General features: G+C 38.1%; 2 long non-coding RNA genes and 1 pseudogene across 3 annotated transcripts; 2 read left to right on the top strand and 1 right to left on the bottom strand.

The window, feature by feature from the left end:
* The first annotated feature begins 4604 nt into the window (after positions 1-4604).
* LOC122358535 lies at positions 4605-5490 on the top strand. 2 transcript variants are annotated; one of them, XR_006252620.1, is made up of 3 exons: positions 4605-4695; positions 5079-5165; positions 5355-5490. It is a non-coding gene; the product is annotated as an uncharacterized LOC122358535 (long non-coding RNA). The 2 variants fall into 2 exon arrangements; XR_006252619.1 differs by lacking the exon at positions 4605-4695 and adding an exon at positions 4881-4937.
* A 6481-nt stretch (positions 5491-11971) lies between these two features.
* LOC122358458 lies at positions 11972-64890 on the top strand (annotated as a pseudogene).
* On the bottom strand, positions 40597-43708 carry LOC122358459. Its single transcript, XR_006252604.1, has 4 exons — positions 43552-43708; positions 43320-43377; positions 41738-42103; positions 40597-41643 (listed from the first exon to the last, which is right to left on the bottom strand). It is a non-coding gene; the product is annotated as an uncharacterized LOC122358459 (long non-coding RNA).
* Positions 64891-72089: the final 7199 nt, after the last annotated feature.

Here is a 72089-nt window from a genome sequence, read left to right as displayed (position 1 = left end):
GTGTGTGTTTTTAATATACAATAAACAACTAAGAAACCAATCCTGTATTTAAGTTTTCATTTTTTCATCTTTTCATTATTCTAACCCCTAACTGTTGCAGTTTGAAGTTTTACTGTCTCAGCTACACTGTAAAAAAAAACTTGCTGGCAGAAAATTACCAGGTCATTTTGTGGTAAAAATCTGTACCATTTACCTACTTCATTAATGGTTATATAGCAAATTATGAAACTTTGGCACACTGTTTCTTCTGCAGCATTAACTAAAAATGTTTTACCTCTTAAAATCTGTATTGCTCTATATTGGTTTTATATATAATCACTAGTTATGATAATTTTATTCATTCTAAAAACAAACAATATATAACAAACATGGTCCAATAAAGAAACATGTACACAAACCAAACATTTCTTTTACTACAGGTAAATGTATTCAATAGCTTTTGTATAACATATGAAAATACAAGCACAAAACTGTAATACTGCAAAATAATTTTCAAAAACACCAACTAATAACATGCATACGTACAAGCAACATTAAAACAAGGTCATGTTTTAAACAGCATTGTGTGCAATATTAGTGATGCACTGTCAAAACAATTAGCTCCATAAGTGAAATAAAGAAACCAAGCCAAATGAATTAAAAGAAAAACAGTCGGGAATAAAAACAAAGCTGCAGCTAAATAAATAAACATACATACCTACAAGCATCAAACCTTGAATACAAAATCATGGCTTCAGTGGTAATTCATTGAACAATGTGCAGAAAATGCTTGCTAAAGTTTGGTTTTGGTTTGTTTTTAAACAGCATTTGTGTTTATAATATTAGTGCTGCACTGTCAAAAAGTTGAGCTCCGAGTAAAACAGTAAAGAGACCAAGTCAAATCAAAAGAAAAAAACTAAATCAGGAAGAACAAACAGGGTTGCAGCTTTTTTCAGGAATTTTGGATTTTGATGTTTTGTTCCCTTCATCTCAGCCTTAGACCAGGATTTAGGATTTTCTCTAGTTTAACTTCACAAGTAAAGAAATGAATGACACAGAAAGATGAACACGCAGACAAGGTTTAGACTTTAGCATAGCATCACCTAGATTTTTGGTGGTGTAAATTTATTCTGAAGCAATATTTTCAGTGCTCTATCAGCTTTTACATACTTAAATCTGCATATTTAACTTCATAAAGGCCTAATTTTACAACGCATACATGGTTTGATATTAAAGAAAACGTTGGATGATGACATTTGAAATGATTTAAATAAAAATGAATCCGCTAGTAGGTGGCAGTAAGTCACCGTTAATAAGTGAGTCATAACGACTGAACCGAATCATTTAAACTGATTCATTTAGGAAGCAAAACAGTGCTGTGGCTGGGTTTGTAATGTTTTTGTTGGCGAAATAGAGCGAAAACAGGCAATATGTTGTTGAAAAAGTAAAAATACTAAAAAACCTTAACGGTACCAATAGATAAATTAGACTAATAAAACACTAAAATGTAAGGATACAGTGACATATTCACATTAGATCCACAAAAATCAATTAAATCAGAATCAAATTACTGTGTCAAGGACATGCAAAACGGTTACGTTAAGTTAAACTCAAGGGGTCTAACACAGGTTGTGTTACATAAAATAAAGAAAGGAAGAAAAACTAAATCAAAACTTCATATTTTACCTCAGGGTTGTTAATCCTTCTCGGATGAAGTAATCCGTGTGTTGATGACATTTGCTTCTCCCGCACACACAATAAATGAGTCTAATAAAACACTGAAATATAAGGGCACAGTCACATATATTCATATTATCTCCACAATCAAATCGAAATTGAAATCAAATCATTGTGTCGTTGTGTGAGGACATGCAAAACAGTAACGTTAAATTAAACTAAACGGGTCTCAACAAACTAATAAGATGTAGCACCTAAATACAACAGTGGCGTTACTAAAGATTGTAATGAATAAAAACGATGTTTTTACTGTATTTTTACGTTTTTTTTTTTTTTTTGTTTTTTTTTTTTTTTTTTTTTTTTGTAGTGTATTTGCCCCAAAAACGTGTGAAAACAAATCACTTTCTCACTTTCTGCAGGCTCTGTCTACAAATTTGAAATGTAAATATTTGTATTTATTGATTTAATATGTGTACAACTAAGTAATTAGTAAAGTTTAAAATGTGTGAATGTCAACACACAATAAAACCTGTATAACCACAATAAAAGCTTCAATATATAGTATCCAGTCTGACGCAGTTTATTTGCATCGCAGTATAATAAAATGCGTTTCATTTTAGTTTAATTCTGTGTTTAAACGTTATCGTATGCACATTTACTAATGTAGCTCTTGAACTTCATCAGAGTTATGGTAAAATCTTTATTAACTGTAAAGCAGTGCCCTAGACGTATATGGTATCATTTGAAAGCTTAGAACCTCGGCTTTCTTTAAAGTCCTTTTGCTTTTATGTTACATAAAATAACCTAATAAAGTCTGAATTTGCCCCACAAACAAGACCCACCCACACACACACATAATAATATTAATGTTCATATTTATATCGCTTAAACTTACCAAGAATAAATGAGTCATATGTCAAATGAAAGCTCTCATTCATTGAAATGTGATGTATTTTATTGATCCGAAACATCATTAAAAAGTATAACGACGCTTGAACCCAACACGCCTGCCACTTGCTCCATACACAGTGGATATCGTTAGATTGTAAACAAATACAACAATAATTATGAATTATTACACCGACGTGTTAAACATAGGTGGAATAATTTGAGGTATTCCGTGTAAAATTATATATTATTGACGATAAAACAACGAATTTATTTTCCCGTTTACTGCCTTTTACTGGACCTCATACAGAGGGGGACCAAACAGATCTTTTTTGAATAATAGAAATTTTGATTTGATCATTAAATGTTGAAAAAAATTTCATATATATGAATTTCCCACGCGTTTGTTAAAATGCGGTCGATTCTCTGTAAAACGAGACCATTTTTATCAATGTACTCCAAAATATGTGATTAGGCACTGTTTTAAAGCCAAATATGCAAAAATCCCCAAACGCCGCAGAGCTGAAGGGGTTCATCAGAATATTCCACATCATCATGACGCGACGAGTGCAGCGGTTATTTGAACGTTCTTTTAGAATTCTTTGTTGGGAGTTTTGGAGATTTGTGCGGTTGGTGTTTTTGTGCGTTGCTTTTTCACAGTGAATATTTCTACGGTTTTTACGGTTTTGACTCTTTTTCGGACTTTGACTATCGGCTTTGGATTCGCGTCGTATTTTGACATTCGGTTTTTGACTTTTTTCTGGTTTTGACACTGATTTTGACTCGATACTGACTCCCGGTTTTGACCCTTTTCCGCTTTTGACCTACGGCTTCGGACTCTCTCTGATTGGTAGCTCTGCTACTGAAAAAGCCCGATCCATTCATGGAAATGGGAGCGATCGGTGCTTTATCACTGTGTGTGAGTATGCCATAATGTTCAAATAGCGAATTGTAAATGTGTATTAGTGTACAGATGTTGAAATGTACGCTGCTGGAACTAAAACCATTCTAATGCATGATGTGCTGTGCAGTGTTATTATTCTGAGTGAGTTAAAAAATTACGGACTGGTTTTCCTACTGAACCTTGGGCCCGTGCAGGTGGAAACACCTAGAGCCGTGTTTGGTGTGCCCTCATTAGTCTGAGGAAGAGTGGACAGATGAGGCAGGGTCTTCCTCTGGCGCTCACACACATGGTGGAGTTTGTGGAGAAGCACGGTGAGTGTTCGACGGTGTTTCTCAGTGTTCGTCGCTAGTGCACGTAGAAGTTGGGTGTATTTGCAAACGCGCGTCTTTGTGTTTAGGTCTCAGCAAGATCGGCCTGTTCATAGTCGGCGGATCAGTACAACGCTGCAGGGACCTAAAGAAAGGTTTCGATGATGGAGGCTTTCCAGAGCGTGACAGTAGGGATGTAGATACTTGGGCCTCCTTACTGAAACATTTCCTCAAGGAAATACCTGGTGGACTTATCCCGAGCCACACAAGACACAACTGCTGCAGGTGTTCAGGGTAAGAGAAGTTGAGGTGGTGATGAGTGAACGTGTTAAGCACTCGCCGCTCAGCAAAACAGATTTATCGGATCCGACTCGGTCTTACTGAATCCTTGTATGTTGCAGATTCAAAAAAGAAGAGCTGAATCAGGCTTTGAGGACTGTGCTGAAGACTCTTCCAGAGGAACATTTCAATGTCCTCTGTTATCTAATGTACTTCCTGTCCCGTGTTGCCGCTGAGAGTCATTTCAATCGAATGACATCTACAAAGCTGGCAAGCGCTTTTGGATCCAACATCTTTCAGTGAGTGTTTGTATGTGTGCATTCAGCGAATATAGTGTGTTCTTTAGATATCTTTAATATCTAACAAAATAAAAGCACTGAGGTGTTATAAGGGATGGTATGTTACATATTTTTAAGTTATTATAAGATGCAGAGACCAGTCTTATGGAGTTGTCAGTCATAAAATGAGTATGGGGTGAATGGGGAGTGTGGGTATTTAGTACGGTGATATGTATTTGTTATTTGTATGTGCAGCGTTCCTTTCAGCCCCACCATGTTTAAGGAACAGGGGCAGTGTAATGCTTTGATTAAGCACCTGCTGGACAATCTGATCCACCTGCTGCCAGACATGTATCTTCATGCATCCGCCAGCAACACAGCAGTGAGTTTATTACTCTACTACTCACTCATGTTATAAGTTTATGTTTGTAACTTTGTGTGATTGGGTTGGTGGATGTTTTAAACTATTAGTCATTGCTAAGTGTGAAAATAACAGACCATTTTTAGGTTTGTATATATCTTTGAGAGATTGAAACATGTTTGGAAATATGTTTGTGTGTTGGAGGAGAAAATGGACTGGACTATTAAAGAGTGTGCCCCACAACTGCCACTCACTGAAATACGGTATATACGCTCACACACACACACACACACACACACACACACAGAGGATGGTGGTCATTATAGTTTTTTTGTTTGTAATTAAGTAATTGTTGAATGCTTGTCAGTCAACATACACTCTTGTTTTATGTGTGTATTTTTTAGATTAAAGGTTACCAAAACTGGACGACTTGGGCGAATGAGAAAACGATTCAGAGGTTTTTGGAGGAATTTGTGCTCATGCACTCACAGGTACAGTACGATCACTGTTCGATGATGGAAAAAAGAGAGAAAGACAATGATCTTTCAATGTGTTCGTAGAAAGTTAAGATATTACTGTAAATGAAGCTAGATGAGAGTAAGTTAACCTTAAAGTTATATGGTTCATGAATGTGTTAAGTGAACAAAGTTTGTTTTCTTTTTCATTTCTTTGCCACATAGCAGTGACATAGAGCATGAAAAAGCCTCTGGAGACCAGATATAGAAGAGAAAAGAAACATGAGGGATGGCTTGTAAGGGCCACCGAAAGACACGGGGGTCGGTAAGGGCCACCAAAAGACAATGGGGTTGGTGTGGGTCACCGAAAGACACTGGGGACAGGGAGGGCCACCGGAAGACAATGGGGTTGGTGAGGGTCACTGGAAGACACTGGGGTTGGTGAGGGCCACCAGAAGACAATGGGGCCGGTGAGAATCATGGGAAGACACTGGGGTCATGAGGGCCAACTAAATACACTGGGGTCGGTGAGGGCCACTGGAAGATAATGGGGTTGGTGAGGGTCACTGGAAGACACTGGGGTCATGAGGGCCAACAAAATACACTGGGGTCGCTGAGGGTCACCGAAAGACACTGGGGCCAGTGAGGGCCAGCGGAAGACACTGGGGTCGGTGAGGGCCACCAAAAGACAATGGGGTTGGTGAGGGCCACCAAAAGACAATGGGGTTGGTGAGGGTTACTGGAAGACACTGGGGTCGGTGAGGGCCACTGGAAGGTACTGGGGTTGGTGTGGGCCAGCGGAAGACACTGGGGCCAGTGAGGAGCATCGGAAGACAATGGGGCCGTGAGAATCATGGGAAGACACTGGGGTCGTGAGGGCCGCTGGAAGATACTGGGGTTGGTGTGGGTCACCGAAAGACACTGGGGTCAGTGAGGACCATCAGAAGACACTGGGGTTGGTGAGGGTGACACAAATAAATTTGCTGACACAAATAAAGCTTCAATCATTTAATGACTCTTTTTTTATTAAGTATGAACACAGTCTTTAGTTTTTGGTTGCATGCATACAACATCAAAATTCTGAATGCAAAAATTATTTACATGTACTCCAAAATAAACAGATATTTTATATTCACAACTCACATTAAAAAAATAGCAAAATCATTAATACTACTTCAATTTATTAGTGCTTAAATTCTGTGTGTGTTTTTAATATGCAATAAACAATTAAGAAACCAATCCTGTATTTAAGTTTTAATTTTTTTAAATTTTTTCATTATTCTAACCCTAACAAGTTGCAGTTTCTGAATTGGTTCATTCAGCTTAACGTTTTAAGTTTTTACTGTCTCAGCTAGTGTATTTGCCCCAAAAATGTGTTAAAACAAAATCACTTTTTCAACACTACTTAGCCCGAGATCTCAATGTGCATGCCATCCCACTGCCCTAAATAGTATTGAAAATTACTAATATAACATAGAATTTATCATGCATAGTATGCCCATTGGGATGGAGGCTCTGTCTACAAATTTGAAAATATTTGTATTTATTGATTTAATATGTGTACAACTTAAGCGTTTTGGGTTAGGGTTAAAATTTGGTCATACCGTCCAAGTAGTTTTAATAAAACCTGTATATAAAGAGCTTAAAACACCTCATCACTCTGTTGCTCCAGTTTATATTTGGAAAATCACATGCCTGATGCTTTAGCGTGGACCTCCTGAGCATGTCTGGACAGTACCACTACCATACTGTAGCTGGCTTATTATGAGACACATCATTACAGGATAAAGTGGATTAGAGATTTAGTCATGGGTATTTGGGTTTTTCTATCCCTATATGGGAGGATTTTTGCCGTGGACAGAATGACACATATAAATACCTCACAAATGGACATTTTGCTTTTCACGTGTCAAAAGAATGTCATGCCATTAGGCCTCCTCCATCACAGCACAATTACATTAGGCGGTTCACACACCTTTTTGACAGTCAGCACGGTTCTTATGTTTCATGGTGTGTTTGGTTGCTTGGTAACAGTGGATTTTCGCCAAGGCTCAACTTATGGCGCTCTCTTTGATTGCAGCGGATGAGCAGCAGTTCCCGCTCAAGTTCAGCCGCTGACATCTTCAGTACGATGCACTAATCGGCAGCATGAAGTCTGTAGCATCGGTTTTGTTACAAAGTTTTGTTCGGTTTACACCTACTGCGGTGCATTATGGCACAATTGTTTTCATATGCATTTTTCATAACATTGGGGGTTTGGATGGATTGTAACTAGATTGCGGTACACAGATGGCAGCTCAAAGTGTTAGGAAATACAGTAAAACCGACCAGCAGAATCAGTCTGGCGATTGCACGATAATGGATAACAGCCAAAGGGACGATTGGTCAGCAACCCTGATTTTGCATAAAATGCTGAATTGCTATAATATTGGATGTGTATATATCTACTTTTAGAAGTGCAATACCACATAAAGGACAAAAATTGCAAAAGAGATTAAAAGAGACATTAAATAATAGTACTTAGAAAAATTGCATTATTTGCTTATAAGCTTTCTATACAAAATGCAGCATGTATGTATGCATGTATAATATTTAAAGTTTTCTGTTAATCTAATTTTTGTTGTTGTTTTTTATTAAGAACATAATTCAGCAACATCGATCCAGTGGAAACTTAATCAAAAATATGGTTATAAAAAAATTATTTAACATTTATACAATTATTATTTATAAGATTTAGATATTACTATGTTTAATAATAATAATAATAATAATAATAATAATAATAATAATGCATACTATAATCATGGATAATATAAATAAAAGTATAAGTTTAGAATTATTGAAAGGAATTGTACATACAATATATATAAAAAAATATTACCTTATAAGGTTATCATTAACACTCTTCCACTGCAATAACAAAATCTTAAAACACAAACTGTTTACATCTGCAGTGATTTTCAGCCCAACATGTGGAATAAGTCATACCCTTTTACTAAAATGCACTAGTTTATTTAAGATGCAGCACAGTAGTGCACTTTCAGCAGCTTAAATATTCAAGTGAAGTAAATGTAAAACCTTTTTACGGCTACATGTCTGAAATCGTGCATATTTGTTTGACAAAATAGCCATATCAATTGCAATTTCATGCCTGAACTGGGAGCATGAAAACATGCTCTCTGCCATATTGGTGAAAGTACACCATGAACAGTTCATGCTCATATACTTACACCCACCCTTTTAAATGGACAAACGAAGTTGTGGAAAAAATGTCTGTTCTGCTCAGCATCAGCAGCAGAGGCCGTGACACGCTGCAGTTGCCAAGAGTTCGCTCTTTTCTTGGTATTACTTGGCAACCTCACATCCCTATAGAAACAGAACGTATCAAGGGCTCACGCCTCAACAATAAATATAGGGAAAAAATATGAAACCTTTTTTTCAAAATGACATTCTCATCACATTTTTCTCCAAAATGGATAAACTTTATTTTATAAGTTGGGGATAAGTTTTATATATATATATATATATATATATATATATATATATATATATATATATATATATATATATAAATCTATTTATATTTAGTCTATATAAAAAGTAAACAAAATACAATAAAATCTGCTTTTATTTTAGTTAGTATACCAGTGTATATTGGCTACAGTTTATTTTATTTTATTTTATTATTTTATTTTAATGCCATTCATTCAGCACAGTCTATGAATTTATAACAAGTAGCGCCAGCCTCTGTGTCTTTATTTAACACATTTAACAAAAAACATTTTTTTTTAATAAAAATCTTTGATTCCGTAAATCCTGTAAAAATTCTAATATGATCAGAAAATTTGGGCCTGTCCAAATACTAATTTATGTGTGTATCTTTATTATGATACAAGTCACTGAGTCTTCCACTTTTAAACGGCAGATAATTGATACAGCTTTACTGCAACATGGTGGATTTTATCAAGCGTGTCCTTGCTTAGGACAACAGATGTTTAGAAAAGCATCTGTTGGAGAGGCATCACTGTAAGCGTTCGGGAAGGGCTGTTTAATTCCTAATTCAAGCTGCCCTTGTAGGAGTCACGTGAGGCAAGGATTACACACATTAAAGCCATTGCATTTTGGCACTTCTTCCATGGCAGATGAAGCCCGAAAGCAGATAGCTGGACCATGACAGCACTGTCACTGACTGGACAAACATTCAAACATGTCTGTCACCATATTTTTGACCTAATCTGATAAACTTTGCATTATAATTCATTCCTGTTCTATATAATTAATTGATTGAATTTAGATATATTAGTGTCACGGGGAAAGCTAGGCCTGCAGCTATCAATAATTAGTTTTCTCCAGGAAAAAATGCAATGATCTTTGATTAAAAGGTGATGAGTCAGCGGTTATGAAGGTGATTGTAAATTAATAGGGTATGTACCGCCTATGCAACCGCATATGTACATTTATATGCACTCATAAAATCAAGATTTGACAAGGAAGATTTCATATCATTTAAGAAGATCTTTGTTTCCCCAAAGAACCTTCTTGAAAGATCCATTTTTTTCCCTTAGTGTGCACTATAACATTCTAAAGAGCCTTTTTTGACTATATATTTTTAAGAGTTTATTCATAAATGAATGCCTTTAAAAGGTTCTTTATGGCTTCCAATGGGTCTATAAAGAACATTTGAAGAATCTATGGAACCTTTCCATCGCAAAAGGATTCTTTAAATGTCTTTCAGATCCATAAAACATTCTTATACACTGTTCGCTGAAATTCTTCTATGGAATTGCTGTGTAAACTTCATTTTGGAACCTTTATTTTTAGAAGTGTGGAGTAAAATCTATCCCTCAGGATGTGTAGAGACGTAACCATAGTCCTGATTCATATTATTCAGTCTTACCCATCTCCGATTCAATATCAATGTTTTCAGATGCTCTGTGTTTGGAATAGAAACTTACGGCAGTCTACAGTCTACGGTCTACATAATTATTGAGAATCAGAGATGATTGACTTAGACACGACAAAGAACGGTTTAATATATATTGATGTGTTATAAAGGAGATTTAAAAAAAAAAAAAAGTTACTTGTTTTTGCCATCTATAATATTGTGGACCATCTATAATACGTGCTAATAGACCTTAGCAATTAGAAGTGATTAATCTGATGTGTAGTTAAGGCTCACATGCAGATACGTGTGGTGCCTCCAAGCAGAATGATTGTCAAACACAAGCACAGAGAGTGCAGTTTATAGTCTGTATTTTCTGGTTCAAAGCATTCATTATCCTAGATAATTGCTTTCTCGTGGGACAATTTTGTTTCCTTGTGGACTGAACAGACCACAAAGGACAACTGTCTCACAAAATAAAGGTTTACAGTCTGTCTGTATAAAGTTTTATTCCGGCTTAAAAATTAAAAGTGGGTTGTTAACGCTCTCCCTGCAGTCAGTGTCCCCCGACAATAGAAAACTTGACATTGGCAAGGACAAGACTGAGATCAAAACTAAAATCTGGGTCCTTATGATTAATGATGTCATGAATTAATGACTAGCATGAATTAGAATTCTAGCCGTTTGAGAATGTAGACCATGAGTTGTAAAATCTTCTTTTTTTTTTTTACCTTGACTTCAGAGACTGTGGTTGGCTTATGAGTCTTATGAGTTATGACTTTCTTTAAAATCAATGAAAGTCACAGGTTTTATTTGTTTGTTTGTTTATTTATTTAGTGAAACCTATATGTTTGATAAACTATTAATTTAACATAAAATTAATCTAGCAAAAATAATACTAAAATAAACACTGACATTAACATTTTTTGATTTGTTTAAAATGTTAAGATAACAAAATGATGACTACGACAAATACATTTAACACAAAATATTGATGCATCTAAAATAATAAATACATCATTTTAATAATAGCGATGATATATTATATTATTATTATTATTATTATTATTATTATTATTATTATTATTATTATTATTATTAATAATAATGATAATAATCTCATACATATGCTAATAAAACTGTAAAACAGATGCAATCCTGTTTTTCTTGACAACTATTATTTTGACTTTTCTAGGTACATGGTGGGAAAAGAAATTAATAATATTATAACATTTTGTCTAATAAATAACAGTTTTCATTTCAAAAATGTATCATATAATAACAACGGCTGCATAAACATTATATCAAATTAACAATAAATAAAAATGTGCGACAGTCAGAAGTTACCAACAAACAATCTGGTGACAGTGAATGAAATAACATTAAAATAAAATAAAAAATGGACGCGTTAAATACTGCATATTGTAACACATCTGAAACTCTGATGATACTGGTTGCCACACCCATTGCTTTAGTGTGCGTAAGTGTGTGTGTCTGTGTGTGTGTGTGATGTTGATGCACTCTTTCCATCAGAATCAAAATGTCATGCCTGAGAGGAAATGTGCAGAAGTGAAGTTTGCAGCCGCAGTACGAGCTGAATTTAAAACCGCACGGGTCAAAGCTCACAAAAACCCACGCGCACTACAGCCTCGTCTGTATCTGCGCGCATCCAGAACAACATATGTGCCATTCAAAAAGAGACACAATAGAGAAGATCCAAAGAGGTGCGGACTTTGGTTTCTGTTAATGCGCATGATACTGCAGCAGTTGTACTACACCAGCACACTCCAACTCACCTTGAATAAGAGCATCTGCCATGCCATTTTACTACCAGGGGGCGGATGATTAACCAATACACGCCCCAAAGCGCCTGGCCCTGGCCAATCGGAGCGCGGCGGGGGCGGACCCAATGGCTACATTCCCACACTTGGTTTCACTTTGCACTTCGGAACATCTCCGTCTTCCATAAAGGCGCTGGTGCAGGTGCTCTGTCTCTTCGGGGGAGGATGCCACAGGAAGGACGGGCAGGGGAAAAAAAATGAAGGAAAACGCTGAGGGAGGAGAGCACAGGATATGATAAGCGGGGTATCAGACTGGGAACGGAGGAAACTGAATATGAAAGATTTATTGAAAGGGGCACTTTGAGCTATTATTCCTGGTTGGCAATAGTACTATGATTTGGTATGTGGCCACTTTGATAGCAAGTGTTTTCAGCACCCGAGGAACGGCAGCTCAAGGTGAGTTGAAGTGCAGTATTTTATTCTGCATCATTCTGGGAAAGACACACAGGCGTTACATTAGTGCCTTTTAACAGACGCGTTGCATCACGCGTTAGACGTGCGTTATATCTCAATCTATACATTTTTTTTAAAGAACAAGAGCGTTTGCTGGGATCGAACCCGAGACTTCGGCGTTTTCAGCGCCGTGCTCTACCAGTTGAACTACATCTACACGACAAACGACGGATTTCTTTAATACATTTGATCAAACGCATAAATTAAACCGGGATAGAACCTGCTGTTCAACCTTTGTGGCGGTGTTTGCATCATCGCGTATTAGACCACGAGCGCGACAATCGAAGGCGTGTGTTGGTCGCTATTCCAATCGATTGATGCTCTTTTGATGACAAACGCTTTTTGTGCGCCGTGAAGACCGTCTATGCACGCGTGCGTTGATCATCCGCGATGTACGCCGTGATTCGAGACGTTGATGCAGAATATCACTGATGAAAGACTGTCCAAAATTGCAGTTAGTGTTGAAAAGGGGCGTGCGGCACTGAAAGGAGACATGCTGCGATTGTCTGGGCTACTACAGTCTGTCGTGCCTGTTTACACAGTCATATATATATGCTCGATTTTGTGCATTTATGATGATAAAAGCTCAAATGCATAGCGGCGAGACGCATATGGGTGTGTGTTTGCTAAGCAAGGACGCGCATGGTCCTTTCGTTAGCTTGTTTCATCCCTTTCACGAATATTACATCCTTTCTCGTGCATATTTCTTATATTCGGAGCCCTTATTTGTTGACGAATGGACTGACTTAACCTTGCTTTTCCATCTGTGGCCAGCAGGAGGGGCCATTTCCTCCTTTAACTGTAGTTATCGTCTAATTAAACAAACAGTCATTTAAAATTGCGAAGTTAAACTTGTCATTGATATTTGCAAAATCGGTATGGCAAAATTTTACGTTTATTTCTTTCGTGCATCACACAACAACATACACACTAATCGTTTAACTCTGTCCTACGGTCACGTTTATGAGGTGTAGCCGTGCTGTAAAGCATTGAAATAAAGTTATAAAAGCCTTTTGGGTCATTATTCGAAGGTGCAGTGAATAAAATCAGTCATCTGTTGTTGCAGGCTGCAAAACAAGAAATAACAGGGAACCCCAGGCCTGGATGCTTGTTTGAGAGCTTTCTGCCTGTAATTGTATGTACTCTATGAAATAATAACCACAGTCTGTTTCCTGTCTCCCAAATCCGCCATCAGCCATTTTGAAGCTGTCGTTTGGGGAGCGTCAAGCACACTGTAATGAGACAATGTTAGTGCACAAGTGGCATAAATTAGGCCTTGATAAGAGCGCCACTCATCGATTTGATTTTCTCTGATTGACAAAATTATACCGCTGCCCAACATGTGCCCAAACCGCAGAGTTCGTCGCGTCTGTCGGACAGCTTTGTTCGCTTCAAGACAAAAAGTCAGTAAGAGAGTGAATCACAAAAATTCAGAGACAGTGGTTTATTTGGGAGAACGAGATGCGCGTTTGAGGCTCGTGAGATGATGTGTCAAGAGATTACGTGCTGCAACAGCCGAGGCAGTCAACGAAAAAAAAAAAAAAAGATCTAATCAGAGGTTCCTGCGTGGAAATATAAAAAGGCAAGAGCCATCAGTTTTGGTTGTCTGGACGATGAAATTATGTACACACTGGAGTAGATTCAAAAAGTATCTGAATTGACGATCTAGGTGTTTAATTGTCCCAGTGATCCTAAAAGATTTCTTCAAACCTTTAGAGGAACACTGAACCGAAAAAAAAAAAGAGAAGTAAATTCTGTATTAAAATGAGAAAATATCAGCTAAACGTCAATTTATGCACATAGAAATGGATTCAGTCCAGCTCATACTGTTCAGCTGGATTATCATCTCTGAACAGCGAAGTAATGCTGGTGACCAAAGTTTCTCGCAGCCTGATACCAAGCATCATCCTCTGCACTGAAACCACACACAGAGTGTTACAATAAGCAGGGCCAGCGACAGTCTCAGTCTTAATAAAGCTGTGAAGAGCAGCTCTTGGCACAGTTTGCAGATTGTCGGTAATGGACACCTCTGGCAAAGCTCCCTTCCCCCTTACCTTGCCAAGCAGTATTTATCTGACCTGCAGCCTTCTGACCGTTGGGTGCAACCACTCGCCCCAGTTCAGGGAGAGGGAAAACTGACATCTTTCTGAGATCGTGGTTGTGGCTTCACACGTCTGCTGCAGTGTATATATATATATACATACATACATACACATATATATATATAAATAATGTATAGAATGTGTGTGTGTGTGTGTATATATTATTTTATTGATTATATATATATATATATATATATATATATATATATATATATATATATATATATATATATATAATTTTTATTGATAACTATATTTATATATAGTTCCACTGAAGTGGAGATTTTTGTCTCTGTTTGAGAGAAATTATCCTTAAAAATAGTTAAGATATAAAGCACAATAAAGAAACACTTAAAGGAATTCTGTCATTAATTCCTCACCTTCATCTCAATCTTCAAAAAGCCAATTAAGATATCTTTAGTGAAATCTGAGAGCTTTCTGGCCATGCATAAACAGCAACACAACTTTTAAGGCCCAGAAAAGTAATAAGGACATTGTTAAAATAGTCCACGTGACCCTTAGTTTAACCATAATTTTATTTAATGTTTTTTTACAGGAGTACTTTTTGCGCACCAAGAAAACTAAAATAAAGACTTTATTCAGCAATTTCTTCTCTTCTGTGTCAGCCTTTGGCACACAGTCATGAGAGTCATAGAATAAAAAAAATAATTGAACTGTCAGATGCATAAAAAAAACCCCAATGTTGTCAAACCTTGTCTACTCATAATTAATAAATCTATTCAAAGAGACATCTTGATTCTGACATGATTCTGTCATGAGGCTCTGGTAGTCAATATATTATGGTTGAATTATATTATGTCCTATGGTGTTATGACAAAAAACATAAACATTAACAACTCTAACCTCTCTCACGCCATTTGTAAATCTAAGAATCAAGATACTTTTTTTTCTCATGTTATTTGTATTTATTTATTTTTTCTACATTTTTGCAATGTCACACCATAGGACACGGTCCAATTTTTATTCGTCAACTACCCAGGGGTCCTCTGTGACATCATTTCATCTCTTAATGCTGTTCACATCAAAGACCATAACTAATAACTATTGCTGTGTCTGAATAGCAGTATGCCAAAAGAGTAGTATGTCTGAAGTGATACCTGGAAGACCCCCTCCTGCCGTCACATCAGGTGGTGGTGGTTGAGGAAAGATCCCCCACATGACTGTAAAAGTACTTTGAGTGTACGGCAATACAAAATACAGCGCTTTATAAATGACTCATAATAATAATAATAATAATAATAATATCTATTAGACATTTGAAGACAGAAGATGTTTTCCAGATCAAGAGATCTTTAACAGACATCTTGCAGACACACGTGTGTTAGTAAACCAGTTGAACTGTAAAATAAATGAAAATGAATATTTTAAAAGGTATATTATTAGTATTTTTGCTACAGTAGGAAATTACAATACTTTTTTCCTAATTTCTACACTTACACCGCTAACTTTCAGCAATTCATACTGCACTACATTGCACTGCTTTTTCGTCAGAAATGTACAGGAGAGCTTTTTTTAAAAGTCATTTTAGTGAAAACGTGCTTACAAAAAAAGGATTGAGCCATATTGTATTGATACCAATCATACAGTTGAATACAGCTTTCTGATTCGCTAAAATGGACATAACAAAAAACAAGGGCAATTGTCGGCTTCTGCAGTAAAACGTGAACTCGCCATGCCTTGAAAGTGGACAATACCGGCTTGTTTGACTAAACTGTATATAGGGTTCAGACTGTGCTATCTGAAGAATAATGCACTGCAATCAGCATTGTTATAGTTTAGATAGATTCTAAAAAAATATCTTTTTGCATATCTTTCATGTTATCATGTGACAACGATAAAATAGAGACAGTGTTGCTATCTCAATATCACAACAGCGACGATATTGTTACTAGCCATCCCAAACTCAAGTCGTTTATTAATTGCCGATACCTCCGTATTTTTTAACTGTCAAAAAAGCCTTGAGACATCTATAGGCGTCCACTGTCAGCCTGTGCGGGTCAGTCAGTAAAAGCACAGTGCTGCGGTCAGCCCTTGCGAGGCTGGGGTGAGATTTAGTGGCGTTTTAGGCCGAGCTGAGACAGTAGCTCCTGCTAGAGTTGGGCATGCTGCCACGGCGCTGCCTACATCCTCTCCCAGTCTCACCTTACAGTCTGTCTCCTTCCAGTCCTCCATCAGCTGGGGCTCCGTCGGTGCGGCTCGTGCCGTTTCCCTCACTGCCATGAAATATTCAACAGTCCACTCAGACGTACCGGACTTCACAATGCACTACATTAGAAGAGCCCTTTGCAGTCGACTGCGCACTCGCTATGGAGACTCTCCTCATTAAAACGAGCTCTTTTATACTGATGCATTAGCTCGCTATTTGTTGTCGTAGGGCGTCCTATGTAGCGATATGCACTGGGCTAATTTTCCGCCGCATATCTCTTCGCATTGTTCCTGTGAAATATTACACTGATGGCTTTGTGTTTGGGAGATAGCAAGCACAAGAATCTCTGTTCCTCCCTGAGGGACGCTTTACTATCTTCAACTCTCCCGTTCCCTTAGGCGTAGCTACTTTATAGCGGAGAACTCCGCAGTGGAGGCTCTGAATCGGCCGGCTTCATTATTCATCATATTTTAGATGACGTCTTATTAAGAAGATACCTTGCATTGTTCTGTGTGGTGGGTGTGTCGTCATGCTTTCTGATCTTATCGTACCTCAGTGTAATGTGAAAAAAGATGCTGATGCTTTTGCTTTTGTTTTCCTCAAGATGGGATTTCCTGCTGAGAACGTGCATTTCTTCCTCTGCTGTCATCAGTTTTAAGCGTAACTGTAATCAAATGCCATTTCAACAATCCAGGCATCTTCAGGTCTGGTGCGGTAAACTTTACGATCTGAGACTGCCTCTGTTTGCGTTCCTCTTGTATCTGAGCTCTTTGTTGGCTGTGATTTATTGAGATCTTACCCTGTGCTGTACAGCCTGGTGTTCTGGGGCTGCTGCTGGGAATTTAGGGCCAGTTAATGGAACTGTTACTTGGCCTATGGGCCATTATTGAGTTACATTGGTTTTTCATCCATTACAAACATCAACACTTTTTATATGTGATGTACGGATTTTAACATGGACAATCACAATTTCTTCATCTGTGTTTGCAAGATAAGTTAAATTACAGGCATCATCATTTACATTGTGCATCATATTTGCTTTCCAGTAAAAGTGTGTTTATGAATTTATAAATATCAGAAATTGTAGTAAGAGCTGTTTCTTGCAGCTTTTTGATTTAATTAAATTAATGTATTAGGTAGATTGTTTTCCAAGGACATGTTATAATGTTCATCTGGGAACGCAACATACTTCATTTTATCATTTTTGTTAGAAATGTTAAATCATTTATAAACCTTACTCTAACACAGGAGAATACCAACAATTTATTTCTCAGAACTGTTTATTGCAGTTTAAAATTAAAAGTTGAAACCCTCGCTCCGAGTTTACTCTTTTAAATGTCCACATTTTCAAGAAAATATAGTAGCTGTAGAATTTGTGATGTAAAGAAATAGCTAGATATTAAAGATTAAGAGGATATATGAATATGTTCTTTAGTCAGTAGTAAAAAAAAGGTCATGCAGTAGTGCAAAAGTAATTTGTTATAAAATGTAATGTAAATTAACTCTATTGTTTTTATTATGTATTTTTCTTCAGTGAAACCCATGATTACTTGCTTTTAATACGTTATTGGAACTAATTATTTTTACCTCATTATATGAATTTTATGTAAGTTTAAGACTTTTGTTCATAAAACTATTTCCAATCACTCAGTTATCAGAAAAACCAACTGAGTTCTTGATCTCCAAAGTAACTGTTAGTGACAGTCTTAAAAATACAGTAAGATAGTGTTAAATACTGTAAAATGGCTAAAAATAAAATCCTATTCTTCTCTCTCTCTCTCTCTAATGAAAATAATGTCAGGGCAAATGAATGGGCCAACAGCAGAGCAAATTCCTTTATCAAATTTCGCCCACTCAAGATCCTAAAAGCATTGTTAACAAACTTCAAAGTATTTCTAAACCAGTGACTAGTTGGAAATCTGTAGCATACGGTGCCATCAAATCCATGTTGAGTTTAGGAACAGACCGGAAAGTTCAGAGACACCAGCCTCCAGATGGACCACAGCGATGAGTTTGTGATGCGTTCCGTCAGATGGACACCTACGACCCTGTTACAGTGATGGCGGCTTGTGTTTCCATTGAGCAAAGCGGCCATCTGCTGTCCCAGAGGTCTCTTATTTCATCTGCTAACTTTTTCTTTTGTGCTAGAGTCATAGAGAGGGCGCTATTACTTTTTATCATGCAATACAGAGGACATTTGCTTCAATTCAACCATAACGTACCTCAGTGTTCCTTAGCGTTCACCTGACGCGCGCATGGTTAGGGAAGCGTGCATCGGATTGAACGCGGATTGAGAAATTTGCTCCAATTCAGACACAGGAGCATCGGTGAAGTCTATATCTTCACTCGCACTGACGTTTTTTACCCTGGTCACTCGTCCTCACGGCATGTGTTGCTTTCTTTGGGCAGCTCTGACACATCGCTCTCTGAGAAGTGACCTTCATCATGTACAGGCTAGCATTCAATTACAGATTTGTCAGTGGCCTGCGCAGCCGAGTGGGTTAGTGTCCTTGAGAACCCACCTCTGCTCTGTTCTCCATTTGATTGCCTATTCATGATGTGTCCCAATGGCCCTGTTGGCAGGGAGACTAACGCTGCCTCTCGGCGCACAGATTACGCTTGATCCCAGGAACGTGCGGTTTCGCTGCTGATGCGCCGAGTAATTGCCGTCATATAGTATTAGTTTATACCATTAGTGAGCATGAAAAGACCGTTCTGTATAGTCAATGGTATAATCTGTATAACTGCATCTAATTACGATGAATATAAACAAATTTACTCGTCGGCTTCCGGCATGCTGGCATTAGTTTATTCATCCCCGATAGTGGATAATTCCATCTGCTAGTGGAAAGGGTTTTTACGTTCGGGATTGTCTGAGATTTAGTAAACATTCAGCTTGCTTGTTTGTGTCTCAGAAAGGGAGGGAGTTACACAGCTGAGAGCTCCTCTTTGAGCCGACTCATTCATGGTTTGCAGCGGTTTAGTCAGTTCTGTAATGTTTGGTATCTGTGTTTTTTGTAGAACCAGCATTGAGTGAATACGTTCAGATGATTTAATTAGATATCGAATAGCTTTACTTAAAGGGCTAGTTCACACATTAATGAACATTTCTTCCGTCGTTTATGTCACGGTGCGGTTCAGAAAGGAGAGATCGACGAGAATATAACTTTCAACAGTTTTTAGTCTTCTACTAAAGAGCAAATAAACATGCAGGCAGGCTGTACCACACGCATTAATAGACTGGACAATTTAACATTGAACCAACAGGAACTTATAACAAAGGGTAAATGACATAATTAACTGGACACACCTGAACACAATGATACAATCAACAGAGAAACGGAAAGTAGGGCACACAAAGCACATGGGACAAGAAAACAACAACAAAGAGTCCAAATGCGTGACAATTTACTTAAACCTGTATAATTTTCCTTCTTCTGTGAAACACAAAAGGAGATACTTTGTAGATTTTTTTTAAACAAGCAATTTAACCCACACCCCAAACCTCAATAAAATAAAATAAAAACAAATAAATCAGATAAGTCACAATATTTAGTTTATTGTTGTATCGTATATGGCCCCACATATTTGTATATATAAAGTATATATACATATATTGATTCTCCTTGACCTGCTAATGTGTTAATGCAGATAAAATATATACTGTATATACATATGAATGTATATTTATGGAGTAGATGCCGCAAAACTATAATTTTGAGATGTACTACTTCAGCAACCATTCTAGGGAATATTTTATTGGAAAAAATATATAACCTCAAAGATGAACTAAATTCCACCCAAACCTAATTTAGATTCTTTGGTATCAAGATCATTTTTATCCTCTAAATATTTGATGTAATTAGACTGTCTTCTGTATAAATGTTGCATTTTCCTACAATTAATAATTAATTCCCTCATTTGAAAAGGGATGCCGCCGGAGTCCTTGATTTCCTGGTAAGACTATTATAAATAAACTTAGTTTCATGCTTTTTCCGTATATATCCAAATTAAATCGCTGTATGCATAATGATTTGGGTGATATCTCAACACATTCTCCTCCGTGCTCAGCAAAAAATAGGGCATGGAAGCTCGAAGTATATGGAAGCACCTCAGCATATGATTATACACACACTGACAGTATTAATCTACGGAGAAAGCTTTAACGTTCCTTTGATAAACTGACCAGGCCATGTTTCTCGTCCCCTAAATATGAACTGTAACGGTGTTGGGCGGTATGTTGACCTTGGAAAATCTTCTCATAAGAGTCTTGCAGGTCAACATTTCTCTCTCTGACCAAAAAATAGTACAGTTTAAACTTGTTCTTGATGCAATGACTGTGTAAAAAAAAGGTAAGCTTCAGTGGTGGTAGTAAAAAATGTACAAAACATTGTTCTGTAGTAATTTATGTCAAAAAAATCGTATTTTCTTCTTTGAAGGTTCTCTGAACCATAACAGTTGAGCTAAGAGCTCAACCGCTGATATATAACACAAATATCTGCCCCATTCGGATCACCAAGGGCCCATATAATGCAGTGTAAATGTGTGGTGTGTGATGGGTGTGTGTTTATATCGCTGAAAGGGTCATGTGTCTTTGTTGTGCCTTTGGGAGTGAAAGCAGACACAAGTGGATTAAAGGGTGAGCTGGTACTTGGGTCCAGCACCTTGCCTGCAATACAGTCATTTGCAGTTTTCCCATTCTTTGAGCTACATGACTACAGTCAAAGGCTTTGCAGTTTTATTTACATTATTATTCTTTGAGCTATGGTTCTTCTATGACATGCAGTTTTTTGTACATAAATGCTAATTCTTTATAATGGATCAATGATTTGATTTACATTATTAAAATATTAAACAGGGGAAACAAACAGGGCGGTGAATTATAATACTTGAACGTATGGCATTTCAGGCAAATTCTTTCGAGCAGTCTTGAAAAATATTACAATTTTAAATGCTTTTTTTAACTGTGACGACATAATCGCTATCTGGATTAACTAATGCTGGAATTTAAGCATACAGTTATTTAGTTGCATGAAATCTTTCAAAAGATTTTACATTTGATTGAGTTCAACAAAGCTACTACAAACAAACTGAGATTGGTATTTTGAATGTCAGTCATATGGCGAAATGGGCCTGTCAAGCTGTCACAAGCTGATTTGTTCATGTTGCCAATGAATTATTTAAATGGCTGGACTCAATGAGCATGCCTTTAGGGTTCCTCTGAAACCCTCCATGGCTTGAGTTTCAGGCATAGTGTGTATTCTTGTTAAAATCTTCAGAGGGTTATCAGTCTTGACCACACAATATTAAAATTTAATAAAACCATAGTTTTTTTTTCAAAGGTATGACAGATCCTTTTTTTAATTCTAGTTTACACTATTGTTTTTCATCACAGGAAACATAAACTTTATAGAAACCAAATTTAAACATAATTGTGAGACGTAATGCATGTTTTTGGATGCAAATATGAATATAGAGGTTCGCAGCATTTTTATGCAAATCTGCATTCAGGAGGTCAGAGTTTAGATGTATTTTATGTTGACACATATATATATATATATATATATATATATATATATATATATATATATATATATATATATATATATATTTATATATATATATATATATATATATATATATATATATATATATATATATATATATATATATATATATATATATATATATGAATGTGGTGCCGTGTTATGTAGTGCAGAAATTGAATGTGCTCAAAATCTAGTGTGACTACATCATAGCATATTATATTAAAAGTATAGATACTATAGACGAACTATGTGGGCAAATGCAAAGTACAATCATGGAGTGTAGAGCCTGGACATTTATGAATTATGGTGATTTATGGTTTTTGAATGAGCTTAAATATTACTGGTAACTTCTCTTACATGTGAAATACAAAAAAAATGGTTATTGATTTCTGTCCTTACATTTTTTATTTTATCGGCCCTCACTCCTGTCAAACCATATGCTGGTGTCTCAATATAAAATATACGTCTGGAGCCCTGCAGTGAGGTAATAAGGAGGAAGTAGGTTGAATAATATTTAAAATTATGAGGACTAACAATAAGGCAGAAAAGTTCAGAATTAAAGGAACAGAGAGAGCATACGATTGCTAGTGGATCTCAGTGGAGGGGAAAAAACTGTTAGCGAAAGTATGTAGTGGCTATAAAAAGAAGCTGTCTAAATATAGCTATATTGCTAGTTAACAGACTAAGTGAAGTGTTAATTATGTGAGATTCCAATGTGCTGTGTACAATTCTTGATCTTGCAACATTTTTTCACAGTATATACGCTCCCAACCATGCAAAAGTGTTACAATATGACAATTAGCCCATTCTAACGAGGCTAAACGTGGGGCTCCCTGACCCACATTTACGGCTTGCTGAAATGCTCTTTGTGAACCTGGTCATGTGCAGATTGTAGTAAGTTTATAAGTATGCATGCACCCTGTTGGTCTCTCATTAAAGTTAAGCTTCTCTCTTTGTGGTACTTTGCGATCTTCTGCACTCACAATAGTAGAGCGGATTTCAGGGCCCAGGCCCCTGACTGGAGGGTGCAAGCTTTACTTTAGGAAAGGAGTAATTTCATTAAATCTGCACTGTTTCAGTCCAAAACCTGTGTGAGCTAAATCAAATAAAGTGGATTAACTCTTCCACAGGATAAAGCTGATTAAACTGGTAAACAAAATCACAGTTGCATACTAGTTGGGTAGAACTTTGAGAGACGGTTGTTACTTTTCTAAACATACAGAAAGTTAATGATATCCATAACGTTCAGTTGCATTTACGGCTTTGGAATGGAATTTTCTGTCAATTCGATTCGAAACGCATATGCAATTGTTTCCCGCACTGATGTCGTTTAAGTGAATTTACAGAATCAATGCTTGTACAAAATCATTTTACCTGAGCTTCATATGATAACGGTCATATGATGTTGCTAAGAAGAACATTATTTTGTGCATTTGGTGTAATGCAATGTGTTTATGCTGTTTAAGGCAAAAACTACATTCTTTTCCACAACAAGCACTAACGTTACTCTTCACTTCTCGCATTTAAATGGTAAGTAGTCTCTGTACACAGCCAGCTTAGGCTGCTCTTCAGGTTTTAGGGATCAGTTCTCTGTAACTGCGCTGAACACACTCTAATATTTGTGTTGAACTGTTCTGGAACAGTGTTTTAAATACAACTTAACCACTGATTTCTAGTTGTGTCCTCTTTTGTAAGCACAAACAAATGTCACTTTTACAACGAAACACAGCGTCTCCAGAACATGGCGCCTGCAGCAACACTACAGCGAGAATAATAGCTCCGCCTTCTTTCTTTGTGTGAACAGCATTTGAAAATAAACCCACTCTGTGACGTAGAAAAGTATGGGCGTGTTTAAACAAGCTGTTTTAGGGGGGTGTGGACAAGTCAGAACTTTAAAAAGAGTACCTCTTTGGTTTTGAAACCTTGATCTTTGCGACAGAACAGAACATTTGAAATCGCATCATATGAATTTAGTGTGATGAGAGAGAAAAGCTTCAAAATGCTTCACATTTATTTGATCAAAAATATAGTAAAAATAATTTTTGTGAAATGTCATTACAATTTAAAATATTTTTTTTTGTTTGAATATATTTTAAAATGCAGTTTATTGCTGTGACTTCAGTGTCACATCCTTAACTTTATTAATTTTTCAAAGAGTGCAGCCTGGACGATGGGGTGGGACGACACATTAAGGGGGGCGACACTTATCACTACGCCTATTGCCAATTATATTGGTTTATAATAAAGCAGTTTACACAGTTTGGCTGTACGTAATACTGAAATATTAAGCACTAACCGCAGCGATTTTAGTTAGAATCAATTGGCAAAGGTTTTTTTTATTTGCTTAAGACAAATTAGTTAGATTAAGTAACAATGAAATGCTTGGCGATGGCATCTCTGAGCACTTCAAACAGGACAGCAGTGCTTCTCACGGATGAACAATATACTTCTAAGTCGTATCTATGCTAAAGCGTGTTAAATTAATTCAGATTGTTGTCGCACTCTTCACAATAAACGAAACACACACATGCTTTAACTCTGAGCTGCTTTAGATCTGGGCGATAGGCTATGTTGATTTATTTGTATATTTAGGTCTACATTATGATCGATGGATAAGCACCATCTATGATGATAATACACTGCAGGTCAGTAACACATCAGACAAAGCCGCATATCTTTTTTTTAATATTTATTTTTATATTTTTCAAATTCTTTATGGTTATATTTTAATGAACAACCGTGGTGACAATAAAACAATAATACGCATCCCTGCATCATCGTGAACTGGGGTTTTATGTGAGGATGATGAGAATAAGAACCTTGCTGAAACTATATATTATATATAAACCTTTATAAACCTATAAAACACCTGTTACTATATCTGACCTACAGCAAATATTATTATTAATAAATGTTCCTATCTTTTCTCTGCTGCACTTTATTTATTTATTTATTTATTTAATAAGAACACACACAAACTATAAGGATGTAGATACATAAATAATTGGATTTGTAATATCTGCTGTGACAATGGGCAATTACTATAAATCTATAAACCCTTTAAAAACTGTAATAGAATCATTATATTGGCTCAAATATTTGATTAAAATGTAAATAAGTTCTCCATGAAAACATTTGATTAGCACTTTATATTTATATAATTATATGATAAAAGTAATGTTTGCGACGCACTGAGCAACGCAACTCTCTTTAAACAATCTTTTAATTGTAAACAAAATATAAAAAACCCCAAAACTTCATCTTACTAAATTGCTACGGCTATTAAACAGATAATAATTAAGACAGACCTATGTTTCTAGAGTTATCACATAACATTTGTGTAATATGACCAGGTGCTTGAGGAGTTTTGTTGCTTATTTTTCTCACTTTTGATCAAATGTGTCCTTTCTGAATAAAAGTATACATTTTTTACTCTTACATTCGTACTGACAAATCAGTTCTTTACTAGTTAACCACAAATTTATTTATTTTGTCATGTTAAACTGTAAATTAACTGCTAAGTAAGCTATGCTCGAGAGCTAAACACATTTTGATGTGTATCTTTGTGCTTTAGCGGTACTTCAGCGTTATAAAAATAGTAGTGTTTTTGTTTAGTATGTAGTGAGGAAGGAATGGCGGAGAGCACTGTTTTTGTAACCTACTTTTTCTTACATTTTACTGTTACTGAATCACTTAGTTTTCCATACAGTGTCTCGGTGGTGGAGAATGCACCGTCAGCAGGTCCTTTGATCCCGGAGGTGATTTTCCCCTTCATTGAGGCGCTGAAGCCATGCTAACTCTGATAGAGGAGAGAGTGCTCAATGGCTATGGTGGAGCTGGCTGAAGAAAATCCATTCCCCCAATATATTTTCTGCTGAGGCAGGTACAATGACCTTTAGCGTTCCGATAGGTCACCCACAGGCATGTGACGTGCTTGTGCATTGATTGCTAAAACTCTGGCTCCTCTATTGTAAAAGCCATCCAAGTGTGAATTAGCTGAGATCAATGAGGTGCGTGGATAAGCCTCTTGTCATCTCATTATGTGCTTGGCCGTTCCTTTTAAGTAATAATTACCTGAGAACTTTCACAAGTCCAGCGTTTGGGAAACTATCCAAGTCTTAACAACAAATGTTTGTTAAATGGGACAATGAGCTGTTTGACACCTCAGACTGAGTAGAGGTTTTAGGGACAAATGTGACAAATGTGTGTTTAAATCTGGTCATTTTTGGTGTGTGGCAAAGCATAAGTTTTGTTAGAGCTGTAGAGCTTCTGAGGATATGCAGATTCAAGCTTGGCCTGCTTGAGTTCCTGATCCCACTCCACAGTTTTTTAATTTAATTTAATTTAATTTAATTTTATTTTTATTTTATTTTATTTTATTATTATATACTGAATATGTATCTAATTTAATTTAATTTTTATTTTTTTAATTTAATTAAATGAAATTTTTGAAAGCTGAAAATGTGTGTATGTTTCATGTGCAGGTGCCCACGGAGTGAGAGAGGAGCCCCAGTTTGTGACGGCCCGTGCAGGAGAGAGTGTTGTTTTGGGATGTGACGTGAGCCACCCCCTAAACGGCCAGCAGACTCCCTATGTGGTGGAGTGGTTCAAATTCGGTGTGCCTATCCTTCTTCTTCATCAACTTCCGTTTCTATCCTCCTCATGTGGACCCTGAGTACGCCGGTAAGCACCATCATCTATGTAATGTCCAGAGTTTAAATGCAATTAATAATTATGTACAGAAGACGATTAATCTTATGTTAACTAAGTGTATTGAGTGCATACTGTGCTTCTGATGAGCTTCTATGAGCAAGTGTTGTTATTGTTAGCTAAATGTAATTTTTTTCACCTTTATTTTTCAGCTTTTAACATAAAGATGAAATTAAGTTCTGGGCAATGATTAATCACGATTAATCACATGAAAAATCAAAGATTTGTGTGAATATTATATGTGTGTGCTGTGTATATTTATCATGTATATATAAATACACCCAAATACATGTATATCTTTAAGAAAAATGTGTTTGTATATTAAATATTTTATAGATCATATAAATTATATGAATTTAAATACATAATACATGTACATATTTTTTAAATATATACTGTACATCTTTCATATACATAATAAATATACACAGTACACACGCACATTTATTTTGCATGTGATTAATCACAATCAATCATTGCCCAGCGCTAATATAAATATAAATATTATTAATGTAAAGGATTAGTTCATTCCAGAATAAAAATTCCTTATAATTTAATAACTTCCTAATCCTAGTGTGAACAAAACCCTGAACCCTGAAATGAAAATCAGAAAAGTTTAAGTACTAAACTTACCAAAAGTCTCAATTACCTTATTTATTTTTTTATGCTTTGGCAGAAGCATACTGTACAAATTATTCAATAAAACCTTAACTAACATTATTAAGCTTTATAATACTATATCAGTATATAAATAATACAAAATTAACAGACTGAGACCACTTTCCTATTTCCATAGTTACTTTCATTGAAAACTGTATTTTTAGCATTTCAACCTGAATGAAAAGTTAAAGGGTTAGTTCACCCCAGAAGTCTGTCATTAATTACTCACCTTCAATGTCGTTTCAAACCCGCAGGACCTTTGTTCATCTTCGTAACACAAATTAAGATTTTTTTTTTGATGAAAAAGAGCTATCTGACCCTCCATAGACAGCAACACAACTGAAATGTTCCCAGGTCCAGAAACGTAACGTTAGTAAATGCATTGGTAAAACAGTCCATGTGACATCAGTAGCGCAACTTCAGTTTTTCAATGCAAAAATAACAATTTACTCAACTCAAACTAGATTTTAAATGATAGATTTTCCAAATTTTGGGTACCTTGTGAAGCCAATAATTCTTAAAAGTACGTCACAGTGCACCAGCATCAAAACTGCGAAAGACCATCATAAACCGGCCTAACCAGAATGGAAATACACAGTGGGCTGTGCAGCAGGAGTAGTATGTGAATTTGTACTGAGCCCAGGGCTTTAGGTTGGGTTTGATTAAATTTACCTGCTCGTGACAGATTTAGAGAAAGCTGTTAACTGTAAACAAACCATTAAAAGTTCCAGTCACACCATCAGTCTTCCTTTTGAATTCAGAAGTGTTGCACTTGATCTAATGTGCTCATTTTGTGTGAGCCTGAGCGAAAGCACGGTTTTTCTATGTTTACTACTTAACACGAAAGCGAGCCCTTTGTCCGACCCGGAGAAAAAGAGAGTGTGAGCAGCCCTTGACATGGATTGTGAAAAGCTTTAGTAATGGCTGCCTGCTAGCATGGCACTCATTCTCTTTCAAGGTGCATTACAGAACCTTAATTACCGCAGATCTGCTGCTGGCCGTCTGGGTGAAAAATCACCTATTGTCAGCACTTCTCAAAGCGCACACTTCCCCGCGACACGGGGCGCAGGGCTGCGTGAGACACATCCATCTCTGTGATTGAGATTATTTGATCACTTAACTGCTATGTCACACCTTATTAAATTGGAAACTTCTGTTGCTTTCTGTACGGAGAGAGCTTTGTTGCAAAACCTGTTTAACTGCAGCGCCGTCTGCGGTCTACATAGGCAGCTATATTCTAAGGGATACATTCTGACCGCACTGGAATCGCATTAGTTTAATGATTTGGAACGCTGTTTACAGACAGAGACATAAAACTCTCCTTACATTAGAGCACAGGAGACTCAACTCGCAGCAAGCTAACAATATATATATATACTCCAACATAAGAAAAAACAACAACATTAAAATACATAACAAGTGCAAATATTAAGCAGTCATTATGTATGTCATAAACTGAAATTACTTTATAGTATATAAAATGTGTTATTTGTCTTATCAACAGCTTTTATGTCAAGAGTGCAATTATGATGCCTTCAAATGTTATCTAGTTAGGTGGCTCCCTAGGTTTTGCAACAGAGCTGTACTGCGATAGCTTATCGGATGTGGCGTTTTAATTGAACCGTTCCCTCACTGAATGAGAGGTCGAAGCTCAAAAGAAGGCCGGCAAAGACTTGTGCTTCCCATATTTATGTCGCAATTTCTCATAAATCCTCTTCAACCATAAAATAAATAATTGATTTTAGTAAGGGAGAGGAAGGGGAGAGCGAATTAACTATCATTGCACTATTTGGTTGTGGCCTCATTGCATTTTAAATTAGATATGAGATCTAATGTTCAGTTCCAGGCTTCCATCGGTGTGACTGTATATCATCGTCTCCTGTGGGTACTATAGCGTCTCAATGGCAGCTCATTTCGTATCGTTCCTTTACGCCACGAGGCTTTCGTCTCACAGTTTGGCTGGACCCGCACGCAATTACCATTGAACTCCAAAAGGCTATTACTGTAACTCACAATGCAATTTTCTGCCGCAGAAATTCCCAAACTCTCTCCCTGTTGGCCACTGCCAGAGCTCCGGGTCTGATTCCTCCACCAATTTAGCGTATTAGAGTCCTCATTGTCTTGCAGACGGACAATCTATGCGGCAATCATTGCAGCAGTTTAGATGTGATTTACACAGGCTCTCCTAAAGTGATTCTTAGCTAGAGGCAGATTGTGTTCATTCAGGACGGGCCTGTTTACGGGCCCCTAAAACGCTGTGCACAAATCCATCCCCAGTCATTGCTGGCAAGAAGCCTGCAGGAGGATTTTGGTAATTAAGCGCCTAACGAGTTTGCTTAATGAACGGCCCTGTGCGCTCAGAAAGTAGAGTGCTCTGAATAAAACGTGATCTTCTGAGGTGAACCCTCACAAAAATCTGCTGGGTTGAAGCTTCTGTATATTCGTCACTATTTAAGAGTTTGGGATTAGCATTTATTTGATCAAAATGCAGTAAAACATGATTCATAAAATGTTAACACAATAAAAGTGGGCGGAATTTTGACGTGAAAAAAGGGTAATGAGCTGCCAAACTGATTTATCTGAATCAGTTATTTTAGTGTTACATATTTTCTGATGCTCATTTCGAAGCGTATTTTAACAAATGTACATGCATTTTTAGGATGTTGATCTCTAGTGTAGTATTTATATTTACGGAGTTTTAACATTTTAAAAGTTGTGAAAAAAAATCTAAAATGTAATTTCTGGTTAAACCATATACATGAAAAGGAAAAATGTTGATATGTTACAGAAGAGGTGATGTAAAATGTAATGGTCACAGAAATGTTGTGGCAAAGCAAATAAAATGCAAATTCTGTATTGCTTCTAAAAATGTTTTTTTTGTAATGATTTTATATATGTTGTGTAAAAAAAGCTAAATAACTCCTATTTAGCAAAACAATTATCAAATTAATTTTTGGTACAAGTGGTCCATTTGGTCTGTTTTATATGCCCCATCATTTTTCTACAAGGAGCGAACACATTAGAGTAAAGTAGTCATTAAACTTGGCAAATGTTATGTAAATACACATTTTATACATTTTATTGAGACATGTTTAACTGATATATCTTTATATTATATCACCTGAATGTATTTTGTCTTTTTCTTTTTGTTCATTTTATGTCTCATTTACTTTGCTCTGGTCATGTAGATATCTTTGTTTCTATTTAGCATAAATCTCAAGAAACTCATGAAGAAACTCAGTCCATGGACTTCCGTTCACTCACCACCAGATATCACTCCCTCACCACATTGACTCTTGCCCCACACCACTGTATTTCACTCCGGACTTCAACTCCCATCATCCACTGCACTGACGACACAGGCTCACCTGCATTCAATCACATACACACCACAAATAACAGGTTCAAGTTCTGTTCCACGCCGAGTACTGATCTGTGTTTAGCACTCTTCTAGTGTTACCAAGGCATTCTATGTTTTTTTTTAGTCCGCGGTAGTGTTTTAGTGTTAATAAAGAGATACATTAATACAAATATAAAATACAAATAAAAGCAAGAGGTGGTTAAAATCACTAAAATGCGACTACTGATTAGTTACCCGGTTAACAGAAAGCCCCTACACTGGCACAGAACGTGTTAAAAAGTGTTCAAATACACTTGCACTGAACGGCATTTAAGCCTGTAGTGAGCAAGATGATGCAGTTCTGTTAGCAGTGGCTTTGAGAACACCTTTTATTTGCTGTAACATTCAGTGTGAAGATGCTCCCTAACTTTGATGCCGATGCCCAATCCCATCAGTACTTTATCACCCCGCACGAAAATAGCTGTGATTTTGAAGGCCTTATTTTTTACTGCAAGACCGCAGCCTCCTCTGCCCCGTGCCGTATTGATTTTCTGCTCTGGAAACCTGCCGTTTCCTCTCTCAGGTGCAGCTGTGATCCCAGGGCCATGATATCTAGTGCTCACTACACAGCAGCATGAAGTATGAAGGCCAGCCGGAGTCTGAGACGCTCGCAGTGAACGTTCGAAAACATTAAATCCCAGCTAAAGTCCTCAAATAGGCAAATGAGATACTGTATTTTGATAGCGGCCAGCTGTGGAATGGCTTAGTTCAGACAGAGAGATGCTTGACTGCTCAAATATCTCTCACTTTCTGTGACTATTTTGTATTGTCAGTGTTGCTAAGCCTCTTAGTACAGAACGTGTAACACTCAGATGTGAGCTGTGATACTTTGTTCTTTTCTATTTCAAGTACAGCACACATTTCATTCGATAGTGTAGGAGGGCTGAAATCAAGGGAAGATTGCTTTGCTAGTAATGTTATACATTGCTCCTCATGCTGGTTTTCTGTGTATCGTTTAAGCATTTTGCGAAACTGTCATTGGTGAAACCTTAAAAATGATTGAAGTTTCTATATGAAATAAATATGAATACATAAAGAAATACACAAATGTGGAATAAATTAATGCATAAATATTATTATATTATTATTATATTTTTATATTTTGACCTCCATAGACTTTAAGCTACATAGCATATAACACTCGTGAGAGTTTTTTCCCTCTATGTATGCTGGAGTGATTAACTATGATCATAATGGCAATACTGGGCTGTATTTCATAGAGATAACAACTAATAATAATCTCCACCGACCAATATTACATAGACAGCTAATTAAAACATAAATTTCCTGTTTCAGCAGAGCGCAGTATGCAGTGACAGCGAAGTAAGAATCGTTTTAAACAAGGAGATCAAGACAAGCCTGAAATTCATCCAGCTTGTTTGTTAACGTCAATGCATTTGTTACATTAACCGGTGCCGCTGTCTGTCATGTCAGTTTTTTGGATGCAACATTCTTCACATTAGCACAATGTGTGACACATCGCAATGAGCCTTTTCACGCAACACAAGAATGAAAATCTTACAACCATTTTTACTTAAATTGTCACTTCAATTGAAAGTGTATGCAAGAACGGTTTTATGTACAATTTAAAATGAAATTCTCCTCATGGTTTAATAAATGAGATCTTTTGTTGATGCTGCTTTTTATTTATTCCCTTTTTTTAAATTAAAGTCTTTGGGTATTACTTACAAAGCGTTTCTACAGTTGTGCAATCTGTTATTTCAGTACTAGATATATAATAGACACAGAACTATATATTGCATATTGGCCTAATATTTGATTATATTACATTGTACTGTATTGTTATTATTTTAATTTTATATAAATCTATTTTATATTTATTTATATTTATATACACATATATATACACACACACACACACATATATATATATACACACACATAATTTGTTTATACTCTCTTTCTAATGTTAATGAGATGAAGATCATTCTAAATGAGATATGAAATATGTGTCCCATTGCAGCAGTCTCACTCAACTCTTCTCTTTTCTTTGCTTCTTAGGTAGAGCCAGTCTGCATGGCAAAGCGTCTCTGCAGATTGACCAGGTGCGCTCAGAAGACCAGGGCTGGTATGAATGCAGGGTCCTCATGCTGGAGCAACAATACGACACCTTCCACAACGGCAGCTGGGTTCATCTCACAGTCAACGGTGAGATCTATCTATCTATCTATCTATCTATCTATCTATCTATCTATCTATCTATCTATCTATCTATCTATCTATCTATCTATCTCAAGCTGTTTTAATCATTGCAGTGGTTTGTGTAAAAGGCTTTGCTTAAATCTGCATATGTGAATGCATGTAGCTTACTCAGTTTCTCATGAGACTCTGCACAGACTGCAGGATGGACCGAAATGCATTTCTCCTTATTTCTCTCTCTCTCTTTTGGTGCACTCTTTTCCCCTCCCCTCGTTTTTAATGGATGTCTGCTTTTGGGGTGGAGTAGGACTAATCGTGGCTTGATTTCATATTCATTTCTAATATCAGCAGTAAATCAGAGCTGTGAGGAGTGGAGGAGGATGTGACTGTCTCTTACCGCTCATGACTGGCTGCTGCTGTGACTAATATGTGTGGTAGACCCAACAAAAAACAGCCTTCATGCTCTTGCTACAGAAATGAGCAATGTAGTCCCTTGTGGTCTAGGTTTGCTGCCATTGTTTCCCTCAGTCTCTCTTGTTAGAGCCAGTATTTTGTTCTCGTTGTAAACCGGGCAGTAATAGGCAATGATTTGATTTCTGGTTAATTATTTAACCCGTGTCTGTAACCTTTAAGGTAATCTATATGTTAGTTAACTCCTAAACGTTGACACATTTCTAGAAAAATGAATAAATCACAGAAGTAGCATGTAGCATTCAGTCAAATTCACTCCGATCCCTTTTGAAACTGACTAGGAAGTAGCAAGTTCGAGTTCATAGCTGTGACATACTGTAACAAACACTGTTTGTTGAGAACGCGAAGGGGCTATCGTCTGATAAGCCCTGCCAAAACTTCCTGTTTTGTGCTTGTCAAGTGATTTCATGAAGCCTACACTCCATACTATGAGCCGTTGGGTATGGGCCAGCATTCAAAAGGAACCCATTGGCCCGCTCTGAGATCTGCATGCCCTTATGTCTAATAAACAGAGTAATATTTCACCAGGCAGCAGAGATCTCATCATTTCCATTACACTAATGGAGATGTCTTCCATGGTGCCAAACTACAGAGGCAAATTTGGGGTAGCTCAAGGCTTTGGTCATGTCATGTTCCTCCCTCTCATTCCGTTTGAACATCACATTTTGCCTGATTTATTATTTATGGGCATGGTTCAGCGCCGCTGGAAATATATTATCTCCTCCACGGTGAGTGTTTGCATTTTATTAGATGATGAATTTAATACGATCCATTAAGACAATATGTAAACTATCATGATTCACAGCTCAGTAATCATTGCCTGGGGGTCAATATCCAAAAGGCCCTTGGTCGCATATTAATAGTATCGCAACGCCGCTGTAGGCTTAAATCAAGTGCTGACGCAGCAGATTAATTCCAATACTGGAGTCTTTTTGTATTTGGCTGCATTGCATACTGATTCTCACTGTACGTCGCCTGTGTGTATGAGCTGCAGTGGCAGAGGAATTAAAGATAATTATGGGCGTCATTAAGGAACCACAGCGTCTTCTCGTGTTGGTGAGAAATCATTAGCGTACGCCGTGGTGGTACGTTGGTGAGAAGCTACTCTGTCGGTCCTTTATAGTGTTCATTTATTGAATCACATCCCCAAGTGAGATATGTGTCCATTCAGTGAACAGCAGCAGAGAGGAAGTGATAAAAGTGTGAAGTCAATGATTGTTGTCGTCCTGGCTGAAATTGCACAGGAGGGACTGAGCGCTGTACCCAAGAAGAGGTATATTTGGAAGAGAGACACGAATACGTCTCTAAAAAGCTGCTCAAGCAGAAGTAAAAAAGTTATTATATTTTTTAGATACTTGTAATGTGAAAGCTTTTTACCTTTTTAGTTTGCAGGAATTTGAGGTTTTAAAAAAGTTGGCACGGGGGCAAAAAAAGGGCTTAAAAAGCAAGAAATTCTTAAGATTCAGCTGGGAGAACATCTAGCAACTTATTTACTTAACTGTTAACTGACATCAGGTAACATGATTAGCTATAAAAGGGATGTCTTAGAGGTCAGAGTCTGTCAGAAATTGTAGTTTTTGTTCAGTTTTTTGATATATCGTTTGTTTTTGCAGTGTACAGTGTACTGGTGTCAAATTTGGTCAATTAGTTCTTTCATTTTGTTTTCTTTCGTCTTGCTTCATGTACTATTTTTTAGTTAGTTTTTCCTTCCACAAACCCCCGGCACTCTTTTGCACCCTAACCTGTTTTTTTTAATTTGAGAGCAGTAAAAGAGAGCAGTGCTAGCCGCTTTCATCTATTTGTCATTTTAGTGCAAATCAGATATACGGCAATGAGTACGTGTTTGCTGCATAGTTTGGTCATTAGCATGTCGGCGTTCAGCGGATTATTCATTGTGAAATGAAGCAGCACCTGATATTTATTTGGCTGCTGTCAGACGTTGAGGTGTCATCCACAGAAACGGTATAATTAGCACAGCTCTGTCAGCTCTCCGTAAGCACAGGCTATTTGTATATTTAACATATGCCTGTGAGGTGAGACTCATGCATATTCCCAACTTCAAACAATGACACAGGCAAGGGTAACAGTCTGCTGCACCTCGCGTCCATGTTGAAAGTCCACAGCCGTTTGCTTGCAGAAATCACTGTGACTTATTTGGAAAGTGCACAGTAGCCGCTTCTCCATTTCGGAGCAGCGGCGGGAGAGCGAGCGCGAGCGAGAGGCGCAAGTGAAGGTGTATTATTGCAATGCGGGGTGCGTGTTTGTGTATGTGTGCGTTTTTGGCCCGGGGTGAATGAGTTCAGTGTCTGCTTCGTCTTTTTTCAGCCGGAGAAATGTCACCTGTGCAGCTGTGGCGGGTGGCGCTTGTGCAAACATCTGTGAGGGTTTATTTCATGGCTTCCTATTTCCTCTTTACTGCCGCAGCGGCCATTCATGTCCTCCCTCGTTTGCATTCACGGCCAGTTCGGCGGTTCGCTCAGTCACGTCCCACACACACACACACACACACACACACACACACACACACACTCCTGGCCCTTAGGTGCTTTCCAAAATGTCAATATCAGTGATTGCGGCGTGTAGATGGTGTGTGGTTTTTATATGTCGTCAGGACGTTTTACGATAAAGCGCGTATAATAGCCTTTTGGCTAAATGGCTCATGGTCGGATTTGCTAGCAATGCAGCTTTGAATCTAAACGACATAATGCCTGTTTGAAATTCACTACATTGCTTTGATTGCGGACGAGTGAGTGACCTGCAGCCATGGTAGTCTTTGACTGAAATGAAAAAGATAGAGGTAGAGATACTGCTCCTCCCAGTAGATTTTGGCATTAGTTTTTTATGGGATGCAAGCAATTTATGACTTTTAATAAGCACGCATTGTCATGCCTTTAAAGATGATCCTCTAAGGAGCAGTCCATTAGCTGACTTGGTCAGTTTGTGATGAAATGCTTTACGTGCATTTATTATGTGGATACCTAAAAGTCTTGCTGTTGGAGATCAAAATGAACTCTAAAATCATTTTTATATTCATAAACCTTTAGCCTGCTTTTCTTTTATGATATGCATTTTTTTGCCAAATTGGTGCTGGTTTGCATTTTCTGAACAATAACATCCATAATGTGGATGATAGCTTTTTAAAACTCGTAATCTTCTGTATGTAAAGTGTATAGTTTCAGTTCACACATATTAAAAATCCAATTCGGTTTGATTTATAAATTTCATATTTTTTGCACAATAAAATTTTGTTTCACACAATGTGGTAATTGTTTTGTGCAATCCAGTTTTGTTTTTTCCATAATGTTTGCTCTGTGCACCCCAGTTTTGTTTAACATCAGCTTTATTTTCTTTGTGGGATCTCCTCTTGTTTTGTTTTTTTTTTTTGCAGTATTTAGCTTTGTTTTGCACAGTAAGTTTTTTTTTTTTTTTGGCTCAATCTAGTTTTATTTTACAAAATATAGCTGCGAGTTTGGCAGCTTAGTTTTGTTTTGTGCAAACAGTTTTATTTACTACAAAGTAGTTTCGTTCAAGCTTGGTTTTGTGCAAAGTAAATTTTGTGCAGTCAACTTTAGTTTTTTACGGTTGAGTTTTGTTTGGCACGTTCTACTTTTGTTTGGCAGAATATAGTTTTATTTTGCAATATATTGTTTTGTTTTGCACAATGTTGCTTTGTACAATCAAATTTTGTTTTGCACAGTCAAGTTTTTTTTTCTGTATTCATTTTTTCTCGTTTTTTTAATGTAATATAATTTCGTTTTGCACCACAATGTTTTTGGCTTAATCTAATTTTGTTTTGCATTAGCGCAGCCTAATTTCATTTTAAGCTACATCATTTTGCACCGTGAGACCACCACATTATTTCAATTTTTGGAAAGAGACATCACAGAATGATATGCTCAGTACTCACTATTCAATGGACAGATTCTAGTTGCATCACAGATATGAACACCCAGTCACACTGTGTAAGCTTATCTTAAAAGTTTTGTAAGAAACACTGGTGTTCATTGGTATTCAGACTGCCCCACTTGTCCAAAAGCGTCTTTGTTGGGGCAGGTGCTGTCTGGCCTCACAAGGGCAGAAAGTCTGACAGCACTGGTTTCCTGTAGCCGGCGATATTAGCATCCACTTGTGTATGGATCCTATGTGGGCAGTGGCTGTTCTTCCTGCCAGGACGGGTGAGAGGGTGGCCGGCTGCCCGCGTGTTCCCAGCAGGTGTCAGCCGGGCAGACGTACCCGCTCTGAGAACAGTAGTGGCACTGTGGAGACGTTCAGGTCATCACACAGAACTCCTTCATCAGTGCGGCCATCACACTCATCTCTCTCAGAGCATCCTGCCCACCCCCATAGTGGCCACAGATCATTAGCTTCTGACACTAAGTACCAATCCAAACCACAATAGTGAAGCCTAGTGGTTAAAGATCTGAGTTGGTAACCTAAAGGTTGCTGGTTTGAACCCACAATGGATCAGATAGCATCATTGTCCCCTTGAGCAAGAAATAATTAAGTTCAAAATAGTTCTTTCATCATTTACTCACTCATGTCTTTTCATGGAACAAAAATAAAATATTTTGAGTTATATTTAAAGAACTGTTATTATAGTTACTTAATTTATGTGTGAATCAACAGAAAAAAGAATGGCTCAAAACCACATGAATATCATTAGGATAAATTATTTTTCAAAAATTTTGCCAGTAAAAAATCTGTCAAGTTTACAGTAAAAAATGGCAGCTGTGATTTCCGGAAATTCTACCGTAAAAATATGGTAGCAGCATATGGTAGGTTTTACTAACTTAACTTAAATTTACAGTTAAATACTGTAATTGTATTAACTGATATAATGTTATTATACAAACCTATTGAAGTAATGAAATCTGTTTTGTAACCTTCGAACCACGAAAATGCAGTTGGTGATGAGAAAGTCAAATCACAAGCAGCTTTTAAATAATAACACATATAAAAGTTGCACAGTGTCATTCACACAAACACTAAACACCACCATGGTGAGACTCGTTTAAGTGTTAAACAGTTTTTTACTGTTAAAACTAGTCATTTTTACAGTGCATCTAAACACTTTTAGTCATGAGACGTTCCTCTATGGAGGTCAACAGCAATGAGAAACTGTGCATCTACATTTCCTAGTTTCCTAGATCTGCGTTCCAGAGTTTCACAGGTTCATTGAAGATTTTTGGCTGAGTTCACTTCCAAAAGCAAAATTAGTTTGTGAACACTCCATAGCTCAGCATTTAAAATCTGTCTTCCTGAAACATTTTATTTAGGTATTATTAATTAGACATCAATCAGTATTTGAGAGCGGATGTTGTTTGCTTGCCAGAAGTTAAAGTCTGCTGTGAAGCACAGAGAAAAGTTGAGGTTTTGAGCGTCTAGTCACTGAGCTCTGTCCAGACCATCTGTTCATGTGGAAAGACCTTCAGACAAGTGCCTTCTGAAATATGTTTTCTGTTTGTCATTCGCAGTGTGAGCCCAAGATTTCCCAAAAACACATAGTGAGACGAGTCCAGAAAGTACTGTAGGGCAGATGTGTGATGGAGTTTGTTTGTCCCTTAAAGTACCTTCAAATGAAAAACTGAGATGGAAATGGTGGAAAGAAAGAATTTAAGAAAAAAATTAGGTCAATATCAGGGATATGCAAAACAACATAGTGTCAATACAATTTGCATTATTTATAACTCAAATAACAATGAGATATGACATATATGACGATAGCAGAGGTGGTTTAAAGGGATAGTTCACCCAAAAATGAACAAGGATTTGTTAAGAAACATGTTAGGACTCGCGATTTAAGCCAAGAGGAGAATGGTTTTCTTTTACTATAAACAAAGCTTGGACTACCATATTCTCATATTCCTCGCCATGTGGAGTACTTTTTATAATGGATAGATGTACTTTACAGGGTTTCATAAGTTTGACCCCCATTCACTGCTATTATAAGGCTTGAAAGAACCAGGACATTTGATATAAGTCTTATTATATATGTCTTAAAGAACAAAGTCATATATAGTAATTATAATTGAGTAATTAAGTGAGTAATTATAATTTATGGATGAACTATCCCTTTAAAACGCAAAGGTTTTTACTGGTTTTGCTTTCAGTGAAAACTGAAAGGATTTACTGTGAAAACTGCTTGACATGCTGTCAGCGCATTAATTAGCACCACCGCTAAAAATATCAAAACTAAAAGAGATGCATGAAAAAAAACCGAATAAACTAGTCAACCTCAACAGCAGACTAGTTGGTGGTTGGGTTAGTCAACCATTGTGACCCATCCTTAGAGAATTTATATTTTTAGCTGTTTGATGCTGATATCAGCAAGATGTTTTGGGCTATAAATTCTTCTCCCTTGTGTTTAGCCTGCAACAGATTGTAGTGTGGATGAAAAAGCTCATGGTAGGCACAGATGGACAGATGTTCAGAGGCATTAATTGCTTGCTTTGTTTGTTTTTCACCAGGTGTTTGCGCTGTTGAAAGCAAAACTGCTGTAGGCTAACGGTGACCCACATGAGGAGGAAGTTTCATCGCTGAAAGTGCGCAATGAGACTTGTGTTAGCACTCGATAGTTGGGTACATGCATGTGTGAATTGTGCTGAAATGGATTGATTGTCATCGTTCACAAAGTTCTGCATATCCAGTGTAATCAGATGTACAGTATCGTATTACACCATAGGCTTTCATTAAAAGAAGGCCTGAATTACATCGTAGAGACTTGAGATTATTAAATATGAAAGAGTCTGGACTCAACTTGTCGTGTCTTTGTTTCTCCCCAGCGCCCCTCACGTTCACGGACACGCCACCGCAGCATGTGGAGGCGAGGGAGGGTGGCAGCATTACTCTGACCTGCACTGCCTACGGAAACCCCAAGCCAGTGGTCACCTGGCTGAGAGAAGGGATCAGTTGACCAGCAACAAGAAATACACGGTAACTGGCTTGAATTCTCCGTCTTAAAAATATCAATATCATTAAAACAATTCGCTTGAGAAGACACTAGACATTAGATTTTTTAAAAATGACATTAATGTTAAAATAATTTTCTGTTCGTTAATCATTAAAAAACCGTGACATTTTCCACAACAATTAACTGCTAATTTTAAGAGGTAACTGCAACTTTTTATAGAACAATTTGGACTTTTCTCTCACAGTTCTGAGAATTGCAAGATATAAACCCAGGATTAATTTTTATTTCATGCATGGTGGAATTAATTGTGAAGTGTAAACTGGAAAAAAATTGAAGAAATTCAGATTTGTTAGAATTTTTTTTTTTTTAAATCTCGTAATTTCTCGGACTTTTCCCCCTTAGAATTGTGAGTTGTGAGATAAATATTTCTGTAATAATATTTCACTATATTACTGTACACACCTTGGTGAGCATAAGAAACTTAATTAAAAAGGGCTTTAAACAAAAATAAAATTAGATGAAATGAAACTTAATTCAATATATATTAACTGAATTAAATTATAAGCAGAAAACACTTCCGTTTTGGTTAGCTGCTGCCTTAAAGGAACAGATTACCAAAAAATGAAAATGTACTCACCCTCAAAGTAGTTCCAAACCAGGCTTGGGTCACCATTAACTTGGGTCACCATAGTATTTTTTTCCCAATGGAAGTCAATGGTGACCCAAAACACAAACTTTCTTCAAAATATCTTCCTTTATGTTCGACAGAACAAAGAAAGTCATGCAGATTTGGAACTACTCGAGGTTGAGTAAATCATGACAGAATTTTCATTTTTGGGTGAACTGTTCCTTTTAATAAAGTAGAAATTGACAATGTACTTTAGTTTCCAAATATAGCCAGCATGAATTTAGTCTAGCCGTGAATTTGATCCGCAGCGAATTGCACTGTTTCATTTTTCTTTTGGAAACGGAAGCATGAATCATCACTAGCTATTTGTAAGAAAAGGCTCTGTCAGTCGGGGCCCGCGTCGGGGGTCTGACAGTTGAAGAGCACACGCCTGCAGTGGGAACGGAGAAAAACTGACAAGCGTGTTTCCACCTTCCACTGCATGCGGGCTGCGAGGGAGGAGGCGGCGCAGGATTTGACAGAACAGGCAGTCAGTCTGGCTCCAGTAGGCATTGCCTCTCAGCACATCAGAGGAGCGATCCCTGAGGAAACAGACAAATAAAAGACAAGAGAGATAGTGTAGCCGCTTCTGTCTTACATCTGAATGTTCACTTTCATGCGTTTTAGACTAGCCACCTGCACCGCCTTTGTTAGCCGCGCTCGTCCTGTCCCGCGTTTCCCAGCGTGCTTTTGGTCACAGCTAGCATTTACGCGAGACGCGTTTGAGTGCCATTTGCTGTATTCTGCCTGCCACTGTCGCTCACCGGCGATTGATGAACAGGAAGTGATGGCTGGCTGCTGTTTTTCCTTCGTGACCGCTCTTAGCAAGGTTATTCTCCAGCCCCGTGGCTGCTCTTCTCCTCCTTCACTCCACGGCACTGCAGCGTATTCCCTAAAGGTCACGTTTGTGATGTCTTGCAAGCTGTTTGACGGCTGAGGCGTGGAGATGCTGCAGAGCCAGTGAACTCCCACATAAAAGTATGTGCATGTCCTTAGCGTGTGCTTGCAGGATGTAATAAAATAATAAAACGTTTATTTGAAAAATATAGTAGAAACTTTTCAATTACATTACACATTTCATTAAACATTATAAATTGTTCTCTAATTATAAAAATTGATTGTTTGTGAAATTATGTAATTAAAATGTTCATAAAAATAAATATATTATTCAAATATATATCTTAAATAAGAATAAAGAAATTATATATATATATATATATATATATATATATATATATATATATATATATATATATATATATATATATATAGATAGACAGATAGAATATAACTTAGAATAAATATAACTAAATTCATGATAATTAGTATTTTGCTTTAGAGGGTTTTAATTGTTACATTAATTCAAATTTAAAAAAATTGAATTGGTATGATATTAAGATGATTATTAATTTGCATGTCTTAACATATAATAAAACATCGAGCCCAGTTGCATTTATTATTGTAGCAAAGCTTTGAAATAAAACCTTACAAAAATATTTATTAATTTAATGATTAAATGTTAATGTAATTGTGATTTGAATTTTTATAAATTCAATAAATTCAGATTATTGTTTCAATTAAATTGTAATTTTAATTATTGTTAATTAGTATTAAAAGTCATATTTATATATAACAATGCTACATTTATATTTAATTTGATAAGGTTTATTAAGGTTTTTTTGTTGTTGTTGGTTTGTTAAATAGAATGCCTTTGCATTTGCAGTGATGGTCAAAATATTTAGTACACCTGACAGATCTGACCTTATAATGACCTTCTTTTTACTATTATCTACTACCATGATTTCATGTCATAATGTTCATGAAACATGCATTTGGTTAGCAACAAATATCAGATGAAGTTAATCGTACAGTTTTTATCCACTTTAATATTTGGTGTGTCCACCTTAAGTGTGCAGAAGATACTCTTATGGGTGCCGCTGTACATTGAATCCCTGACAGAAACAATCCCATTCGATTTTTATGTCAGTGAATAAATGCTGGCAGAAGGCTAGGAAATTCCACATCACGTTTGCTAAATTGCCCCATGCGCTGTGATTAATCTTGATTCGGCTGCAATTAGATTGTATCAAATCTATATTTAATCATTTCTTCTGTAGGGAGCAAGCACTCAGCGCCGGCTCCTAAAAGCTGTTCCCACTGCTAAGCAGCCACGGTCCCAGTCAGACATTTACTCAAAAGAAGTGTGTCGTGACCTCACCTTTGAGAACAGTGGTGTGAAGGCCGGTGGTCCTCCATTATTTTCCCTGCTTCCATGGCTAGAAGTCAGAGAAATAGAGGAATGCGGTGAAGGAATACACACGCTAAAGAGCAAAAGGCACAGAAGTCTGGTCTCGAAGCGGAGAGCTTGTTTCTCACCCTGCCCTCCTCCACAGCGGTGCGTGTTTAAATAAAGCGCCCGCACACACACAGTGTTTGAGAGAGTTTATTACCTGCTCTCGTCTGGGTCATCAGTGCGATGTGTCTGTCAGTGACAGGATGGTGATGGAACAGGCCGGGGAGGATTGTGTCAGCCGTCCGGCGGGACTTGACACACCTTGGGATATTGTGTGGGAGGAACAATAAGGCCAGTCTCCTCTGGCTAAAGCTCTCGACGTGCAGGAATAAGACTGGACCCGCTCCTCTTCCAAAATGTCCTGTCAGGGACCTGTGCAGAATTTCACGTCATACATGTGCTGTTTGGAAAGATGCAGCTGGACTTTCAAGCTCAGTCGGGGATGCGGATTTTAGAAATGGCGCTTTAAAAAAAAAAAGTCTGTGGGAAGTCAATATTTAAAGTGTGTTCTGAGTTTGTTGCACCACAGAAAAATGTGTTATTAACCACACAGCCAAATTTAAATGCTAAAAATGCAAAGTAAATAAAATTAGGTATCAAAATCTTGAAAAATACGCAGTGGGCGTGTCCGTTCGCTATGCAGAAACCACGCCCACTCAGCGGCTTCCTCAAGCAGCTTGATTTAAACAAGTAAACCAAGCTCAGTTGTTTTGTAAATTATAGCAACTACATAGATAGCAAACTGTAGGCTGTAGTACGCAATGTTAATGACAGTAATGCGCTCTAGTTATTATGTGTGTGTTAAACTGCGCGGATGATCAGTGTTTGACATCAAAGTACAACGAGAAGCGATTCATAGCATAATGAGCATCTGCTCTCGATAGCTCTCACTGTACCGATGTCACACAGCGATCGATCTGTGCAGTCAGTGCTGCTTCAAGTTCATCCCAGCTCTTACAGTTTTGCGGGAGACGCAGTGCTCGGTGGCTGCATTGCGTCACAGAACTCCGATTTAGAGCCGCCCAATAAATCCTGATCACGAAAATGGTGAAAAACTGTTTAACGGTACAACTCCACCATTAAGTCTTTGTAACATGTTTCAGCAATGCATTTCACCTCAATTTAAGTCCCCACCGTGACATGAGACCCCGTGAGTCTGTGTATTCAGGTTTAAGTCTCCACCGTGATATATAAAAACATCTCTCCTTATGTCCTCATGGGATGAAAATGGGGTGTAAAGAACTCGATGCAGATTAGCGACGTTCTAAATCAGTTAGTTATCACACAGATTTTTAACCACGTTGCCCATTTCGCTTAACCACGTTTAACACATATACTGTTTGTACAGGTGAGTGACGGCAGTCTGACGGTGCAGGCCATCACGCGGGAGGACCGGGGGGCCTACAGCTGCCGAGCCCACAGTGACCAGGGAGAGGCGCTACACACCACTCGCCTTCTGGTGCAAGGTGAGCATCCACGGATTGGAACACACATCCATTGATTTTCCTTCTCCAGCAAAGAGATACACGCACAACAAACAAGAGCATCTGTACACAAAAAGCAAAAAAAAAATCCGGTACTAACAGTCAGGAGAAGCTAGCAAGCGTCCTTCACTGTCAGTGTTTGTCCTTTCTTCGCTACTGTGGTCATCGTGTCCCGTCGATACTAGGTGCAAAGATGCAAAGCCCTCGGTGCTCCCTGGTTAATTAGTCTCTTTCAGTGAATCCGTGTATGGACACATCAGTGTTGTCAAAGTCTGGTCTTTCCGTCTCGTCACTCTAAGCACATCTGCCGCAGTCAATACGCTCAGTCCGCTCCATCTGCATAGATCACTTCCTGTCACTCAGCTCCTAATGGAGCCTTCCAGTAGAAGCCGTTTACAGCCCTGCTCGGAGCGATGGAGGTGATATACTGCAGGTTTACAGTTACAGCTCATGTCTTGTACACACTCACTCACCTTCAGAGTGCCTTGTTTATTTATTAACCTGTAGTTCACATGAGGATCTTATATATCTTTCTTGTAACTGATGATTTACACTCTTGCTCAAAAGATCAGCTTGCATTCGTTTCTGTGCTGGTCTGGCTAATCTGTGCCTGGATGGTCTAGCTGGTGGCCAATAGGAAAGGATCTCTTTAATATTTCACCTAGACTGTAACGAGAATGCAAGGAGAACAAAAAAACCTGGTTATTTCTCCCACAGTGCTCAGTTTTTTTTGCAAAATGCCAAAGTAAGAAATCAAAAGATCTGAGCTATGCTATCAGCATTCACAGTAATTCTATATTTTCGATTTTCATTCTGTGGATCAAGGTCTATTTAAAAAGATGCCTTTTAGTTGTGACATAGTTATGTCATTACCACAACATAAAAAGAAGAAATGATGATAAACTCTTTAGGACATAAAAAGACAACTTGTTAAAGCATACTGCAATAATTCCGACATTTTGTCTCAATTTTTGACGCGTTCCATGACATAAAAATAATCATTTTGACAAGTTGAAGTCAGGACATAAAACTTTAGTCATATAGTAATCATGATATATGACATAAATGCAACTTGGTAGATTATACGTTCGACTTAAACATTACAAACATCTCATACTTTTGATATAAATGTTGAAATTTGATAAAGTTAAAACTACATCTCAATTTTGACTCCTGTTATGATTCCTACTTAATTTTGTTTTAATATATATTTTTATAATGGACTTCATGATTACGACTTTCTATATCACATCAGCCATGACTCATTATTTCATAATATACTATATATATATATATATATATATATATATATATATATATATATATATATATATATATATCTCATAACAGCATTCTTCAAAATATCTTCTGTTGTGTGCAACATTTTGAACATTGGGTGAGTAAATTATGGCAAAATTCAACAACACACTGGACCATTTAAGCCATGGATCAAATGTCACCTGGAAAAAGATCTGTCTGTCTTGTCTCCTTCATGATGGATATGAGGGGATCTGTTTGATAAGTGTGTGAGTTTAATGCGCATGCAAACAGAATAATGGTTGTTCGCTCTTGAGTCAGCACCTTGTACTGGTACCACAGTCTCTCCCATATGGCCTCCACGTTAGTACAGAATGATGAAGCGGTTCAGTTTATTATCCATGGGCCGTGTACAGTATGACAGCAAACATGAGCAAGCTGCCTGTCACTGGCTTTGTGGCTTTCACTGCAGTCAGATTTATGGCAGTGGAGCATGGCTGTGAATACAGAGCAGCACGCTAACACACAGCCTACTCTGAGAAACAGAGTTTAGAAGATGCTTGTGATCACTGAGCACCAGGAAACATCGTTGAGCTTCTTGTCCATACTCCTACATAACCCGATAAGAGCTGGTTGATATATATTAAATAGCAACAATATATTAGTGATGATTTGCTGGTGAAAAATGAAGCAACGTCTCAAATATCTATATAATTTCAATGTAATATTTTCTCCTAACGTATGAAAGCAATTTCATTTCATGCAAAGAGACCAGTTTATGCTGTTGTAAAATATTATGATTAAAATAGCAATGCTATTTTCAAAAGAATTGGCTTTTATTTTGCTACAGTATTGAAGGCAATGCAAACTATTGTTATCTACGGATAAAATATCCTTTGCTTAACATTGACATCTTTTTCTGATCATTTACATAATTTTTAATCTTTAAAACAATTAAATAATAGTGATGAATAGCCATGATTTTATAAAGATCCTGGTTGTAAGATAATTATCATAAGATTATCATATTGAAGACCCTTTTTAAAATTAATTTCTTTTTTCTTTTCACTCGGACGTTACATTTTTAACAGACCTAGACATCAGACTTATTTTGCAATATTTTGGTGTGAAATTTATCATCATAATAAGACTAATTTAATTTCCTTCTTCATTTCCTATTCATTTCAAATAAATTTTTCAAAATTAGTTTGCATCATCACGAAAAAAATTAGGAAATGTTTTAATATATATTATATTTTGTGTGTGAGTGTATTTTTATTTATTTTAGTTTTTATTTATTCGATTTTAATCGCATTATACTTTTTGAATCCACTTTGCAACAAGGGTCTGCTTTATTGAACTGATTAAATCATTTTAAGTCATTCCGAGTACATAAACACAAAATTGAGTATCTGATCACAATGATATATATATATATATATATATATATATATATATACAATATCATCTGTCCTACCTTGACTTTAGAGCTTTGGTTGGAGTGGAGGATCGCCTGCTCTCGCCTGAGTACCAACGAGTCAGATGGAGATGCATATGAACTGTGCCGAGCCAAAATTGCCTTGGCCATGGGCTGTTTTGTTTAGTAAACTAGCAATATTGTTTTTACAAAAGCAATATTCTCATGAAGCCTCTGGAGAGGCACTCTAGTTAAAACCTGCTTCAATAACACGAGCGCGAGCAACGCCAGGGATATTTTTAGACGCTTTCAAGTGATGCCTTTTGCGATTTCATTTTAATAAGCAAAGCTGCGCTACTGTCAATAATCCCCTTAGATGCAGTGTCATTTACTGCACATTAAGGAAACATCCAGGAAGCTCTCAGCACAGTCCACACATTAAGATTAGAAGATATTTCACAGCTAGTCATGGGTTTGTTTGTGCGAAGAGCAGCACTCGTGCTGGATCTTTCAGCAGAGCACCCACAAATCTCACAGCGGTCCGAGTGTCACGACAGTGTTCCTGCCTACCCACACGTCTAATTAAAAGTCTATTGGCAATTTCAGTGACAGCCTCATGTGGGAAGGATAATATTCTCTGTGGGAAGGTTTGACAGTAGTATCCTTGCCGTCTTTATTAGACAGGTTTATATACACACATAAACATGGAGGAGAATTAGGATAATTGCAAGGAATACCACATCTGTGGCATGCAGTTGATTACCACAGACAGTAATAATTCTTTTCCCATGTGTGTATAAACAAAAATGAAATGTGTTTGCACTTGCAGTAAATACGCTAAGAAACCGAAAGTTAGCAGTTGAATGGCTCACTGCCACACTGTTTTGAAGTATAACCGCATATTAGCATGCTAGCTTGTTAGCACTGAGTTTACAGGTTGTCATTTAGGCAAGCTGTTTTTTTTTTTTTAAAGTTGCTCATAAATATAATATGAATACTAAAGAGGTTTGGGTTGTGTTTCACATGTTTATCTGAAATGCTAAAACTTCTGTTCTTTTAGTTTCTGCCTCCTCTTCCTTTTAGTTTTTCGGTCTCGTCACTGGTTTATTGCTTTGTTTAATTAGTCTTATTGTAATTGGTTGTTCTTGATTAGTCTTGTTATCTTGTTTGGCTTAGAACCAGAGAATAAATGGAAGAGGAAGCAGGGTTTTTAAGAAAACTATAAGAACTAGCTTTACATTTCTTAAAATGCTCAGTCATGTGTTCTTAATAAACATCTATTTTCTATTCGTAAGTATCCAAACGATCTTAGATTTTGATGAAAGATTATGAAAACCAATAATTTTCTTCAGTGGATTAACCTGCACGGATGATACAATTTGGGCTGAATGATAGTTATATGGCATCAGCTTAAAAATATTATTTTTACCCTGTGTAATTTTAACAGTAAAAATGTACAAAAAAGTAGGTTACAGTAGGTTAACAGTAAGTTCCTGTACTATATACAGGGTAGGACTGTAAAGGATCTAACCAGACATTTTATGTAATTTTACAATACATTAGGGGTTTTATCGTACATCTTATGTTGTTTATTAAATGTTTATTACATTATTTAGGCATCATGCGTGTTACCATGATGATGTGTTGTGTTTGCATGAATGTGCATCTTCTGTACATTAGTATGCTTTAGCTTGTGGAAAAGCTAAATATGTTGGTCTTAGATTTTTCTGTATATTTTACAAAATTATTCTGGCAACCACAGCTGACAAAATTCTTTAGTAAAAACTAGTTTTTTATCAATGCATAACTGATACTGTATATATCATAATTGTAACATGAATGCACAAATGTGTCTGTATCTCATAAACATCAATCATTTATCTTACAGATGTCTTTTACAAGTACATGCAATTTTATATCTCAAAAATGCAAATTTCTTGCAAATGTAAATTTATTTCTCATAATTGCAAAAATATCTAGTAATTTCAAATTTGCAATTGTGTCTACTCTAATTATGACTGTACAATTGAGACTTCATATCTCAGAACTGTGACTTATCTCAAAAGGTTCTCATAATTGCCACTTTACTTACAGCTGACATTTGTCTAAACAATAACACTAATTTTTCCTGTTTTGATTTGAGCTTATTGGGGTCTATAACCCTTGTCTCTGTTTGCCTCCACCAGGTCCTCCATACATCGTGTCACCACCCGAGAACATCACTGTTAACATATCCCAGAATGCCCAATTTACGTGCCAAGCAGAGGCGTATCCTGGCAACCTGACCTATACCTGGTACTGGGAAGAGGACAACGTATATTTCAAGAAGTAAAGTTATGATCGAGTTCACTACTGTGCCAAGTCTTGAACACAGAAGCTGCTGTGTGTGTGTGTCTGTCTGTCGGTTTTAGATTAGAGCCACATATATTTTTAGACCCAGAATCCCTGAATCTCAAGCCTCTACAGCTGCATTAAGGCAAATGCTAGCGCAGTGACGCTGGAGGCGCACACAGCAGGTTTTTATGCCGGGATGGGAACATCTTGTGACACTGTGCTTGTGTCATCACATGCCTAAAAAACATGCTGATCATCTGAAGCTGAGCCAGAAGCTGTTCTGACTCCCCAAGCGTGGCCGTATTGACCCTCTATACGCAGGGCTGTAGTCTGTTCCTCCCTGTGAAACAGGCCAGAATAGTGCTTCAAATAACGGTTTCGGTACTATTGAACTGTGAGGGCGGACGGATGTTCATGGGAATATTCAGAGTGCTGGCCATCTTACCACTTTGTGTAGACACAGATTTTTGTAAAATTAATCAGAAAATTTTAATTATTGCCAAGAATTGTTTTTTTTGTCTTATTATCTATATTTGTCAGATTATCTCATTTCAAACGATTTTAATAAAAAAAAAAAAAAAAATTTAATTACTTTATTAATTCATTTATGTATTGTTTATAGATGGAATAACATAATGTTAACTTCAACTAAAACCAAAGTTAAGAAGCTAAAATTCAACTGAAATATATTTCATTTAAATAAGTTATTTTATCTTTATTTTTCATATATTTGACTTTATATCTCATAATTGTGACTTTATATATATTAATGTGTCAACAGTAGTCAACATTTGAAGTGGATCAAAAAACTTTCATCGGAGTTGTCCTAAAACCAAAATGTGTTCTTGTCTTAGGACAACTTTGATAAACTTTTTTAATCCACTTCAAATGCTGACTACTATGTAGTTTCCATAATTGCAATTTTTATAACTTACAAATGTGTCTCATACATTTCTCACAAGTAAGATTTTATGCCTTTTTATCCAACATCATGATTCTCATCATTGTCTCACAATTACAATATTTATATTTATAATTTTCGTTATATCGTATGTCATATTTTCGTAATATTGCTTTTTATATCAAAAACAGTGACTTTATATAACAATTGTGGCTTTATTGCAAATTTTGTATCAAATTTATCTCAAAATATTGCACTCTTCATTTATATCTAACAAATGTAGCTTTAATTTTTGTGACTGTTTCAATGTTTCAAAAAGTATAACGCTCCTTTAAAACTTTCTCACAATTAACTTTTTTATTATTCACTCTGAGGCAGAAACAGACTGCCATAGTAATGAGACATTGTAGCAGCCTCAGTTCTTCTCGGTGTACAAACAGGTTTAATAATATTTTTCAAAACGGATCATCTCTCTTCTCTTCCTGCAGTGATCTGAAGCTCCGCGTTCGCATCTTTATTGACGGAACCCTCATTATCTACAGAGTCAAGCCAGAGGATGCTGGGAAATACACCTGCAGCCCAAGTAACAGCCTGGGCATCTCCCCCTCTGCTTCAGCTTACCTGACCGTGCAATGTGAGTTTCACCTTCAACCTCTTGAAGAGACTGCAGCACCAGGCCTGCGTTTGAAATCTCAGTCTGTGTCCTGTGTGCCTTTCAGGTGTTTTATGTCAAGTATACTATCATCAGAGCGGGTAATTGGTGTCTGTCACGTACAGGGACAGAGCTATTTACACCCTTTGAGATGCCGTGGTGGCTGCCAGGCATCTGAGATGTTCTAGTTGCTGCCTCTCTCTGGAGGGTTTGAGAGCTCGCTTCCATCTGCACCAGGACTCTTGTGGTGCTGCAGGAAGTGGCGGATAAGCCCCAGAGTCTGAGCTGACTCTGTGTCTGTCTGTCTGTCTGTCTGTCTGTCTGTCTCTCTTGGATAGAAAAGACAGATTGGAGAAACCTCACTTACGGCGGTCACCATGAAAAAATTGGAATCGTGACAGTTATAAATCACAGCCAAGAGTTGTCACTGAAGCAACTTTCAATTCATTATTAAAAACAAGTAGTTCTAGCTCTGAATTCTGACTGGAAGTCGCTGTAACATGCAATGTACATAGAAGTGAATGCAAATCTGTGTTCTGAGCCTACAATATCACCTGCATATATATATATATATATATATATATATATATATATATATATATATATATATATATATATATACACACACACACACACACACACACAGTAAACATTTGAAGTAGATCAGAATCTAAAACTAAAACAAAGTGTCCCAAAATCAATTTTTTTAATCATTATGACTGCATAATAAACATTTTCTGTTTTAGTGTTTTTAATACATATGTATGTGCGTGTGTGTGTGTTTTAAAACACTACTGTTAATTACTAGTTTTTTATTAAACTTATTAGCATGCATGTTACTAGAACATTATTAAGAATTATTAGCAATTATTAAGCATGTTAATAGCCTATTCTACATTATCTTATTCTACATTCCTAGCCCTACCCAATACCTAAACTTAACAACTACCTTACTAACTATTAATAAGCAGAAATTAGGAATTTATTGAGGAAAAAAATTTTGTTAAAGGGATACTCCACCTCAAAATAAAAATCTTATCATTAATCCCTTTAACAACATGTCGTTCGAACTGTAAAAGTGTAATTTACTTTGCAGTCAATGGAACAGTCCTTCCGGCCCTATTCTGTAGATATAGTTGGGTATCTGCCATTAAAAAAATCCATTAGCATAGCTGACCGCTAATGAAAATATTTAAAAGACAATAATGATTGTTACAACAGGAAGAAATTGTTATTTTTTAGCAGGCAAGGGGGTGTACAGAATTCAAAAGATGGCTTGTTTCTCTCATTTTACCACCCAGAACAGTATGTCACGACGACCCACTATATCATCACAGCAGAAAAGAGGTCAGGGGTGACAAGGGGGCCTTAATGAATTAACTGAAGGGAAATATAGCCTGGCAGTTTGAAGAGAGAAGAGATTAGCTGTGAAAAGCACATTATATTGTGTCATATGCCGAGCAGTGGCTGACTGTCTCATTAGCAGCCGTTCCTCTGTGCCGCTGGGGTTGTGCTACATCAGTCAGCGACACCCCAGGGCTGCTGCAGGTGAGACAACTTCACAGGAAGGGCTTTAAATAACACTTACATGTTCTGTTACCACACATCACTTACCCAGGCTCCCGAACACTGCGGTTTTGGATTGAAAATATGGGCGATGTTTTTATTTAGATTTTAAGAACTGCTTTAAGATTTTTAGAACTTCTGTGAAGCGTATTATGATGGATAAACAAAGAAATTGATAAAGCACTTTGTAAGCATAGTGCAAATGACTCGATTACGTCATTTGTAGTATCTGTTTTAGAATAACCCAATAATTATTACCCATGTTCTTTATTCCCGTTTGGACCGTATCCTCTCTTCAGACCCTGCCCGTGTTGTGAACATGCCACCTGTCATCTACGTCCCAAGAAAGTTGCCAGGGTTATTCGCTGCCCAGTGGATGCCAACCCCCAGTTACGTCAGTCAGATGGGAGAAAGACGGCTACCCCTCAGAATTGAGAAGGTCTGTAATGCACAGGCTTCTTACGTCTGAAATGTCTGTTGTCTCTTTAACAAAACTCCGGTTCTGATTTTGCTCCTCTGTTTCTCTCTCAGTATCCTGGGTGGAGCCAGATGGCAGACGGAAGCATTCGAGTAGCAGAGAGGTCACTGAAGACTCCTTGGCACCTACACCTGTGTGCCTTACAATGTCCTAGGTACCATGGGACAATCCTCCGGCCACTCTGGTGCTAAAGGTGAGTCAGCGCACCTTAATTAAAAGAATCACATTTTCCTAGAATTTTTTGGGATGTGTTAACATCATCATGTGACCCCAGGACCCCCCTTACTTCAACGTGAGGCCCGGGGGGGAGTACCGTCAGGAGGCGGGGAGAGAGCTGGTCATCCCCTGCGCTGCTTCTGGAGACCCTGAGATTCCAACCATTGTATGGAGAAAGGTACCATATTATTTTTCCCCTTTTTTGTAGATAGTGAAAGGGTTAGTTCACCCAAAAATGAAAATTAGTCCATGTTATACTTACCCTCAAAGCATCCTAGGTGTATACGACTTTCTTCTTTCAGACAAATCCAATCTGAGTTATATTAAAATTGATCCTGTAATTGTACCAAATGTTATTTTGTAAGAAAATATGCATATTTAAAATGTTATAAACACACGGTGTTGATAGCGATAAACACAAAAGCGTGGAGGAGAGACTCCAAAACAAAACACCAGTCACAAATCAGAAAAACAAAATAATGCTTTGTAAAGAAAAATGGAAGATTTTGAAATAAGTGATATAAGCCTGGTTTTCCTTTTCTAAAGTAAAGAAGCTTTGCTTCCTTTGCTCCTGTAAACTCGTTAGACTAGCAAATCTCAAAGCGCACATGAGGCATGCATCCTCACGTCATCGGCTGGGAACGGCTTGCGTGCATGACAGTCAACAGAAATGAGATAAAAATGTTTGTAACATTTTAAATATGGATATTTTCTTACAAAAATGCATCGATTAACGTTTACTCCAGCACCCAGAGCTATTTGAGGTATGTTTTATTAAAATGGCTTTATTTGACTACTTTTGGGCTGTTGAACAAAAACACCCACCTACTCCTATTCTGACGCTTGGAAGGGCCAGGATAATTTTTTAATATAACTAATAATTCAGATTCATCTGAAAGAAGAAAGTCATATACGCCAAGGATGCTTTGAGGTTGATTAATGGGCCAATTAAAATTTTTGGGTGAACTAACTCTTTATAAATCATTTATTATTGTGTCCTTGGTCAAGGTTGGGAAGCCCAGCAGAAGCAAACATAACATCTTACCAAGTGGTAGCTTGCAATTTGTGTCTCTGAGCAAAGAGGATCATGGGGAGTGGGAATGTGTTGCCACCAACGTAGTAACAAGCATCACTGCCAGCACACGCCTTTTTGTAATAGGTAAATGACCCTCATCAAACTTATCTAACCTTATCCTATCTATCTATCTATCTATCTATCTATCTATCTATCTATCTATCTATCTATGTATGAAGGCTGTAGCATGGCACTGTGAAGTAACCTTTTTAATTACATTATTTTTATTAATTTATTTACATTTTTGTACTGTACATTTTTTTGGGCCTGGTCAGCACTCCATGTACAATTTTGAAGGTTCATAAGGACACAAAATACGTCAGATATGTGATTTCTCAACATTTGCCAGATAGGAAGTGTAGGCTAGAACATTACGATTCCCAGCCAAGCGGCACAAGTGAGTCATTACAGTAGGGGGGCCGTGTAGCTCGTGGGAGCTCTAACTCAGCTGTCACGCGTCTGAGAGTTCGCCCTCGGATGACAAGTGATGTGTCAGCGGGCACACAACCCCACACACACACGTTATTTGTTTGGTGATGGACTGGTGTCATGACAGTCTAAAGATTATTCTTAATGAGAGAGCAATTAACAGATCCTCCGCAGCTGCTATGTGCCGATAAGAGATGTGATGGAACTCCTGAATCCATCCTACACTTCAGCGTTTTCATCGTCCTGCGCTCTCCTGCTATTATCAGACTGGGTCAGTCTGTGCACAGAGCTAGTTTATTGTCTAGTCAGAAAACATAAGTGAGAGGAGGTTCAGGTCAGACAAATAAATCTCCTGTTCTTCAGTTTCTCATAAATCTTTCTAGCTGTGTCTGAGAAGGCTAAACCCATCTTGGAAAGGAGTTGTTTTGGGACAAACAGTCTGGCCTAGTCCTTAAAAATTTTGGGTTAATCACTAAGAATGTATTGCGGCCACTAATAGACAATGTTCCCGGATGTCTCCCCAAACAATGACCCTGCTACTTGTAAATGTTTAGTGAATTTGTTCCTTCACATTATATTCACCATGGCATATAAGACTAGGTCTTTTTTTGCTAATGGGTTTTTGTAGACATGTGATTGATTGATTTACTCATTAATATACATGTTCAAAACATTTGGGGTCATTAAGATTTTTTTAAAATAAACTCATTATTTTGTTCAGTGATGACACATTCAACTGATAAAAAGTTATAGTTTAAGTTTACATTGTTACAAAATTGTTGACAAAATATTAATCAGAAAAATATTTCATAATATTTCAAACATTTTGTTTTGATCAAATAAATGCAGCCTTGGTGACCATAAGATACTTATTTAAACACTTACTAAAACATGCCAACCTTAGACTTTTTTGAATGGTAAGAATTGTAATAATGTAATGGTAATGTAAGATTTTTGTGTTTTTAATTGTAACTGAGTTAAAAAAATGCGTAAAAAAAGGTTCTAGCCTGTGCAAACCTTGCTAAGGTGTTATAGGGTGCTTACTTGTTGGCCCAGGTCAAAAAAGCTCATCCTCAAATTACTAGGATAGTCTGGCTAGAAATGTCTCAGCTCCACACATCTGATGTGTCCTTTATCCAGTGTATCATTTAGGAAGAGTTATGTGCCAAAGTTAAATGCTAAGGGTTAGTGCTAAATTCAAATTCATTATATATAATATGAGCAGTAGTACTAGCATTTGCAGACACTACTAATTAAAAATAACCATTTCAGGCACTAGTCCACACGCGCCAACTAATGTCCACGTGTCAGCATCCACAAGCTCCGCTAATGTTTCCTGGGAACCTGGATATGACGGAGGCTTTGAACAGACGTTCTCGGTCTGGTACGGCCCGGTGTAAGTCCTGCCAGAACCCCCACTAAATATAGTTCCTTCCTCACTTTTTTCTAAATGTACTTGTGACTTGGTATAATCTTTTTTAAAAAAGACTAGCTGTTAAAGCTATGTATTATATGCATATGGAAATGCAATGAATGAATCAATGAAATGCTTTTCCAAAAATATGTTATGCAATCAATTTTTTTTTTTAATTTTCATTGTAATCAGTTGACGTTTTATAATAGAAGTATTTGGTATAATCCAATAGAAAGGTGAAGAATGATTTAGGGCCACATGACTGGCTATCCATACCTGTGCCCGGCTCTCAGACGTGGTTGGTGGTCCAGGGGTTGGAGCCAAAGACTGCCTATCAATTTAGTGTGCTGGCCCAGAACAAGCTGGGCACTGGCCCTTCAGTGAGGTAGTCACTGTGACTACAGGAGGTGGGTGGCACTTCAGCACAAACTGGATCTATGAATGATTATCAAAATGAGATGTGCTCGCAACCTCCCATTATCTTTCCCAGGGTATCCCATAAGTACCCTGAACCACTGGTGCTTCTAACTCCACCACGGTGCCTCACAGCCAACCGGACACAGCAGGCTGTATTGTTGACGTGGCTTCCTCCGGCCAATCACTCTTCACCAATTGACCGTTACATCATCGAGTTCCGCCTGGGAGAAAGGTGGGAGGTTCTAGATGACTTGATTCCTGCCACTGAAACTGAGATCATAGCAAGAGATCTTATTCAGGTAATACTTGCTACTTTAATATCTTTTGTATGGTACTCTTTAGGTTATCCATAAATAATAGAGTCAGGCAATAATCTAATTTACAGAAATTCAATTTGTGCACATTCACTTTTTTCAGAGAATGGCAGCTCTGGCTATTTAGAGAAATGCAGTGAGGGAATTCATTTCCACGAAAAAGCTCAGAGGATGTCATTTTAATTCAGTCTGACATACAGCGGAGTCTGCTACAAATGTTCTTGTTACAAATCTGTTGGTAGATCTGACACTTCAACCTGTTGGCCTCACAGGATTTGTGACCCACTGACCTGTTTCTCTGTCTCCCAGGACTCTTGGTATGAATTCAGAGCGCTAGCTGTAATGGATGATCTTGTCAGTGAGAGCAGTAATGTGGTGGGAGTGTCAAGTACAGGTGAGAATATGGGGTTTTAACTAAAATGCACCAATTCATTGCTTTAGCCACCTAGAGCTTCACTGCCCTCTGCTGCTCATTGTAGTTAGTGCCCTACTGTATGTTTTTGTTTGCTGTTGTAGATGTGATACAAAGGTGTCATGCACCTATTTTTTTGGAGGGGCATCAGTGGCAGGCCTGGCTTACTTAAGCCATTTTTGTTGTATAATAAAGCTGAAGTGTTTAATTTCTGCTCCAAATTGAAGATAATAGGACTGACTAGTTAGATGTGATTGCTGCCACAGGATGTTTTCATTGCCTACAAAAATGTAGTTATTAAAGATATTAATTTGTTTTTGGAAGTTATATTCAAAACCCACTTGATTTTAATCCACTTGGCTCAAAAATCTGAATGCCGCATGCCCTCTCGATCTAAATAGGAAAGGCGCTTCTGATCTGATAGGCTGCAGTTGTGTTAACACTTTGCTATAGTCTGCTTTATAATGCACACTAACTCAATCACTGTCAGCGATCACGTTAACCTGCTTTGTGAATATATGCTTGCTGCATTCTCCCATCCTAATTTCATGTTCTGGAGTGTTTCTCCTCTCTCAGACCCCTTCCCTCCCACAGAAATCTCAGACGAGGGGCTGGCCCAGTGGTGGCCGCGGCATCGTGGCCACCATCTGTTTCTTGGCGGCTGCTATCCTATTCAGCACGCTCGCTGCATGTTTTGTCAACAAGCAGCATCGTCGCAAGCTTAAACGCAAACGAGGTAAGTCCTTCTTAAAGGAATAGTTCATCCAAAAAGAAAATTATGCCATAATTTACTCACCCCCAAGCCTTGCTAGGTGTATATAACTTTCTTCTTTCAGACGAACAAAGTCTGAGTTTTAGCTCTTGGCTGAATTCTGACTGGACGTATGATGTAAGCTTAGTCATATGTTGAGTCAGAGGTCAGCCAAGAAACCGAACTTGAAGCTCTCGCGAACACGCATATGGCAGTTGCCGGAAGTCAGTTTTTAGGTTATGATTTTAAAACTAGAAATATTTTTGTTACAAAAACCCATCAATCTGCTTTAGAGGACATGCGATAACCCTCCTTGAGGCATATAGGTTTTGAAATGCAGTACTTGCAGATATAGCTGATTTACGGAGCTTTAAAATAAAAACAAATGAAAAGAAATCTGACCGTGTTTGTCTGAAAGAAGAAAGTCGCATAAAACACGGATGTCCTGGGGATGAATAAAATATGGCGTAATTTTAATTTTTGAATGAACTATTCCTTTAACTTCAAGACACAGTTATCTCTCTTGTTACTGAGTAATTTTTACACAGATCACAACTTTATTGGATTTGTAAAAGATTGTACATTTTTCAGTGGTAATGCATTTTACCAGCTTCAGCATTATGGTGGTTGAGAAAAAGATCTGAAGCATATTGTCATGCTGATGTGGCATTGTGTGATTTGTCTTTAGACCCTCCACTATCGATTACACACACAAGGAAAAGCATCGAATCTCCGTAAGTACCAGTGCATGGTAACATCCATCATACTTTGCACTTCTGCAAATCTGTTGACTACCAGGCACATGGCTTGAGAGAGAGAAGAGAGAGAGAGCATGTACAGTTTGGGAAATCAAACAGCTGACCTTAGCAGCTGCTGTTTTTACTGTGAGGGGATGCATGGAGGAGGATTTGAGTGGTCACTAAAGTGGCTGCTATAAATGCATCTGTGCTTACCTCTGCTTTCAGCAGTAAGATGCATTGATTTGCCATTATAAACAATCTTCTCAAGCTTGTCCAGTCAGGTTGTGATAGAACCTTTCAATAGTGAATATATTATAAACATGAAGTTTATCCCCCAGCTCCTCTGAATTGATCAGTGCAGGCATGGCAGCATGTCACTCTCACATTTATAACCAGAGCTAAAGGAAGGAGAACATTAAGGGTAACTCCAACCCAGTTCAAACTGGGACTCACGCTCTTATCCGATTCCATTGTGGTCTTCATAGAGCTGCAGTCTCATGCTCCCATCCCACCCATTTCCACATAGCAGTGTGGAACCATAGTCTGCTGGTTGTGGCGACTCTGCCCGTCTCTATTGTGTTTTGTCACATGGGCCTCCTCTTACCCCCTTGCCTGGCATTGAGCCCTACTGGGAAGAGCCAGACAGGAGCAGCTACAGGCCCCATCCACCAGCCCTCAGTGAGTGCTTGCACCTGTATCTCTCTCTGCAGGCGCTAGCATGCACCTGTCTGCCGTAGCTGCATGATATCAGTTAGTGGTGCAGAGCTAAACTGCTGCTTTGGGGGAATAGACAACTTCAGCCCTCAGCTGCTCCAACAATTGACACTTGTTTGACCACTTATAGCCAGCAAGATGGATTATTATTGAAGAGTTGGGTGAAAATATAGTTTAGCTGATATTATTTTGGCTCACTGGTGCCTGTATTGACTTATCTGTTTCTATGTTCTGTCCCCATTCTGTTGTTCTTCATTATCTCTCACCTTGACATCGTGGTTTCACTTTCATTTAAGATGGCCTTTAAATAAAGATCTGTATTTACTGTAATTACTGTTATGAAAAGGCATGCGGATAAGGCTAATTACCTGAATTTTGTTCTTTTTTAAAACAAGTGCACTATAAAGTGTAATGTAATGCCATTTAATTTCAAACTATATTCAATGTTTAAATATGGAGTGATTCTTGTTGATAGTTCTTGATAGTGCTAATTTTAAGTTCTGGTATTCCCCAGGCTCATTCCTAAGCCCAATGTCTTTTTGATTGACAGGCTGTCCTCTGGGAAGATCAGTCCTGAGAGCATTGCTTCCTCCAGGCCCCATCTCTGGCCAGCGTGGGTGGCCATGGTCTTTCTACGTTAAGTTGCCGAGCCCTAGGAAAGAGAAAGAGCTTTCCCCTATAAGAGAAAACCAAGAGAGCAATAACCAGTAAGAAGTACAGCGTGGTCCAAGCACGAGGCTGAGGTCACCACGCCCATCGAGCTGATCAGCCGTGGACCTGATGGCGATCTGTCCATGGACCCCAGTGACATCGACTCGTCCCTCAAGCCACGGCGCATTGAGGGTTTTCCTTTTGTGGAGGAATCAGACTTGTATCCTGAGTTCCGCCAATCAGATGAGGGAGAACGATGACCCAGGGCCCCTACCCCCAGTCATGGCCACCTCAGGCCCCAGATATCCCCTGTGTCCTCCAGCCAGGAGTCCTACATGCAGCCCCAGCCTACAGCCCCGGTTCCAGAGGCCTATGGAAGGCTGTAAGGAGCATCTCGGAGGGTAGTCGGCTTCAGGCCACAGGGCAGAGCCGGGTCTCCCCATTTTCACAGGGTCTTCCCCTCCAGGCCCCTTCTATGGCTATCTAGGTAGCGGTGCTGAGGTGGAGCTTCACCCTCCTTTTTACATGCCTGATGTTAGTCCACGTGGCTCTGCCATGTCCTCCTCACCTTCATACTCCCTGAGGGGCAGTTCCACCGCCATCCCACCATCCCAGAGGAGAGGGGAGGAGCTGAGGATCCATCAGTATGGTGCCTCCGACTACGCCCCTCCCACTGGTGCATAGCCCTCCCTCCTCTCGCTCAACCCGAGATCTGGCAGCCTCTGACTTCCCTTTCTAGGTCAGGAGGGTCCCCGCCGCGCCTCTTCCACCACGTCATTCCTCATATCTCCACCGAACTCCCGATCCCCACGCCATACCCTCCCATAGTCGTGACTCTTAGCACCACCTCTCAGCTCCTTCAAGCTCTGCTTTCTCTCCAGCTGGAAGGCCCCTAGAGCCCACCTGAGCAGATCTCCCGGCAGGTTTCCGCCTCAGGGCCCTTTCAGCCAAGCATATAACTATGCAACAGGCCCAGACTCTGGGGCAGTTGAGACACACTGCCACGGTATGGGCGTAGTGTTGCCTTACTCAGGGCGCCACAGCCCGCATGGGAGCCCAAGCACACTGCACAGTGAGAGCTCGGACGGGCGGCTGGAGGTCTGAGGCCCAGCCTTGGCTGAGCCCAGAGGCGGCACGAAGGATGGATCTCGACCTACAGCAGGTGGTCCTGCAGCCGTCACGACTCTCCCCTCTCACCCAGACCCTCCCAGCTCACACGCCCGGCTCTCCAGACATTCTCGTCCGCCCTCCTCCTCCCGCCCCTAGCATCCTGGGCGGTCTTCCCGCTCTCAAGAGATGCCCGAGCGCGCCCCGCCCGCCAGTGTCTCCTTCTCCCGAAGGTCTCTCTCCTCGTCCCCTGCCACTTCACCTACCCAAGGCCAGAGCGGCCAGCGGCCCAGCCTCAGCTACCGTGCCCACATGGCCTTTGCCACTGCCAGTGACCAGTTACCCTCCCAGTCCCCTTCACTCTCTGCGGAGAGCAGTGATGCTTTCGGCCAGATGCCATCTCAGAGAAGGACAGATGAGGAGATGCTCCCCTCAGAACCCTCTCAGGGTAGGTGAACCGATACCATTGGAGGCTCCAAAATGACAAAGGAGATTGTTATTCATCATCTGTACTGCAAAAGCAATGCTTTCATGCTTTTATGATTTTTAATTAAAATATTTTTACATGTACATCTTACTATAAACTATTTACATATGCACAAATGTCCATGTCCTCCAGTATAACTCCTTATTGGGTTCACAGGATAAATTTCCATACTTTTCTTTATTTTCTTCAAAGCCAATTCTCCTTTAACCTTTAAACAGTGTAATTTTGATATAAGAAATTATTGTAGTGTATAACTTTTTTCATGATTAAGGATTTTCTAGTGCATCCATGACGATCCCATGGCTCTTCCTTCTTTGTCCTCTTTTGTGGGCTGATCACATCACTCACCCTCTCAGCTCATTTCCTTCCATTTCTCTCACTTCTTCTAACTCAGGGCTTTGACCATCACGGTGGCCTTCTTAGGCGGCCTTCGTTGCCAGGGATGAGTGTGCGTCATCTCTTGCAACACTCATCCTCATCTAGAGTAGAGACGGCGCTTTTCTCTGGAGACTCTGGTAGTCTTACCTCTTTGTTTTTGATTGATCTCAGCTATCTGGGCAGCATTGTTGTGACCAGGTCCTCTACACCACAATAGGTAAGGGTCGAATCCATGTCTGAAAGGGGAGGGGTTTGCAGGCAGGGCCTTAAATCATTCTCATTTAAAGGAATGACTTTTTGTGACTATTTTTATTACATGATATCAATAATACATTGTCTTTTTTTTGGCATATATCCTGAATAGTTCTATTGCTGGAATATAAATATTTTCAGTATTGCTTATTTGCAGTTATTAAGTACAGCCAATGTTTTTCAAGAGATTTTGAATTGCGCCTTTTAGAGGCACACTTGGATATTCCTTTAAAATTTTGTTTCCATGTACAAAAATATCATGCATGCCTTTTCTAAATACTCTTCTTCTCGATGCCGAATCAGTAACAGCAGTTCTCAAACTAAAATTTCTTGTCACATTTGTCGTCCCTAGTGGTTTAGTTCCTTTCTTTTATGTGACTGTTCTTTACTGGCTATTCTCCCTCCCTGCCATCTCTTCTCCTGTCAGCATGGTGAAGCCACTGTACCAGTGTATTCATGGTAACCAGAGTGTGTTTGATGTGGCGGACTTTGAGTGCTCGGTCATGTCTACCACCCCTCTATTAATCACTTTTCTACTTTCTCTTTCCACAGCCTCAGCAGCAGGGGAGGCTGTCTATAAACGCTTTGTGTTTCTGTGCCTTGTAGAACCCATGAGTTGTTGGCTGACTCTTCAGTATGGACGTTTGAGGTCATGACCTCTGCCATGATAGAGGAATGGCATGTGCGATAAAAGACAATACTTTACAAGAAACGTGACTCTCTGTGGTCAGTTTCATAGGAAACCAGTGAGCTTACTGGGAAACAGGAGATTTTAGCTAGTTGTAATTTGATTGGACAGTGCTGGCAGCATGGCAGCAGTGTACAACATGAGTAAAAGGTTTATTCATGTTAATTTAGGTGCATCCTGTAGTAAATGAGTGGGGAAAATGCTAAATTCAACTCACCAGACTAACTCAACTCTAATACAATGTCCTTTTAATTTGCAGAGTACCCATCTAATGAGGAAGAGTCTTTGTTTTTTCTTTAAAAATAAATGATTTGGTATTTAATGTTTATTCTGACGACCCATGAAATGTGGCCAATTAAATGAATATGATTTCGCTTTTGATAAACAATATATAACAAGACGATTTGATTAATTGGTAAATTGCATAGTACATGTTTGATGAATGGTACTTTTGTCATGAAGGTTTTGTACTTGCATTGGGGCAGCCAAAGTGCTCCCTTTTTGGGGCTAAATCTCAGTTTGATCTGGCTGGTGGAGGCAGCGCACCTCTGGTGGTGGTGTGGAAGTAATACATGGTTGTGTTTGTCTCTCACAGGGAGCATCTAGGTGCAGTGAGAGTCCCTGCAGGGTCTGAGAGCTTTGAAGCACTGATTTATTATTGTATTAATAAAAGCCAAGAAATCAACAGCCAACAAGAACAACAACTCCAGATTCAAGAAAAGGACAGGTCAGTTTCACCTGTACTTTACATACTGGGAGAAAGGGACATGTTGTCTCTCCTAATGTCCTGACTACATGCCTGTATGCTTAACAATTACAAGAAACCACCCAATCATGCTAAAAACACCTCCCTACAACTCCTTAAAGGAACAGTTGCCAAAAATGAAGATCATTCCATAATCTACTCAACCCCCCAAGCCATCCTAGGTGTGCATTTTTAAAATCTCTGCCTGTATTCTCTGAAAGAATACGCCTATATATGTCTCGCGGCTTGGGGTGAGTAGATCATAGTGCAAGTTCCATTTTTGGGTGAACTATTCTTTAACATTGTAGAAGTGAGGTTTGTATGCGAGGCTTCTTCTGAAAATGTAAAAATCTGTTCTGTCGCCGTGTCTCATTTGCTCTGCTGTCTCTAGATGTGTCCAACTCTCAGACCCAGCAGCCGATGCATCTCAGGCCTCTGAGCAAAGAGAACATCTCAGCTCTCCTCAAAGAAAAAGTGGAAAAGTACATCAGAAAGTCCCCCTGTCTTCATCTGTCCTTCCTCTGCTGCGCTGGCTTCACCTCAGAGAAGATAGAAAATCCCTCCTGGCCAGTATGGACCCTGCCCACTCAAACTATGGTTCTCTGCTTTGAGAGCCAACCCTGTCTCCTCAAAACTCACACTTTCAAACTTATCCAGTGGGATTGATTGTCTCCCTGTCCATTAGCAAAATGTGAAATGGACAAGCTCTCAGTACTGTTTTGTAATCAGTCTAAACTAGATACTTGATTTTTATTATGTTCTTCAAGTTGGCAATAATATACTACACATATCTGTATTTCTGTAAATTTACACAAAGGAAAACGTACAGGGGTGTTTCTTTTGGAAGAAACAGAAAAGGACAGGACAAAAGCTTTGTTTGATAATAAAAAAAGAAAGTAATAGCATCTCATTATAATGCTAGGAAAAATCTTGCTGGCTACTTTTTTGGTTTTTGGCTTTCATAATGTTATCGGAACTGTGTATAATGTGAAGGAAAGAGTTAAATACTCTTGTACAAATATGTCTTTCAAGATCTGGATAGCTTATTAATAGGGTTTCTCTTTTCTTCCTTCTACAAAATATACCCCCAAAAAGTAAATAGAAAAAGAATTGAATGAATGATCTGGGAACATATTTCAGCACTTCTACTATATTTTGTGCAAGCTTAGCATTTCATTTGATGACGGGTGTTATCTGTTTGTGTGGCAAAGCTTTTGACAGCATTACAGAACATGAGGGATTAATGTAAGCTTCCTAGAAATTACAATGTATTTATTTATAAAATACTGAACGTGGAATATAAAGCAATAGAATATCATAGGAATTGTGTTTGAAATGAATGTGACTGCAGTACTTAGATTGGTCCTTGCGACAAAGTTTGAAATAATTAATTCTATGCAAAAGGTAGAATTGAATTGAAAACATGCTTTCTTATTTTTTTAAATAATTGACATTATATTTGATTACCACCATTGGATAGCTTTTAAGGCATTTTTTTAATCTGTTGTGGTTGAGGAAGAGTAATATTAGCCTCCTGCTGAAAAAAAAAAAGATTTAGTTTCACATTAAATTTTTAGAATTTCTCTTTTTGACATGTTCAGATGGCGTATAAGTGCAAATGTAATATTTAAACTGAAGTAGAATTGTTTTGGTCCTCTGTCTTAAAATAACAGTAGTTAGAAGTGGTGAAATGCATTATTAATCTTTCTGGCACCTTGAAGTAAATAATTTGTTATAATGCTTGCTTTGGACATACAATACACCAAGTGAAGTACAGTAGATATCGTGCAGACTAAATGAAGTCATCAATATAAATATAGAAAAGTGAAATAGTCCTTAATCTAATCAGTTGGGGAAAAAAAAAAAAGATTACTTCCTTGGTTACTTTTTACCTGGGCAAAAGTGACCTCCAAAAAATAGCTTGACTCTTTAAAAAAATAATAACTGTATTGTAATCTTTTACTATTTGCCATCCATCACAGCTCATCTGATGACATAGCAAAGTTTTGTGTTATTTCTGTCTAATGATGACTTTAGTAGCCTATTTCGAAAGATGCTAACTGTCTCTAGGAGTTCACTAACAGCTGCTGATCTGCTACCTAAAGTGAAAGCTACTTCCGGCGTAAAGCTAGTTTAGTTTAACTGGAGCAGAATGTATGATTTGGTTTCAGAATTCAGATTTATCTGAATATTTTTTAGTGTGATGTTTCTCTTTTTTAGCTTATTTACACGTGAGACGATGCGTATCAACTCCAAAATGAATCTTTGAAGGTACAAATTTAATAGGAAATTGGAATGAAATCTCAAGTGCAGTACTTGAATAAGGCAGAATATACAAGCAGGGAACCCTAAAAGCGAGGGGATTTTACTCGTAGTAGCCATTTTGGAGTTTCGAGGATTTGATTTAAGTGCCTAAAGGGCCGTTTACTTTGTCTTTCCTTTCTCTCTCTTTTTGCATACAACCTGTTTTACTCTCGAAGTGAAATCTAATGCTCAAACGCCTCGCAGTGTATTTGAGTTTATTCAGCATAGGGGATCAGCAGGATCCATTGCTTATTTCTATGTACATCTTTTTTTCACTGCATGTGGTGCATTTCAGAAGGCTGCTTTAATCGTAGTCTCTGAGAGGAGAAGGGCAGCGCTTATTTTTAGATATTCCTGGATTACCTGCCTTTTAGCTGTCGGGAGAGTAGTGTCTTTAATTTAGACTTAACTCTGTTTTTGCTACGTGTTTTTGTCAAGTTCTGTCAAGAACTCATTACAACAAGCTCCCAGCAACAACCATAATGTTTACATACATCTAGAAATATAACGTGCAAGGATGTGGTAGTGCACACTGTACACATTATGACTTGGTGCTATGTCTTTTGAACTCGTGGTGCTGTGGTTCAGAGGTTAACACACAAACTCACGCACAGTCCTCTGTCTTAAACTAGCCCAACTTCAACTAGCTCTGCTTCGTGATTTCCGCTGTCGAGTTCCTCCTGGTGAGTAGGACTGCAAGCAATAAAACCTCTCTCACAGGGCAGTGTCCTGTGCGCCTACCATATCTCTCTTTCGGTATGAAAACGGTTAAATACAGCTCGGCTTTGGTTTATTCAGTATGTGCTTTACGTTATCGCGTGAACGTTCGCCGACAAAAGCCCCGCATTTAGGCAGATCGCCAGGCTTGAAGGAGGTACTTATTTCAATGTATAATCCATAAAATGTACCCGGCCGTTATGATAGTCAATTTTTTTTTCATTTAGCATGGGAAGGGACGTGGTAACTCTGAGCAGGTGGCGTTCTGACGCGTCAAGCGGCGGCGTTTCTGTTTTAGTAAAGGTTTTTCTTGGATACAACGCAGCGATGTCCTCGCGCAAAGCTGTCATACACTGATTTAAGACGCAGTGCGGTGTCTGTATGTCTGTGGAAGGTGATCGACGGCATTTTCTTCAGCCCTCTGGTCTTTGAAGAGAGAACCCGGCTGGAAACGACTCTCTGAATATATATGATACTGCATAGTAGCAGATGCGCCGCCCCACTTTTCGCTTCTGTAAGAGGGCCTGTTTGCAGGAAGCGTCATATCAATTCTTTGATTGCCTGTATTCAGTTTTGTGCTTACTTACTTTTGGTGCTTCGTGAAACTTTGTTTTCCTTTTTTCTGAACAGAACTAACCTTTGCATAATCAAGCCTATTCCACTGTTCGACCTGTCTCGTTTCATCTTTGTTCCCGGGATTCTTTTGCTGTTCATATTAACCAGCACTGGAAAACTTAGAATGTAATACCGCATTATGCACTAACTGCCGATCGTTTTAACATTAAACCATTCTTAGAGCTTAATAGTTATTATTTCAAATCGCATTGTGCTTTCTGACTGCTTTTGAATTTGTGTTGTACATTGTTTACAGATTTTATTATTATCTAAAGATGTTCTGGGTAAACATGTTTTCATCTCCTTTATCATCCTACATGCAAATCGTATAAGAGACTGTTCTACGGAAGAAAAAGACTATAATGGAATATGAGTTTTGTTTTTCCTTTCAGGTTTTTTGTTTTTTGATTGAATGACTAGATCAAGGCTTCTTTGTTAATTAATCTCATTTATTTCAGGCATTATTTTCAAACAGTATGGTGCTGTACCAAAGCCTTATGTACAATATTATTATATGATGTTATTTGATTCTTCCACACTGCTAAGGAATTCTCTGCTAGACGCCTGATCATGAATTGCTGTGCAGTGTGCCTCTTTCTTTGGTCCTTGGATTAGTACTTTGCGTGCTTTTCTTGGGCATTCGTGTCTCCACATACTGCACTGATGTTAAGATACTTGGTGCCTGCATGTGGGTCTTCATGCTGCTAGGAGTAAATAAGTAAAGATGTTTTGCATCTGTACTACCAACTTCTTGAAATACGACATTGACTTCCACAATAACTCAGCTGGATACCTTGATATCAAAAAGGAGCAACTTCAGTAAGTAATGGCATTTTAGGGAATAAAGGAAATCCCATTGTTATTTCACATTTATTAAATTGCTTTCATCATTTTAAAAACATTTTATTTAAAAGTTTTGATTTCTAGAATAAGACCTCAGTCAAAAGAATATGCTATCTGACAAGTGAATTGTCCTTGAGAATTACATCAATACCAGACTCAATGAAACAATGGAAGTGTTAAGTGTGTGTGCGTGCGTGCAGTGTGTGTGGTGTGTGCAGAGCGCGCGCTGTCTTTAACAGCCCAGTTAAAGTTCTGTATATGGAGCTGTTCAATCGGCATTGTTTACATCACCAGATGCCCAGATATGCACATTTTGGCAAGCTCATTATAGCTGACATTTTCCAACGTCTTTGGTCCATGTAATAACCCCAAAACTTTTTTATTATATCAAAATATGCAGTTTTACGGGTTATTACATGGACTAAAGCGTTAAAAATGTCAACTAATAGAGCTTGCCAAAATGTGCATATTCGCAGATCTGGTGATGTAAACAATGCGGTAAATTGAACGGCTCCACTATACAGAACTTTAACTGGGCTGTTGAAGATATGCGCGCGCGCACGCACACACACACGCACACGCACGACACACACACTTAACACTTCCTCCGTGTGTTTCATTCCCAGGTCTGGTATTGATGTAATTTTCAAGGACAATTCACTTGTCAGATAGCATATTCTTTTGACTGGGGTCTTATTCTAGAGCAAAACTTTTAAATAAATGTTTTAAAAAAATGATGAAAGCAATTTAATAAATGTGAAATAACAATGGGATTTCTTTATTCCTAAAAATGCCATTGCTTACTGAAGGGTTGTTCCTTTGATATCAAGAGTGTCCAGCTGAGTTATTGTGATGCACAATGTCAAAGATTGTAGTTGGTAGTACAGATACAAAACATCTTTAACATTTACTCCTAGCAGCAATAGAAGACACACTGTGGCACCGTATCTTAACATCTGAGTACAGTATGTGGAGACACCGACGCCCAAGAAAAGTACTGCAAAGTACTAACTAAGGACTAAAGAAAGAGGCACACTGCACCTTAATTCATAATCAGAGGTCTAGCAATTTAGAGAATTTCCTAGCAGTGGCAGAAGAATCAAACAACGATCATATACGGCTGTACATAAGGCTTTGGTACAGCACCATACTGTTTGAGAATAATACCTGGAAATAAATGAGATTAATTAACAAAAGAAGCCTTCTGGTCTAGCCATTCAATCAAAAACAAAAAACCTGAAAGGAAAACAAAACTCATATTCCATTATGGTCTTTTTCTTCACGTAAGAACAGTCTCTTTATACATTTGTAATGTAGGGTGATAAAGATGAAAACATGTTTGCCCAGAACACATCTTTAGATAATAATAAATTCAAACAATGTACAACACAAATTCAAAAGCAGCCAGAAAGCACAATGCGATTGTGAAATATAAGCTCTGTCAAGCTCAAGAATGAGGTTTAATGTTAAAACAGCTGCAAATTAGTGCATAATGCAGATACACTTGAGCCAGTGCTGGTTAATATGGAACAGCAAAAGAATTTGAGAACAAAAAGATGAATGAGCAGGTCCGAACGAGTGGAATAGCTTGATTATGCAAGGTTAGTTCTGTTCGAAAAAAGGAAAACAAAGCTTTTCCACGAAGCACCAAAAGTAGTGTAAGACAAAACTCAATACAGGCAATCAAAGAATTGATATGACGCTTCCTGCAACGAGCTCCCTCTATGTAAAGGAAAATAAAGCGCGCATCTACCTGTACAGTATCATATATATTCAAGAGAGTCGTTTCAATCCGGGTTCTCTCTTCAAAGACCAGAGGCTAAAGAAAATGCCGTCGATCACCTTCATACAGATACACAGAGACAACGCACCTGCGTCTTAAATCGGTGTGACAGCTTTACGCTATGACGCATCGCTCCAGCCCGCAGAAAACGCTTATAAAACAGAAACGCCGCCGGGCTTGACGCGTCAGAACGCCACCTGCCTGAGTTACCACGTCCTTCCCATGCTAAAATGAAAAAATTGGATCATCATAACGTGGGTACATTTTGGCGGATTAGTAGCATTGAAATAGTGCCCCAAGCCCGGCGATCCGCCTGAATGCGCGGGCTTTATCGGCGAACGTTCACGCGATAACGTAAGCACATACTGAATAGGCAGGCCGAAACTGTATTTAACCGTTTTCATACCGAAAGAGAGATATAGTGAGCGCACAGGACCTGCCTCAGAGAGAGGCGATTGTTTGCGGTCCTACTCACCAGGAGAACTCGACAACGGAAATCACAACAGAGCTAGTTTAGTTAGGCTAGTTTAAGACAGAGGACTGTGCGTGAGTTTGTGTGTGTTAACCTCTGAACTACAGCACCACGAGTTCAAAAAAAGACATAGCACTGTCATAATGTGTACAGTGTGCCTACATCCTTAACACGTTATATTTCTAGATCATGTAAACATTATGTGGTTGTTGTAGGACTTGTTAGCAATGAGTTCTTGCCAGAACTTGACAAAACACGAAAGCAAAAACAGAGTTAAGCCTGGCCTAACACTCTCTCTCCATACCAAAGGCAGGTAATCAGGAATATTCAAAAATAAACATTGCCCTTCTCCTCTCAGAGACTACACGCATTAAAGCAGCCTTATTTAATCGCATCTACTATGTGGGGTGGAAAAGATGTGTACATAGAAATAAGCAATGGAGTCTGCTGATCTATCATTGAATAGCCCAATACACTGCGAGACGCTTGAGCATTCGTTTTCACTTGAGGTAAAACAGTTGTATACAAAAAGAGAGAAAGGAAAGATGAAGTAAACAGCCCTTTGGGCAATTCTAAATCAAATCCTCAAACTCAAATGGCTACTACAGTAATAATCCCTACGCACCCCCAGGGTTTCCTGCTTGTATATTCTGCCTTATTCAAGTACTGTGCCGAGATTTCATTCAATTTCCTATTAAGTTGTAATTTTCAAGATTCATTTTGGAGTTGATCGATCGTACGCACGTGATAAATAAGCTTTAAAAGAGAGAACATCACACTAAAATATTCAGATAACTGAATTCCTAAGAGCAAATCATACATTCACCATCGTGGCTAAACTAAACTAGTACACGCTGAGTAGCTTTCTACTTTAGGTAGCAGATCAGCAGCTGTTAGTGAACTCTAGACAGTTAACATCTTTGAAATAGGCTACTAAAGTCATCATTAATTCAAATAACACAAACTTTGCTATGTCATCAGATGAGCTGTGATGGATGGCAAATAGTAAAAGATTACAATATGCTATTATTATTTTTTTAAAGAGTCAAGCTATTTTGAGGTCCACTTTGCAGGTAGAAAGT

The sequence above is a fragment of the Puntigrus tetrazona genome, chromosome 15, assembly GCF_018831695.1.
Source record: "Puntigrus tetrazona isolate hp1 chromosome 15, ASM1883169v1, whole genome shotgun sequence".
Classification (NCBI taxonomy): domain Eukaryota; kingdom Metazoa; phylum Chordata; class Actinopteri; order Cypriniformes; family Cyprinidae; genus Puntigrus; species Puntigrus tetrazona.
Note: the sequence above shows the minus strand (reverse complement) of the source record. Positions and strands in the feature narration are given on the sequence as shown.